This window comes from Equus caballus, chromosome 5, assembly GCF_041296265.1.
Source record: "Equus caballus isolate H_3958 breed thoroughbred chromosome 5, TB-T2T, whole genome shotgun sequence".
In the NCBI taxonomy this organism is placed as follows: domain Eukaryota; kingdom Metazoa; phylum Chordata; class Mammalia; order Perissodactyla; family Equidae; genus Equus; species Equus caballus.
This window is the reverse complement of record NC_091688.1, coordinates 518,093-589,790: the sequence shown is the minus strand read 5'-3', so window position 1 is coordinate 589,790 and position 71,698 is coordinate 518,093. Positions and strand designations below refer to the sequence as shown.

At 40.5% G+C, this 71,698-nt stretch overlaps 4 protein-coding genes and 1 long non-coding RNA gene across 12 annotated transcripts; 1 reads left to right on the top strand and 4 right to left on the bottom strand.

The window, feature by feature from the left end:
- Positions 1 to 18,838: 18,838 nt before the first annotated feature.
- SNRPE (small nuclear ribonucleoprotein polypeptide E) lies at positions 18,839 to 24,082 on the bottom strand. Its single transcript, NM_001433576.1, has 5 exons — positions 23,966 to 24,082; positions 23,629 to 23,655; positions 22,511 to 22,573; positions 21,371 to 21,449; positions 18,839 to 19,054 (listed from the first exon to the last, which is right to left on the bottom strand). The coding sequence occupies exons 1-5, from the start codon at positions 24,017 to 24,019 to the stop codon at positions 18,999 to 19,001; spliced, it is 279 nt and encodes a 92-aa protein (NP_001420505.1). The 5' UTR covers positions 24,020 to 24,082; the 3' UTR covers positions 18,839 to 18,998.
- A 7,182-nt stretch (positions 24,083 to 31,264) lies between these two features.
- On the bottom strand, positions 31,265 to 71,289 carry ZC3H11A (zinc finger CCCH-type containing 11A). 7 transcript variants are annotated; one of them, XM_070266200.1, is made up of 19 exons: positions 71,084 to 71,211; positions 64,339 to 64,398; positions 59,502 to 59,578; positions 56,566 to 56,764; positions 55,552 to 55,671; positions 47,989 to 48,112; positions 47,013 to 47,216; positions 46,774 to 46,890; positions 46,433 to 46,516; positions 45,444 to 45,554; positions 44,554 to 44,616; positions 42,638 to 42,736; positions 40,375 to 40,443; positions 37,050 to 37,553; positions 36,632 to 36,699; positions 34,756 to 35,086; positions 34,099 to 34,265; positions 33,656 to 33,723; positions 31,265 to 33,253 (listed from the first exon to the last, which is right to left on the bottom strand). In XM_070266200.1, exons 4-19 carry the CDS (start codon positions 56,617 to 56,619, stop codon positions 32,995 to 32,997), a joined length of 2,442 nt encoding a protein of 813 aa, XP_070122301.1. In that variant the 5' UTR covers positions 56,620 to 56,764; positions 59,502 to 59,578; positions 64,339 to 64,398; positions 71,084 to 71,211; the 3' UTR covers positions 31,265 to 32,994.
- Positions 45,501 to 48,418, top strand: LOC138923997 (uncharacterized). Its single transcript, XR_011438407.1, has 2 exons — positions 45,501 to 45,638; positions 48,189 to 48,418. It is a non-coding gene; the product is annotated as an uncharacterized lncRNA (long non-coding RNA).
- Positions 64,607 to 70,578, bottom strand: ZBED6 (zinc finger BED-type containing 6). Of its 2 annotated transcripts, XM_070266435.1 has the most exons (3): positions 67,210 to 70,578; positions 65,742 to 65,795; positions 64,607 to 64,789 (listed from the first exon to the last, which is right to left on the bottom strand). In XM_070266435.1, exons 1-2 carry the CDS (start codon positions 69,889 to 69,891, stop codon positions 65,754 to 65,756), a joined length of 2,724 nt encoding a protein of 907 aa, XP_070122536.1. In that variant the 5' UTR covers positions 69,892 to 70,578; the 3' UTR covers positions 64,607 to 64,789; positions 65,742 to 65,753. The 2 variants fall into 2 exon arrangements, with proteins under 2 accessions (XP_070122536.1, XP_070122537.1); XM_070266436.1 differs by lacking the exon at positions 64,607 to 64,789 and having other exon boundaries at positions 65,456 to 65,795.
- LOC138923996 (uncharacterized) lies at positions 65,181 to 65,279 on the bottom strand. Its single transcript, XM_070266437.1, has one exon. The coding sequence runs from the start codon at positions 65,277 to 65,279 to the stop codon at positions 65,181 to 65,183; it is 99 nt and encodes a 32-aa protein (XP_070122538.1).
- Positions 71,290 to 71,698: the final 409 nt, after the last annotated feature.

The window sequence follows — 71,698 nt, the reverse complement described above, 5'->3', positions numbered from 1 at the left end:
AGCAATGGATCATTGAAGAAATTAAAGAAGAAATAAAAAAATACCGGGAAACAAATGAAAATGATAGCATGCCATACCAACTCATATGGGATACAGCAAAAGCTGTATTAAGAGGGAAATTCATCGCAATACAGGCACATCTTAACAAACAAGAAACATCCCAAATAAGCAATCTTAAACTACACCTAACTGAACTAGAGAAAAAAGAACAAATAAAGCCCAAAGTCAGCAGAAGGAGAGAAATAATAAAAATCAGAGCAGAAATAAATACTATTGAAATGAAAAAGGCAGTAGAAAGGATCAATGAAACAAAGAGCTGGTTTTTTGAGAAGATAAATAAAATTGACAAACCCCTAGCCAGACTTACAAAGAAAAAAAGGGAGAAAGCTCAAATAAACAAAATCAGAAATGAGCAAGGAGAAATAAGAAGACTCTGCAGAAATACAATGGATTATAAGAGAATACTACGAAAAACTATATGCCAACAGAATGGATAACCTAGAGGAAATGGATAAATTCCTGGACTCCTACAATCTCCCAAAGCTCACTCAAGAAGAGGCAGACAATTTGAACAGACCAATTACAAGGAAAGAGATTGAAACAGCAATCAAAAGCATCCCAAGAATAAAACCCCAGGACCAGATGGCTTTCCTGGGGAATTCTACCAAACTTTCAGAGAGGATTTAATACCTATTCTTTTCAAGCTATTCCAAAAAATTAGGGAAGATGGATCACTTCCTAACACATTCTATGAGGCCAACATCACGCTGATACCAAAACCTGACAAGGACACCACGAAAAAAGAGAACTACAGGCCAATATCACTGATGAACATAGATGCAAAAATTCTAAACAAAATTTTGGCAACCAGAATTCAGCAACTCATCAAAAAGATTGTACATCATGATCAGGTGGGATTCATACCAGGGACACAGGGATGGTTCAACATCGACAAATCAATCAACGTGATACACCACATCAACAAACTGAGGAATAAAAACCACATGATCATCTCAATAGATGCAGAGAAAGCATTTGACAAGATCCAACAGCCATTTATGATAAAAACTCTGAACAAAATGGGCATAGAAGGGAACTACCTTAACATAATAAAGGCCATATATGACAAACCCATAGCCAACATCATACTCAATGGGCAAAAACTGAACGCCATCCCCCTGAAAACAGGAACAAGACAAGGATGCCCTCTATCACCACTCTTATTTAATAGTACTGGAGGTCCTGGCCAGAGCCATCAGGCAAGAAATAGGAATAAAAGGAATCCAAATAGGGAGGGAAGAAGTGAAACTCTCGCTGTTTGCAGATGACATGATCTTATATATAGAAAACCCCAAAGAATCCATTGGAAAACTCTTAGAAGTAATCAACAACTACAGCAAAGTTGCAGGGTACAAAATCAATTTGCATAAATCAGTAGCATTTCTATACTCTAATAACGAACTAACAGAAAAAAAACTCAAGAACACAATACCATTCACAATCGCAACAAAAAGAATAAAATACCTTGGGGTAAATTTAACTAAGGAAGTGAAGGACCTATATAATGAAAATTACGAGGCCTTTCTGACAGAATTGGATGATGACATAAGGAGATGGAAAGACACTCCATGTACATGGATTGGAATAATAAACAGTTAAAATGTCTGTTCTACCTTAAGCAATCTACAGATTCAACGCCATCCCAATCAGAATCCCAATGACATTCTTTACAGAATTAGAACAAAGAATCCTAAAATTCATATGGGGCAACAAAAGACCCCGAATTGCTAAAGCAATCCTGAGAAAGAAGAACAAAACGGGAGGCATCACAATCCCTGACTTCAAAACATACTACAAAGCTACAGTAATCAAAACAGCATGGTACTGGTAGAAAAACAGATGCACAGATCAATGGAACAGAATTGAAAGCCCAGAAATAAAACCACACATCTATGGACAGCTAATCTTCAACAAAGGAGCTGAGGGCATACAATGGAGAAAAGAAAGTCTTTTCAACAAATGGTGCTGGGAAAACTGGACAGCCACATGTAAAAGAATGAAAATCAACCATTCTTTTTCACCATTCACCAAAATAAACTCAAAATGGATCAAAGACCTAAAGGTGAGACCTGAAACCATAAGGATTCTAGAAGAAAACGTAGGCAGTACACTCTTTGACATCAGTATTAAAAGGATCTTTTCGGAAACCATGCCTTCTCAGAGAAGGGAAACAATAGAAAGAATAAACAAATGGGACTTCATCAGAGTAAAGAGCTTCTTCAAGGCAAATGAAAACAGGATTGAAACAAAAAAACAACCCACTAACTGGGAAAAAATACTTGCAAGTCATATATCTGACAAAGGCTTAATATCCATAATACATAAAGAACTCTCACAACTCAACAACAAAAAAATCAAACAACCCAATCAAAAAATGGGCTGGAGACATGAACAGACATTTCTCCAAAGAAGATACACGGATAGCCAATAGGCACATGAAAAGATGCTCATCATCGCTGATCATCAGGGAAATGCAAATCAAAACTACACTAAGATATCACCTTACACCCATTAGAATGACAAAAATATCTAAAACTAATAGTAACAAATGTTGGAGAGGTTGTGGAGAAAAAGGAACCCTCATACACTGCTGGTGGGAATGCAAACTGGTGCAGCCACTATGGAAAACAGTATGGAGATTCCTCAAAAAATTAAAAATAGAACTACCATACAATCCAGCCACCCCACTGCTGGGTATTTATCCAAAGAGCTTGAAGTCAGCAATCCCAAAAGTCCTATGTACCCCAATGTTCATTGCAGCATTATTTACAATAGCCAAGACGTGGAAGCAACCTAAGTGCCCATCAACAGACAAATGGATAAAGAAGATGTGGTACATATATACAATGGAATACTACTCAGCTGCAAAACAGAACAAAATCATTCCATTTGCAATAACATGAATGGACCTTGAGGGAATTACGCTAAGTGAAATAAGCCAGCTAGAGAAGGATAATCTGTGTATGACTCCACTCATATGAGGAATTTAAAAATGTGGACTAAGAACAGTTTAGTGGCTACCAGGGGAAAGGTGGGGTTGGGGTTGGGCACAAAGGGTGAAGTGGTGCACCTACAACACGAATGACAAACATTAATGTACAACTGAAATTTCACAAGATTGTAACCTATCATTAACTCAATAAAAAAAAACATTCAAACATAAAAAAATGGTTAATATGGTAAATTTTAAGTTGTCTGTATTTTACCACAATAAAAAATATTTTTAAAAATGGACAATCAAGAGGTATTGAAACCTCAAATATTAATCTCTGGAGAAAGAAGAGTAGAGATCCATAACCAAATTTTTGAAAATGTCCTGCAATAGTTGGTCTCTAACAAGTCTATAATCAATTTGATTCACCTTCTTTTTTCCTACACAAAGTTATAAGATTCCCCCCAACTAGGGTATGTAAGTTTCAAATCTCTTCCTCTTTCTATCTTACTGTTATTTTTAATGATTTTATTGTCCCTTTTTCTCCCCAAAGCCCCCCGTTCATAGTTGTGTATTTTTTTTTTTTCACTTGTGGGTCCTTCCAGTTGTGGTGTGTGGGACGCCGCCCCAGCATGTCCTGATGAGCGGTGCCATGTCCGTGCCCAGGGTCCAAACCGGCGAAACCCCAAGCCACCGAAGCGGAGCATGCAAACTTAACCACTCGGCCACAGGTCCAGCCCCCTATCTTACTTTTATAATATATAATAAGAACTATCAAAATCCTGATAGCTTTTAAGTACAGAAACCCACTCATGGCAAATTTACTTCATGAGGCACAAAAGAGATGCAGAAAGATGTTCACTGTGGCATAATTTATAATAGTGAAAAGCTGAAACTACATAAGGAAATGTTGCATACATTATGATTTGTCAAATCAATGGAATGGTATGCACAAAGCCTAAAAGACAGCAGGAAACAGCTTATTAGAGGAAGCATGATTCCGGGTGTTATTTTAAAAATTCCTCAATGTCAAAATAAACCATTTTTAACAATGGAATCTGAAAAAAGGGAAAACACTGGGGTTGAAAGAAGGTAGAAAGACTGCAGCAGAAAGTACTTTTTCTTGAGCTGTCTGAAGGAATTGAACAAAAGAGGAAAAAAGGAAATGCCTTTAGTGACCTTCTCTCCAGCCTTTTCTGCTGCTAATTCCCTGACAGTGAACCCCAGCCAACAGTTTAAAAGGCAGCCTACACGGAAATGGAATCAAAGAGGAGGTGGGAAGGTAATGTATAGAAAGATCTCAAGTAGAAGCTAAGAAAAGATCCATTTGGTAAAAAACAAACAAAAAAAACCCAAAAAAACAAAACCCACACCTCTTCAAAGAGAATGATCTGAAAAATTATTTCCAATACTAAAGTTTACGTGATTTTTTAAAAAAATCATAAGTCAGAAAAGATGGGACTTCCTAACCAGATGTGCAGGTACACAAGGTAAATCTTGATAAGTGACTACCCAAAGCAAAGATTGTATTGTGGGACTTATAACACAGCTAAAAGTATGACCAAAAGAGCACAAGGGGTGGGAGGGATTGGAAGTAGAAGATTCTTACAGACTATATAAGCAGCAGTAAAATACTAGTGAAAGTAAGCTATAATAAAGATGTATCATTACAGTCCCTAGGGAATCATGTAAAAAATTTTTAAATGGGATAAGGCTAATAAGCTAACAGTAGAAATAAAATGAAACCATAACAAAAATAATCCAAAAGAAGACAGAATAATAGACAAAAAGAAGACAGACATGGAACAAACAACAAACAAATAAGATGGATTCAAGAATTGTGAAGTATCCAAAATTTTACCTTACTTGCAAGCTAACAAATTGGCCTGCCAGTTCCAGGGATGTTGGTAGAAGACACAAGACACGTGGGTCACAGAAGGGCGGTTTATTCCTCAGATCAACGGCAGTATCTAGACTATTAGCATTTGTGCACCAGTTCCCCAAACCCCAATCCCCAAAGAGCAAAACAACTAGGGCCACATGACACTGACACATGCAGTGGGTTGTGTTACAGCAAAAACCCCCCTAAGTTTTGGGCAGCAGATTTTTTATGTGGGCAGTAAGCATGCCTGCTCCTCGCTCTAGAGGCAGATCTTCCAAAGCTTTTTGCTAAATAAACATCCTTGAAAAGTTGGTCAGAAACAAAGGGCAGTCAGTACCTTACTGGGAAGACACACAGAAATGCAGGCGACTTATGAAGAACTGTCTCCCACCAGATGGCAGACGGAAACCAACCACATCAATAACTACATTAACGTAAATGATTTAAACACTCCAGTTAAAAAGCAGATTGGACAGAAACTATACGCTATCTACAATAAACCCACTTTGTCCAGTAATGGAGAGAATGAGAAGACAGAAGATTAACAAGGATACAGAAGACCTGAGCAACACTGTTAACCAGTGTACCTATCGACTTTCATAGAACATTTCCCCAACAACAGCAGACCACACGTTCTTTTTAAATGCATGTGAAAGTCACCAAGACAGATCACATTGTAGCCCATCCAACAAGCTAACGAATTCAAAATAATTGGAATCACATAAACTACATTATCTGAACACAACAGAATTAAACTAGAAAGCAGTAACTAAGAAAGCTGGACAATCCCCAAATATTTAGAAATTAAACAACATGCTTCTTAATAACTCATGTATCAAAGAGAAATTAAAAAGGGAACAAAATATTTTGAGCTTAATGAAAACGAAAATGCAATATATCAAAAATAGTGAAATGCTTATATTAAAAAATAAGAAATGTTTTGTAACAATAATCTAAACTTCTACCTTATAAAACTAGAAATACATCAAATTAAATCCAAAGCAAGCAGATGGAAGAAAATAATAGCAGAAATTGGTGAAATTCAAAATAGTAAAACAGAAAAATTAATGAAATGAAAAGCTGGTTCTTTGGTAAGTTCAATAAAAAATGCCAAATTTCTGACCAGATTAATGAGAGAAAAAATAGAGAAGACACAAATTGCCAGTATTAGGAATGAAACAGAAGGCATCACTACAGATCCTACAGGCATTAAAAGAAAAGAGACTATTATGAATAACTTTATGCCAATAAATTTGATAGCTTACATGAAATGTGCAAATTTCATTAAAAAAAAGAACTCCCAAAGCTCGCTCAATAAATGTAGAGAACCTGAACAGTCCTAGATCTACCAAAGCAACTGAATTAGTAGTAAAAACATTCCACCAAGAACAAGCTGTAGAGACAGGTGAACTTAGGGGACAGTGAGTTACCTGTTTTGAACACAGAGTATTCCGAAAGGGGAGTCCTGGGAAATAAGGTTAGTCTGTGGAAAGCACTGAAAGGCAGGCTAAAGACTTCCACTTCTGTCATTTGACAATGCCTTTTTCACAGTTTCTCCAGACCACCCTCTGCATTCTTTATGCCACTTATTCTTTAGTATTTATATATTGCCTTGTACTGTTTTCTCTGTTGGATATATGTGTAATACAGTGCTCTAAGCAAGTTTGTAAATTTCTCAGGATAGGTCACATGATAAAGATTTCCAGGGTCCAGCCCTGCGGCCAAGTGGTTAAGTTCGTGCTCTGCTTCGGTGGCTCAGGGTTTCACAGGTTTGGATCCTGGGCATGGACATGGCACTGCTCATCAGGCCACGCTGAGGCGGCGTCCCACATGCCACAACTAGAAGGAGCCACAACTAAAAGAAAACACACAATTGGGGGCCAGGCTGGTGGTGCAGCGATTAAGTTTGCGTGTTCCACTTTGGCAGCCCGGGGTTCACCAGTTTGGATCCTGGGTGTGGACGTGGCACTGCTTGGCAAGCCATGCTGTGGTAGGCGTCCCACATATAAATTAGAGGAAGACGGGCACGGATGTTAGCTCAGGGCCAGTCTTCCTCAGCAAAAAGAGGAGGATTGGCAGCAGTTAGCTCAGGACTAATCTTCCTCAAAAAAAAAAAGCAACTATGTACTGGGGGGATTTGGGGAGAAAAAGCAGAAAAAAAGCAAATAAAAAAAAAAACAACTGTTGCCAATCTTTAAAAAGAAAAAAGAACTTTAAAACAAACATTTCCAAATTGGAAAAAAGAACTATAGAGACCTTCCAGGTCAGATGGCTTCACAGGTGAAATATACCAAACATTTAAGGAAGTAATGATATCAATCCTATAAAACTCTTCCAGAAAATAAAAGACGAGGGAACACTTCTACAGGACTATTACCCTGAGACTAAGACCAGACGAAACATTACAAGAACAGAACACTACAGACTGACATCCCTCGTGAGCACAGACACAAAAATCCTTAAATAAGCAAAATGAATTCAACAATATATAAAATGGGTAATACACCACAACTAAGTGTGTTTATCTCAGAAATGCAAGGCCAGTTCATCACTGAAAATCAGTTAATGCAATTTAGCTTATCAGACCATAACAGAAAAACCAAATGACTGTCTCAATAGATAGAGAAAAAAGGATCACAAAATTCAATATTCATTCTGATAAAAACTCGAAGCAAATGAGACATGAAGGGAACTTAACCTGATAAATGGACATGTACAAACAATCTCCAAATATATCAAACTGAATGGTATGTTTTCTCCCAATGGTATGCTTTCTTCCTAAGATCAAGAACAAGACAAGGATGTCTGCTCCTATCACTCATACTAGAGTGGTCCCAGCCACTGAAACAAGGCAAGAAAAAGAAATAAAAGGCTTAGTCTGGAGAGGAAGAAATAAAACTATTTTTATTTCCTTATTTTTTATTTCTTGCATTTTCATTTGCAGACAAAATGATCATCTATGTAGAAAATCACAAGCAATCCACAAAAAAGCTACTAGAATAATTGAGTTTAGCAAGGCCATAGGACACAAGATCAACTTCTAAAACTCAGTTGTATTTCTATGTACTAGATATAAAAAACTGGAAATCAATAAAAAAAAAACAGTACCATTTACAACAGTATCAAAAAACACGAAATACTTAGGAAGGGATAAATCTAACAAAATGTGTGTAAGAATTATATGCTGAAAACTGCAAAACACTGATGAGAAAAATAAAAGAAAACCTAAATAAATGGAGATATATACCATATCATGTTCATCAATGGAACACAATATTAAGATATCAATTCTTCCCAAAATGAGCTATAGAGTCAAGTGATCTCAACCAAAATCCTAGCAGGCATTTTTTGTAGAAATTGACAAGCTGATTCTAAAATCTATATGGAAAAGCCAAGGCCCTGGAAGAGACAACCTACTCTGAAAGGAAAGAACAAAGCTAGAGGATTCCCACTACCTGATTTCAAAGCTTACTATAAAGCTATAGTAATGAAGACAACATGGTACTGCTGAAAAGACAGACCTACAGAGCAACAGAACAAAAGAGTCCAGAAAAAGGGACCCGCACATACGGTCAATTGATTTTCAACACAGGTTCTATCAAGGCAAATCAATGGAAAATAGTCTTGAATGAGTGGTCCTGGAATATTGGTCATTCATCTGCAAAAAGAAAAAAAATGGACCTCAATCTACATCTCACATCATACCATAAAATTAACTTGAAATGTATCATAGACCAAAAATATAAAGTGAGAATTCTAGAAGAAAGAATCAGAGAAAAAAATCTTTGTGACTTTTGGTTTGGCAAAGAATTCTTAGGACATAAAAAGATGAACCATAAAAGACAAGTTTTTGATAAATGAAAATCTGAAAATTGAAAAAATGAAAAATTTGTTTTCTTTAAAGACACTGTAGAGAAATGAAAAGAAAGCCAGAGACTGGGAAAATACTAAGGGCAGCCAGGCAGAAGAAAATAACTTACAAAGGAAACCCCATAAGGCTATCAGCAGATTTCTCAGGAGATACCCTACAGGCTAGAAGAGATTGGAATGAAATATTCAAAACTCTGAAGGACAAAAACCTGCAGCCAAGAATACTCTACCCAGTGAAAATATCCTTCAAATACGATGGAGAAATAAAAACTTTCACAGATAAACAAAAGTTAAAGGAGTTCATCGCCACAAAACCTCCTCTTCAAGAAATGCTCAGGAAGAACCTCATTCCTGAAAAATCAAAAAAAGGAAAGGGGTTGCAAAATCCAGAACAAAGGAGATAAGCAAAAGGACAATAACACAAAGTCACAGCTCCCCATCAGGACAAAATGCAAAAGAACCGGAAAACAAGTGATAAAATGGCAACAGTAGGCCCCCACGTTTCAATAATCACTCTAAATGTGAATGGATTGAACTCTCCAATCAAAAGGCACAGAGTGGCAGGACGGATCAAAGAACAAGATCCAACAATATGGTGCCGGCAGGAAACACACCTCAGCCCCAAAGACAAACACAGACTCAGAGCGAAGGGATGGAAGACAATAATCCAAGCTAACAATGAAGAAAAGAAAGCAGGTGTTGCCATACTTATATCAGACAAAGTAGACTTCAAAGCAAAACAGATAAAGATAGACAAAGACAGGCAGTATATAATGATAAAAGGGACACTCCACCAAGATGACATAACACTTACAAATATATACACACCTAACACAGCAGCATCAAATTCGTAAAGAAACTATTAACAAAACTAAAAGGAGACATCAACAGCAACACAATAATAGTAGGGGACCTCAACACCCCATTAACACCAACGGACAGATCATACAGATGGAAAATCAACAAGGAAATTATAGAATTAAATGAAAAATTAGATCAGATGGACCTAATAGATATATATAGGATACTTCATCCAAAAACAGCAGGTTACACATTCTTCTCAAGTGTGCATGGAACATTCGCAAGGATAGACCATATCTTGGGAAACAAAACAAGCATCAATAAGTTCAAGAGGGTTGAAATAACATCAAGCATCTTTTCTGATCATAATGCTATGAAACTAGAAATCAACTACAACAATAAAGCTGGAAAAGGGCCAAAAATGTGGAGATTAAACAACATGCTACTGAACAAACAATGGATTATTGAAGAAATTAAAGAAGAAATCAAATATTATCTGGAGACAAATGAAAATGAAAACACACCATACCAAATTATTTGGGACTCAGCAAAGGCAGTCCTAAGAGGGAAATTCATTGCAATACAGGCTCACCTCAATAGGCAAGAAAAATCTTACATAAACAACCTCAATCAACACCTAACAGAATAAGAAAAAGAAGAAGAAACAAAGCTCAAAGTCAGTAGGAGGGAAATAATAAAAATTAGAGCAGAAATAAATGATATTGAAACAAAAAAGACAGTAGAAAGGATCAATGAAACAAAGAGTTGGTTCTTCGAAAAAATTAACAAAATCGACAAACCCTTAGCCAGACTCACTAAAAAAAAAAAGAGAGAAGTCTCAAATAAATAAAATTAGAAATGAGAGAGGAGAAATCACAACAGATACAGAAGAAATACAAAGGATCATAAGAGGATACTATGAAAAACTATATGCCAACAAATTGAACAACCTAGAAGAAATGGATAAATTCTTAGTCTCTTACAACCTCCCCAAACTGAATCAGGAAGAAATAAAGAATCTAGATAGACCAATCACAAGTAAAGAAATAGAAACAGTAATCAAAAACCTCCCCAAAAATAAGAGTCCAGGACCAGACAGCTTCTCTGGAGAATTCTACCAAACATTCAAAGAAGATTTAATACCTATCCTTCTCAAACTACTCCAGAAAATAGAGGAAGATGGAGCACTCCCTAATACATTCTGTGAAGCCAACATCACTCTGATCCCTGAAACCTGACAAGGACAACACAAAGAAGGAGAACTACAGGCCAATATCACTGATGAAGATAGATGCAAAAATCCTCAACAAAATTCTAGCAAACCGAATACAGCAATACATCAAAAAGATTATACACCATGATCAAGCGGGATTTATACCAGGGACACAGGGATGGTTCAACATCCGCAAGTCAATCAACGTGATTCACTACATTAACAAAATGAGAAATAAAAACCACATGATCATCTCAATAGATGCAGAGAAAGCATTTGACAAGATCCAACATCCATTTATGATAAAAACCCTCAATAAAATGGGTAAAGAAGGAAAGTACCTCAACATAGTAAAGGCCATATATGACAAACCCACAGCCAACATCATACTCAATGGACAAAAACTGAAACCCATCCCTCTGAGAACAGGAACAAGACAAGGGTGCCCACTTTCACCACTCTTATTCAACGTAGTACTGGAGGTGTTGGCCAGAGGAATTTGGCAGGAAAAAGAAATAAAAGGAATCCAAATAGGCAACGAAGAAGTAAAACTCTGCTGCTTGCAGACGACGTGATCTTATATATAGAAAACCCCAAAGAATCCATAGAGAAACTATTAGAAACAATCAACAACTACAGCAAAGTTGCAGGGTATAAAATCAACATACATAAATCAGTAGCATTTCTATATGCTAACAATGAACTAACAGAAAAAGATCTCAAGAACTCAATCCCATTCACGATTGCAACAAAAAGAATAAAATACCTTGGGATAAATTTAACCAAGGAAGTGAAAGATCTATACAATGAAAACTACAAGACCTTCTTGAAAGAAATCAACGTCGACATAAAGAGATGGAAAGACATTCTATGCACATGGATTGGAAGAATAAACATAGTTAAAATGTCCATACTACCTAAAGCAATCTACAGATTCAACGCTATCCCAATCAGAATCCCAATGTCATTCTTTACAGAAATTGAACAAAGAATCTTAAAATTCATATGGGGCAACAAAAGACCCCGAATTGCTAAAGCAATCCTGAGAAAGAAGAACAAAGCTGGAGGCATCACAATCCCTGACTTCAAAACATACTACAAAGCTACAGTAATCAAAACAGCATGGTACTGGTACAAAAACAGGTGCACAGATCAATGGAATAGAATTGAAAGCCCAGAAATAAAACCACACATCTATGGACAGCTAATCATTGACAAAGGAGCTGAGGGCCTACAATGGAGGAAAGAAAGTCTCTTCAACAAATGGTGCTGGGAAAACTGGACAGCCACATGTAAAAGAATGAAAATCAACCATTCTTTTTCACCATTTCCTAAAATAAACTCAAAATGGATCAAAGACCTAAAGATTAGGCCTGAAACACTAAGTCTTCTAGAAGAGAATATAGGCAGTACACTCTTTGACATCAGCTTCAAAAGAATCTTTTCAGACACCATAACCCCTCACGTGAGGGAAACAATAGAAAGAATAAACAAATGGGACTTCATCAGACTAAAGAGCTTCTTCAAGGTAAATGAAAACAGGATTGAAACAAAAAAACAGCCCACTAATTGGGAAAAAATATTTACAAGTTATTTATCCGACAAAGGGTTAATCTCCATAATATATAAATAACTCACACAACTCAACAATAAAAAATCAAACAACCCAATTACAAAATGGGCAGGGGACCTGAACAGACATTCCTCCAAAGAAGATATACAGATGGTCAATAGACACATGAAAAGATGCTCATTATCACTAATCATCAGGGAAATGCAAATCAAAACTACACTAAGATATCACCTTACACCTGTTAGAATGGCAAAACCAAGAGTGACAAATGTTGGAGAGGCTGTGGAGAAAAAGGAACCCTCATACACTGTTGGTGGGAATGCAAACTGGTGCAGCCACTATGGAAAACAGTATGGAGATTTCTCAAAAAGTTAAAAATAGAAATACCTTATGACCCAGCCATCCCACTACTGGGTATCTATCCTAAGAACCTGAAATCAGCAATTCCAAAAATCCCATGCACCCCTATGTTCATCACAGCATTATTCACAATAGCCAAGTCATGGAACCAACCTAAGTGCCCAGCAACTGATGATTGGATAAAGAAGATATGGTATATATATACACTGGAATACTACTCAGCCATAAAAAAGGACAAAGTTGTCCCATTCACAACAACATGGATAGACCTTGAGGGTATTATGCTGAGGGAAACAAGCCAGACAGAGAAAGACGAACTCTGTATGACTCCACTCATAAGTAGTAGTTAACATATGGACAAAGAGAACTGATTGGTGGTTACCAGGGGAAAGGGGGGTGGGGGAAGGGCACTAGGGGTGAAGTGGTGCACCTATAACATGACTAATAATGATGTACAACTGTAATTTCACAAAGTTGTTAACTATGATAACCTTAAGAAAAAAAAATCAACAGCCTTTATACAAGTTAATAAATATTCTGGAGAGCAGTAAAAAAACCCCCAAAAAACCAAAAAACCAAAAACAAAAAACAGGGGCTGGCCTGGTAGTGTAGCAGTTACGTTTGCACACTCTGCTTCAGCAGCCCTGGGTTCACAGGTTCGGATCCTGGACGCAGACCTACACACCGCTCATCAAGCCTCACTGTGGTGGTGTCCCACATACAAAAAGAGGAAGACTGGCACAGATGTTAGCTCAAGGACAATCTTCCTCAGACAAAAAAAAAAAAAACACAAAAAAGCCCCCCAAAACGAAATGGATTTGCAAAATTGTAATGTCTTGCTCTATGTGGAATGAGTTTACCCTTCCCCACACATGTTCCTAGACAAATCTCTTAAACTACAAAGTATCCTCATTTGGAACTAGACAAATAATACTTCTTCAGCATTCCCAAGGCCTGAAAAGGTACTTTAATAACCATCTCATTAAATTATCCCAATAACCCTCTGAAACTGAGGTTGAGAGGTTTGGGTAGTTCTAAAGTTGGGATTTAAAACCAAGTATATGGATTCCCAAGGTCATCTTCCTCTCTCTACCTCACTGCTCCCCCAAATCTCCAAAGACAAGGACCACATTTTAAATTCTCCCCCATGTCTAGCATATATTAACATCCAATAGAAGCTGACATGAGTGAAAAATAAGAAACATCTTCCCAAACTGAGTCCCTTGTCAAGGACAGGATCTAAAGGCAGCTGCTTTTCTGGGGAAAATACTCCCTTCCCCACTCTACTCCCACCGTCCACCTTACTTCCAGTTTAGCAGCAAAGTCCATCAGGAAAACATTCATTTGGTTACTTTCCCTGGTCCCCTCTGTAATTTCTCAGCCCAGCAAAACATCTCTAACTCAGGATGGCCCTGGGGACAAGACTAATCTGTTAATACTCCAGAGGCAGCAATTTCTATGCACACGGAATGATGATTCAAGATCATCTTTCCCAGGAACTATTTTCTTAACTAGGGAAGGACATAGAGTTTACTGCTGTATTGAATAAAATCAGTCACATCATTTCATTTGTATTCCCTTACACAGCCCAGATCATCACTTCAACTGCCAACTTTCTCAACCAGGGCATTTAACAATTCTTCACTGACCAACTGATCCCCTTCCAAGCTTAAGAGGACTGAAGACAGGCGGCCCTATACTGACATTGTTCTCAGTTACAATGCTGTAGTTGTAACAGAAAACCCAAGCAGGAAATTTATTCTCTCATGTAACAAGTTTGGTGGTAGGAAGTTCCAGAATTGATTAATTCAGTGGCTCAAAAGTCATCAAAGACCTATATTTTTCCATTTTTCTATTCTGGCATCCTTAGGATAATGGCAGTTATTTCACAGTAGCCTCACAATAAGCCTGTGAGTTCCATTCAAACTGCTACCTGATGGTTGGCTGCTATGAGGAAAACAATTTTCTCATATGTACTTTGGAAGGGAATTTAGAAGTATCTACAGAATTTATTTTTAATGTGCATATCCATTGATCTAGCAATTCCACTTTTAAGAATTCATCCATTTAACATTTACAGAAACATTTAAGTGGACAAAAACAGGTATAAAGATGTTCATTACAAAAAACTTTTAACAGCCAAAAATTAAAAACAGCCTAAAATATCCACTAATAGGGAGTGATTAGTTAAATTGAGAGACTCATACAATGAAATACATCACAGTTAACATAAAATATATCCAAGTTTGGTTGATAAGAGTCAAGCTTCAGAATATATGTGCATAAATAAGTAAAAATACCTATGACACCAAAAGCAGAGGCAACAGAAGCAAAAATAGATAAACTGGATTACATCAAAATTAAAAATTTCCATGTATCAGGGCCAGCCCCGTGGCCAAGTGGTTAAGTTCGTGCGCTCTGCTTCAGCAGCCCAGGGTTTCGCCAGTTCGAATCCTGGGCGCAGACCTGGCCCCGCTCATCAAGCCACGGTGAGGCGGCATCCCACATGCCACAACTAGAAGGACCCACAACTAAAAATATACAACTACGTACCGGGGGAATTTGAGGAGGAGGAGGAAAAACAGAATCTTAAAAAAAAAAATTTTTTCCATGTATCAAAAGCACAATCAACAGAGTAAAAAGGCAACTCACAGAATGGGAGAAAATATTTGCATGTATGTGATAAGGGGTTAATATCTAGAATATGTAAAGAACTCCTTCAATTCAACAACAAAAAATAACCTGTTTAAAACTGGGCAAAAGACTTGAATAGACATTTCCCCAAAGATATACAAATGATCAATAAACATAAAAAGATGCCCAACACCACAAACCATTATGGAAATGCAAATCAAAACCACAATGATATCACTTCACAACCACGAGGACGGCTGCTATCAAAAATAGAAAATAAGTTTTGCCAAAGATGTGGAGAAATTGAAACCCTCGTGCACAGTTGGTAAGAATGTAAAATGGTGCAGCCACTGTGGAAAAACAGTATGATGGTTCTTCAAAAAACCTTCTGGGTCTATACTCAAAAGAGTTGAAAGCAGAGCCTCAGAGATATTTGCACACCAATGTTCAGAGCAGCATTACTCACAATAGCCAAAAGGTGGAAGCAACCCAAATGTCTACTGACAGGTGAATGTACAAACAAAATATGGTATATACATACATACAACAAAATATTACTCAGCCTTAAAAAGGAAGGAAATTCTGACACATTCTGCAACATGGATGAACCTTGAGGACATTGTGCCAAGTGAAATAAGCCAGTGACAAAAAGACAAATACTGCACGAGTCCACATGAAGTCCCTGGAGCAGTCACACTCAGAGAAACGGAGAGCAGAACAGCGGGTGCCAGGGGCTGGGGGGAAAGAGGGAAAGAGGGATGGGAAGTTCCTGCTTAATGGACAGTTTCAGTTTCGCAGTTCTAGATTGGTTACACAACAATCTGAATATGCATAATGCTACTGAGCTATACACTTCAAAACGATTAAGACAGGAAATGTTACGTGTATTTTTACCAAAACTAAAAATAAAAATGAAAAAAATTTTTTAAAGAACTAAAAGTATATTGGGGCTGGCCCAGTGGTGTAGTGCTAAGTTCATGTGCTCCACTTGAGCAGCCCAGGGTTCACTGGTTTGGATCCTGGCCACAGACCTACACCCTGCTCATCAAGCCACGTTGTGGTGATGTCCCATATAAAAGAGAGGAAAACTGGCACAGATGTTAGTTCAGCAACAATCTTCCTCACCAAAAAAAAAAGGTAAAAATCTCAAAATGAGAAACAAACCATACTACACGTATTTGTAAAGAGTTTTGAAGGGTAAGAACCTAACTCTTAACAGTGGTTATCATGGAGAATACTGATGGGCAAAGGATGGACTTTTCTACTTTGTATCTTTCTGTACTGCTTGTATTTTGATCATAAACATGTACTAAGTAACACCTTTTAATTTTAAAAACTTCCATTGGATAAAACTTTTAAGTTAAAATTAAACTCTCGGTACTAATAGACTTAAGTTCTCACGCCACCTTAAGTTTTACCAAGCATCTCCTCACAAAAGCACACCATGAGTGGGTTGCTATGATTAGTTCTAAAAGGAACAACTAATTAAAGAAAAGCTCCCGTGTCATCCAGTTAACATGAGATGCTGCATATCAGGCCCCGAGGAACTTCCCATGATACTGCCTGGCCAATAACACCTTGATCCAAATTAGAGATCCACTCTCCAATGCTGAAACTGTGACAAATGCGAAACAATGACAATAGCTGGTGCCCACGCCCACAAAATCCTAGGGTTTTCAAACTATTCCTATCTTCTTTCTCCCTACCTACTACTAACAGAACACCAGGGCTGTATCAGCATCTACTGTTTCAGAGCCTGATTCTCCTCCTTCTCCCCCTTGAAGTGTTAAGAGAGTTAGTGGGTGGTTAGCAAGACCCTCTCGGAAATCAGCAGCCATTCCAGAAAAATAACTGCTCACATAGCCAGGGCTGACAATAAGAGCAGCTTCCCAGCACCGTGCTTTAAAAACCTTAATGAAGCAGAGAGCAATGCCTCCAGTAACACAAATTCCAGGTGGAAGAATGTATCTAGAGATCGCGGAAAAGCACCATTTAAAAAGCAAACAGCACAGGATCCAGCAGAGCAGGAAAGCAGTGATTTCTAAATAGAGAGCTCAACTGTAAATGTTCCCTGTACCTTATTTCTCACTATCCTCGTTTGCTGTCAAAAATAGAACCTTCCGTGTCTTGATCCATTCAGAATAAGCCACAGCAGGCACAGCCTTGCTTAGAGGGCAGCCCGGTCAGAAGGCCACACGGGGAAATGGAAAAAGCAACCAGCAGGTTTTCTCAGGGATTATACCGCTCCAGCTTTTATCCTTCTTCCCAGCTATTTTGGTGCCAAGAAAGCTGTAGGGAGGTCTTTGCTCTGCTCTGAAAAACCTTTTCACCAGAAAGGCTGAAGCAGTCTCAGGGCTGCAACTCCCTCTGCTGCCCAATGCTTTCTTTGCATGCTGTCGCAGGTTCAATGACTTTCAAACTCAAATATGTTAAAAGAGCTAAAGCAGCCCCTTATTTGAAAATATGACCAAAAAGGCGCTAGTTCAAATAGGAGAGGAAGGCTACAATGCCAAGTTCTAAGCTGGACTGATTTTTACACTCACCTACTTCTCATAAAGGGTTTCTTTCACTCAGTTCAAAGAAAAGTTCTATAGCTCCCTGACAGGCACCTGGAAAAGCAGAAACTGGACTTCCTGGTCCTTCCTCACCCACCCTCACTAATACTGCCCATCACCAGAATTTCAGGTAGGGCTTATTTACCTTTCAAGATCCAATTTAAAGAGCACTTTGCACATGGTATTGAAGCCATTTGTTTGCCAGTCTGATTCACTGTATTTATTCAACTTTGTGCCTATCTAACAGATGTTTACTAACCATTTAACAAAATTCTAACCAGAACCACCCTGAGTTATTGGGGTAGGAGAGATTTGTCCACATTATTCAATGAGGAAAAAAGCAATTACTGGGGGGGAGAAACCAAAATCCTTAGAGATAAGATTAACAGACAGGTATTTCTCCAATTAACACACTTTTCAGCCTAACAACTTACCAGTACTGTTTGTGGTCTTTTCAGGTTACCAATCTCAGTCTCCCTCTTGTTAACTCTTAACAGAGCTCATTTTTAATTTTAATGTACTTTTAAGGCACTTCATCCTTTGCCTATACCCAAATACTTCTCCCATTCTGACCTTAGTGATAAAAGAATTCACAAAGACCTCATACAGAGCCTTCTATGAGAGTGCTAAGCAAATAGTGAAGCTATTATGTTCCCAACCTTCTGTGGTTGGAAACGCTGGTGCTCCAGGTCAAGAACTGGAACTGACAGTGAAGACACATCAGCGCCACAACCTCTGCTTATTTCGTGAACCCTCCCCTTCTCCATCGTCCAGTAGCAGAAGCTGGCTTGTCAGGCACACAAGCCCTTTGCCTTAAAAGTCTACCGATCCAGGCTCTGTGAAAAGCAAACGCCCAGGGTAATAGCCACCCTTCAGAAAATTTTAAAATAAATACCAACAGCTAACGGTGCCATTGTGTAAAAGGTCTCTATCACTGACAGAAAGAAAACAATGTAGATTTTTTAATAAAAACAATCCCAAAGCATTTATTGTCATCTGGTAATACATAAGGGTAATCAAAACAATATGCAAAACTGTTTTACAGCTACACTCCAACAGAGAACACTAAAAACAAACTGCATTGCCTTCTCAACAATGGCTCACTTCATCGAGCATTTCTAGTTGGAGACACTCTGGAGTAGAGTAATATTATCTCCTTTTAGCATGATCCGACCTGCAACACAAAATTTTTTTAAAAAGCTATTAATAGCCACTCAGACAAGTGTAAAACCACCTTTTAGCTTCAGAATTTCTCATCATTCTTGAGCAATTTTGAAAATGCTTTCTCCCTTACGAAAAGTACGTGAACATTTTCCAACATCTATACACTGAAAGGCTGTGCATACTAGAGCACATGTACTTTGCCAACAATAACCTAAAGAAGGTAGAAAAATGTTATTTTATAAAAAGTACGGTTTCTGTAGACTAAGTCAACTGAATAGGTCTACCTCAACATTTCTCAATGCTGAGTTTGCAGAAGCTGGGAAATGAGTTGTCTGTCAAGTTTAGGAAATGCTGTACACCATAACCCCATTCTTAGAGCTCTTAGTATATTAAAGACTTCATCCTAAAATAAACAAACCTGTTAAAGTTTTACTCAACATTTCCCAAACTTACCTGAGCAGAGAATACTTTTTTCCTGAGAAATATCTATAAACATCTGCAGGAACACTGGTGTTTATAGTACGACAGTTTGAGAAATGCTAATCAACCCCAATAGTGATGAAATTGTTTCACTTTCCTAGGCTTCTACAACAGGTAATATCTATCTATTCTACAGGATGGATATTACCCTGGGAATTCAACACTTTGCAAATAATTTATAAATAATATGATGTCAATAAGGCTAGCTTACCCTTCCAGCAAAACATGTTTAAACGTGGAAAATCTAGGCTTTCACAAAAATAGTCTAAGCAGGAAGAAGCATAGCAAAACATCATACCACCTCTCAGAATCTACTTTTGATATATTTAGTATAGGCTCAAAAGAATCCTCAAGAGTCTGGGAAAACAGAGATACCTGAAACTTACCACTGATCAAAGTACTAGTGAGCTGTGAACTGAGGCATTACACAAGTGAAGACAAAATGCTTAAACACATCAAATTAACGGGATTTTCAGAGAAATGATTTAGTTTGTCTTGATGAAGCCATGAATCCTAAAGACCTGTTGTCTTTAGGATTTTTCCTTAACTTTTCTTAACTAGGTTAAGAAACTGCGTTAATCATTCAACTATTTTTGAGTTTCTACTACATGGCAGGCACTGAGTTCTCAAGGCACTGAGCACATCAGGGAGCCAAAAAGACAGGACTCATGCACTTATGGAGCATCTGGTCCAGTGGGAGAGACATTAATAAAATAATCCCACTAATGAATGTTTTACTACAAACTCAGCACAGCACACCCTACCTCCCCCAGCCCCACCCCAAGCAAAACCAAACCAAACCCAGGGAGAGAGTGATATTTGATCTGAGTCCTAAAGACACAAGAACAGGATATACAAAGATCTATGAGATCTGTGGTGGGGCATGTGGTGGTGGCAGATTCAAAGAACTGAAAGAAGTGAGGATAAAGCTCAGATAATAAAGCAGAGTCACACAAAACAGAGCAGAGGGAGATAAGGCCAGATCAAGAAGGAGCCTGCAGAACACATTAAAGATCTTCTTATCCTACGAGCGCAGGAAGCCATGAAAGGATTTCAGGCAGAGGGATGACAAGGTGAGGCAGCTGTTTTTAAAAGATGATTGCAGGCCACAGAGCAAATTGGAGGGGGATGAGGAGGCTGCAGAGAAATCAATGAGTAAACTGAATGGAAGCTGGTGCCACTCACCACGGCAGGGACACTGAAATGGCTCTAGTATGAGGGGTGGGAACTGAGTCTGACTTCTGGTCTTCTCACATCGAGAAGCCTGTGGGACATTCCAGTAGAAATGCTGAATAGGCTGAGAGAGGTCTAGGGCTACAGACAAAAATTTGGGAGTCAAAATGCAGATAGCAATTGAAGGTGTAGTTTGAATGCCTTAGAAAATAACACTGAGTGACAGAAGGGCCTAGAACCAAGCCTTGAGCAACTCAAACAGTGAATGGCTGGGCCCCAAGACTGAACACACAAGGCTGAAAAGGAGGAACTAGAGGTGGAAAGTGAAAACCTGAGTGTAGTACCACAGTGCCAAGGGAACAAAGCGTTTCAAGGAGGGAGCAGCCAACAGTGCCAAATGCTGTTTAGAATGCAACAAAATAAGGACTCGTACTGACCACTGGGTTTAACAGCGCTAGTCTTTGGTGACTTGCTAAGACCTGAGTGGAGGGACAGGAACAGAAACAGGGTGCGGGAAGGAATAAGCAGCAGAGCAGGACTGCAAGTGTGTACTACTCCCCCAATAACAGCTTCTCAATGCAAACCAAACGTAAACACGAACTGAGCTGCAGGTCATTCAATTCCACAGCTGAACACACATTTCTACAATTCCAGAAGGCGTCTATATTCTTACCCAGTTGTTTTCTTGACTTTGTTTTAGAATGAATCTCTTCCGCATCGTCTAATACGAGGTTCATATACTCATCAAAACCCTAGAAAAATAAGCCAGTTGCCTGTCACCTTCAAGTAAGATCACGTCCAAACCATTCTAAACGAATACACCTATCTAGGTATAGAAGTACCCACCAACTTCAGAAATTCACCCTTCCACTGATCTTTTGCACCCCTTTCCACTATATTCAGCTGAGCACCACCTCCCACCCTAAGCCTTTTCTTCTGATGAGAAAGACTGGCCCTGAGCTAACATCTGTTGCCAATCTTCCTCTATTTTGTACGTGGGATGATGCCACAGCACGGCTTTGACAAGTGGTGTGTAACTCCACACCCCAGATCTGAACCTGTGAACCCCAGGCTGCCAAAGCACAGCACATGAACCTAACCTGTATACCACCGGGCTGGCCCCATAAGCCTCTTTTTAAATAACAAAGAAAGGGAGAATTTACTCCAAGTTACTTCTGGATCCTTCTGGACTAAGATTTCATTAGCTCTGCCAAAGAGCCATTCTCTCTACCTTTTACTACCTGCTCAATGTCAAACAGGTGTGTACATATGTGAATTAACATCTGCCACTGCTCTTCCCATGTTCCCCACAAAACACCACCACCACTAACCACCAGGCTTGTTTTCCAACTAGTAATCAGGGAAGGGGAGATTACTGATGGAATCCACAAGTCTGAGGGGAATACCAAAGTGTCTGAACATAGTATTTTCAGCCACATTTTATCTCCTTTTAAAACATTGAGGATATTCTGCTATCCTGGAAGTCTTAACTAACCCCACCCACTCTACTCAGCTATCACATAACCCAGAACTAACACTCTTAATTCTTACCCTCAGCCCCTAATTGTATTTCTTTTGCCTCCTCCTTCAAATACTAATGCTGTTACTTAACTAACTTTTTAAAATAATTTTCCCTCTCCTTTTTGAGTTACCCAATCCCTATCAAGTAGAACAACGAGAGAAGACAGCGGGCCCTCAACAACCTTCCTTGGGTTGGGTCTCTGACTTTTCATACATTGCTCTGGCTGGCCTTTTTCGTGAAATGTTTTTCTGTGAACACACTGCTCTGAGATACGACACCCGGGGTACTCACAATGATGCAGCCCTCTATCCGCATATTCACTTGCTCATAAAGCCACACCTGAATCCGAGATCTCTGAAATAACCACAGAAATACAAATGTTAAAAGTCAACAAAATCTAACCACTTTGGTCAAACACGAGAGAAATACGGCTGCTAAACAAACTTTAGAAAACAAATAGCAAGAGCGTGAACCTTTAACACTCATCTAAGACCTGGAAACTGAGACCCACTACTTGCCAGGAAACAGTCCCACTCGACACAGGCTGTGTCGGACCGAGCTGTTAACCCTGCCGTGACCCTGCAGCGTAACCGTTCTCCTCACCGCTTCCAGCCTCAGTCCCTGCACAGCGGAACCTGGGGGCAGTGCCGCCCAGCAGACTCCTAACGACCCGGGCTTCCTCCTCAGCCGCTGCAGTAAAACCCAGCTCCAGAGCAGCTTTCTCCGGTTCTCGGTTTTCCACACCTCACATCTAACAGTCAAGGGAGAGACCCTCAACTGGTGATTACAAATTACAGCGGCTTGCAATGAATCCGCTTTTCCATCGTGTCGTCACACTAAAATTCGTCAGAGCAACAGCAGCTACGATCCTTCCAAAGATAATTTAAAAACACTCTGCCCTGCCAACGGGACACGCGAGGGGCTAAAATCCGCGAAGGGGAGTGGGCTGCCCCTAAGTGGTCTGACTCTCTCCCTCGCCTCTCTTTTTCAGTGTCTTTTCCGTCTTTAAGTTTTGCCCCAGGTACTAAACACACCACCTTATGACGTGGTTTAAAGCTGACTGGACTTTTCTCGCGATGTTTCATCCTAGGGGAAAATAGAGGGGAAGCTTCCAACGTCCTGGCCATAATCACTACCAATACCCAATACCACTGTCACGTCTGCCAAGAATTACTTTTTGAAATCAGTAATCTCGGCCTTGCAAACGGCGACACAACCCTCGGCACGCCTGGAGGCGGCCGGCCACACGCCGTCTCACTACGTCAGAGCCGCCCCCTCACACCCCACTCCCTCGCCAGTTTCACCTGTTTTTAACTCTAGACCTCCGTGATCACACAGGATGACGCGAACGGCCAAAGAAATTAAGTCCTGACTTACAGAAGAATCACCAAACAAACAGACTTACTTACGTTTTGCAAGTATCTGAAGATGAGGTTCTGCACCACGGTTAAGGAGGAAACACGCACAGCTCCGCCTCCGCTGAAGCGCGCCCGGCCCGCCCACCGCGCCCGCGCCCGGCCCTCGCCCGCCCGCCCGCGCCCCGCGCCCCGCGCCCCGCGGGCCCGCCTCCCAGCACGCCCCGCGGCCCGTCGCCCCACGCCCCGGGCCCCGCGCCCGCCCCCGCGCCTTCTCCGCCTCGGCCGCCCGCCCCGGGCTCACGGGAGGGGCCGCGGCCCGCCCCTGCTGTCCGCTCTTCGCCCCGTCTGCCGGCCCGAGACGCCAGCCCTCACGCCCCGCGAAGGATACGATTGGCTGCACCATCACCTTCTGCACCTTCTGACCCTGGCCGCGGTACGCCATGGTGGAAGAGGACAAAGGCCGCACGACCCCGCACGCCGCCTCAGCGCTGCTTCCGGAATAAGAAGCCGGAAAGGGAAGTGTCTGGTCGCCGCGCGGAGACCTGGGAGGCTCCTGGGAGACGCCTCTCTAGCCGTGCGGCCGGTTCTCTCGGTGCTCCACAGCATCCGGGGGAGGCCAGACTGAGGGGATGGCGCTCTGGAACGTGGGCCGGTCCGACAGCGCCCCCTGGAGGCGGCGTCGGCGGCGGCAGGGTTTCCGAGTCGGCGGTGGGAGGCTGCGAGAGGCCGGCCCCGCGCGCCCCTCCGTCGGGGACGCGCGCCGGCTGCTGCTCCCAGGGGCCCGTCTCCCTAGAAGCGCAGGGGACGGCGGCGCTGTGGCGCTCACCCACACGCTCCGGGGCGGGAGCGGGGCCGGTGGGGCGGGGGCGGGGGCGGGGGCCGGGGGCGGGGCCGGGGGCGCGGGGCCGGAGGGGCCGTGGGCCGGGGGCCGGGGGCGGGGGGCGGGGGGCCGGGGGGGCGGGGCCGGGGGCCGGGGGGGCGGCGGCGGGCCGCCCGGCCGGAAGGCGTGTGTCCCGTGAGCGCGCGCTGGGGCGGGGGCGGTCCGACGGGCGGGGCCTCCGGGGCGGGAGCCGGCGTGGGCGAGGGCGCGGGCGCTCGGGGTCACACGGGCCTCCCCGGCGCCGGCCCAGGACCGGGGCCCGCTCGGCCGTGCGCTGCCGCCGGGCTCTGAAGTCGGGGTTCCGAAGCGTTGGCGGATTGATCCCCGAAACCGATCGCTTGGCTGATGGGTCAAATGTGCGTCTCAGGACAAGACAGGTGGTTTTTTCCCTTAATGATTTTGCTGTTTTACATTTAAATCTTTGATCCATCCAGAATTTATGCCAGCATATCCTAGAACTGATACAACTTTGTGATTTCTAGATGGCCGCCCAGTTTGCCATCACCGTTCCAAAAAAGAAACCCCATTCTTCCCCATTTCGTTTAAAATCCGCGTTTATCGTGGACCAAGTGTGCGGGTTTAGCTGATCTGTGTCCGTGGGCGGGTAGCGCTGTTGTGAGGACAGCGCTGTGTCTTTATAATGTTCTCTTATTTGGTAGAGCTAGAAGTAGGTAAAATTTTCCCAGCTGTTTTATTTTTCTTACGAACTTTAGAATTAGCTTATCTAATTAAAGAAAATCCTTTTGGCATTTTTACTGTGATTACGTTAAACTCTAGAACAACTTAGAATTAATTTTTGGTGAGGAAGATTGTCGCTGAGCTCACATCTGCCCTCCTCTTCCTCGTTCTATGCGGGACGCGGTGGCAGCGTGGCTTCCTGAGAGCTGTGTGGACCCCAGCCCTGAGTAGAGCCCGGCCCCAGGCTGTGCCCAAACTGAACCACCAGCTGCCGCTCGCCCTACTTAGAATTTTTAAAATCTAACTGCATGATGTCTTTTTATTTGTTCAAATTTTCCTTTGAGACATTGAGAAATTTTTTTATTTTCTTTAGTTTTTAGATTCTTCTTTCTAGTTAATTTAGTTAAATCATAGATATTTCATCTCTTTTTCTTAAAAATTGTCTTTTCCTCAATTGTGTGCCCTAGCTGATTTTTAAAAGAAAAAGTAATAAATTCAGTTACATGAAAATTACAAAGTTTTGCATGACTGAAAAGCCACCAAAATAAACAAAGTCTACAGATCTGGGAAAAGTATGTTTGCACCACATCAAACAAATGGCTAATTTTACTAATATATAAAGAACTCTTGGGGAAAAATACTGTTCTGGTTCTCTATTGCTGTGTAAGAAATATTCCAAAACTTAGTAGCTTAAAACAACCAGCATTTTGTTAGAATTCATGACCTTGTGGGTCAAGAATTTGGGCAGCGCTTGGTTGGGGGCTTTTTTGCTCCGAGACAAGGTCTCCTCTGGCCTCGGAGGGTGTGCGGAAGGCCGGCCTCAGCCAGGCCCCTCCCGGGTCTGTGTAGCACCCCGGCCTCACGGCGTGGTCTCTCTGGCACAGTCGTGTGCTTTCTTACGTGGGGGCCCTGGGCTCCAGGAAACCAAGGCTAAAGCTGCCAGCACCCTTAAAGGCCAGCCCCGGAACTGGTATAGTGTTCACACCCCAGGGCTGGAAAAACAGAGCCCACCTTTTGACAGGAAGTGTGTTACAGAATTTGTAGCCATTTCTAACCTGACGCAAAGACTGAAAATAAAAACTGGCAATGGATGGGAAAAATCAGTTTCGAGCAAAAATAAAATGGTCCTCAGACACATGAAAGATGCCCGACTGCACTTATTATAGGAGAAACGCAAACTAAACTACACTGGGAAACCATTTTCCCCATTAGATTAGCAAAGATCAAAAGGTGGTAGTAAATTATTAAACTCCACCTCTAGGTATTTAATCCTACAGATAAAATTACGTGTGTGGCATAATGTTATCATTGCAGCGTTGTTTAAAATACCAAGATGGGGGCCGTTCCGGTGGCGGAGCGGTTAAGTTCGAACGTTCTGCTTTGGTGGCCCTGGGTTTGCCGGTTTGGATCCCAGGTGCGGACATGGCACAGCTTGGCACGCCATGCTGTGGTAGGCGTCCCACATATAAAGTAGAGGAAGATGGGCATGGTTGTTAGCTCAGGGCCAGTCTTCCTCAGCAAAAAGAGGAGGATTGACAGCAGATGTTAGCTCACGGTTAATCTTCCTCAAAAAAAAAAAAAACCAAACAAACAAACAAACAAAAAATACCAAGGCAGGAAACCACCTAAATGCCTATCAGTAGGGACTAGCTCAGTTATTGCTTATTGATGTAATACTATGCAACTATAATCAAGATTGAAGAAGCTGTTTGTGTCCTGATAGGAAATATCCAATATACAGTAAGAAAAACAAGCTATGATACATCTGAGATTTCCTTCCAAACAGTCCAGCGGAGCCAGTGGGGCTGATCTCAGATGGGGCGAGCCTAAGGAGCAAAATTTGAGGCGGCACACACATGTGACAGTACAAGCCCGAGTAAGCACCCTCTTTAAATTGTGCTCAGGCACCTTGCTTGCCTCACCTTGGTCCCAGCCCTGGGGGCCAGAATAGGGGCTGGAGAGCTGGTGTGCGTATAAATGAAACAGGATTTGTTGTGAATTTGTAGTTAATAAATTAAAACTATTCATAATAAATATAAAAAACAAGGTGTAGACTATCGTGTTTTATACATGATATTGTCTGGAAGTATACTTCTGTATGCCTCAAGTATCTGTGGAAGCATCTCAGAAACTGCTGACGTTGGTTTTGGAGAACTGGGCAGCTGGGGCAGGAGGACGACGGAGGACTTTTACTGTAGACCCTTAGGTACATTTTGAATTTTGAAACAGGAATGAATATATCGCCAATTCAATAAATTTATTAAATAGATACTGGAAAGTACTATGAAACATGTTTCCTTTTGTTGCAACAAATCGTAATGTTCTTGTAAAATTTGAGATTTTCATGACGCTCCCAAGGTCTCTGCAAAATAGGCTGGAGAATCACTGGTCCAAGAAGATAGACCCTGAGATAAGAGTCACCTCCAGACCTCCTAAATATTGAAGAACATCCTTCCTCTCAGCTTGAAGTTCCTTCCGTCTCATCCGGGAGCCTCACAACTTGCTGAATGGCTGTGCTTGGTCAGAAGCATGCTCAAGAATGGGGCTGGGAAAACCAGAGGTGGTCTGGCAAAGATCAGCAGAAATGGGTCAAGAACTTTTTCATTACTCAGCAAATATTCATTGACTGCCTTCAGTTACGGGCTGAAGTGTGCCCCCCAAAACTCATATGTTGAAGCTATAACCCCCCAGTACCTTAGAATGTGACTGTATTTGGAGATAGGCCCTTAAAGAGGTGATTAAGGTTAAATGAGGTCATATGGCTGGGCCCTAATCTGAGGTGACTGGTGTCCTTATAGAAAGAGATTAAAACACAGACAGGTACATGCTGAGGAAAGACTATATGAGGACACAGTGAGAAGGTGGCCATCTGCAAGCCAAAGAGAGGCCTCAGAAGAAACCAAACTTGCCAACACCTTGATCTTGGACTTCTAGCCTCCAGAACTGTAGGAAAATAAGTTTCTGTTGTTTGAGCCGCCCAGTCTGGTATTTTGTTGCGGCAGCCCTACCAAACTAATACACCTTCCATGTGCCAGGCCTATACTAGGTGTGGACTGTAGAACTTAGTAAGAATCTCTGTCTCAAGGAGATTATACTCTGCTGAGGAAGATGGACAGATAAACAACTTTCAAACAATGGGAGTAAACAAAGAACACGTGCCTAGTTGACAGGCACCAAACCCATTTGGGGAAAGGGATTGCAGGGTATAGGGAGAGGCAGCCTAGCCTGGGAGTCACAGAACGTGTAGGAGTTAGCCAAAAGAAAAGAGAGGAAAGAGACTTTTAGGTAGAAGACAGCATTAACAAAGGCAAAGGACTAGAGAGAGATTAGTGTATGAGGGAAGTCAACAGCCAGTTGCTGGAGTGAGGAACACGAAGAGTCAGTGGCAGGATAGAAGGCTGGTAGGCAGGGTGGAAGCAAAGTGACTCAGATTTGCGTTTACAATCGACCCTTTTTTTTCTTTTTTTTTTTGCTAAAGAAGAGTCACTGTGAGCTAACATCTGCTTCCTGTCTTCCCCTATGTTGTATGTGAGCCACCATCACAGCGTGGCCACTGACAGACAAGTGGTGTAGGCCCACACCTGGGAACCAAACCCAGGCCACTGAAGCAGAGTGGGGCTGCAATTAACCACTAGGCCACCAGGGCTGACCCTCTTTTTCAAAATATGTTTATACCTTAGCCATGAATAGTTGAGAGCAAGAATGAGACAAGGCAGAGACTCTGAAGGAGTACCAATCGGATGGTCAGAGGTCACCAACAACAAACTTCACCTGCTCAACTTGGCCATGTTTGCAGCTCAGATCATCTCCTTTGCTAAGCCACACACAGCTCCAGCTCTGACACCTCCAGGAAGCCTTCCCTGACCAGTCTCAAACTTCTTGATTGCTCACTCACTCCCTCTGTAGCATCATCCACTTATTACTTGCACCGACTTCATTCTTGTTACTTTTCTCTTAAAAACATTTCCTAAGTATTTCAAGGGCAGGGTTTGCCTTACACCCATCTATCTTTAGTGGCCAGTAGTGTTTAATCATAGATAGAATTCATGATGTTCTAATCTGAGCCTCTTCGAGGGATGGGAGTCCAAAATACTTTGTGGCAGTTATGCCACTGTCTTTTCCTCACAGCTTTTCTAGATTTGACCACCCTCCTTGAGCTCCCAAAGCAAACCAGTGACCTCATTAACCATATACTCTTTCCATTTTGCTTCTCCTTCCCCTTGAAATTCCTCCTCCTCCTCCTCGTGTTCTTGATTCATCCAATTCCGTATTTCACTCATTCACTTATTCAACAAACAAGTGCTTTATTTGAGCATTCTCCCTTTTCTGCCTTCTTTGGAGTCTGAATCTTGGCTCTGTTTACCCTTACTCTTAACTCTACAAGGCTGTTGCTTTACTCCTGAGGGCAAATCAGTCTAAAGATCAAAAAACCCAGAGACAGGCAATACCAAGTTTTAGTCCACTACTTTTTGCTCACCACCACAGACTCAGACTCTCCAACATCTTTGCAGTTACATCCAAGAAAATTAAATACATTACTGACAGCTCCACTCAGTCTCATTTTTAAAATATAAATTCTGGATTGCTGTTCCTACTTAGGGTCATTGCTTACTCCTTGCCCATTTTATTGTACAAAGTTAAGAAAATGGTCAAGTATTTTCTTTGTGCTCAAGCCCTTAACTAACATCACTTTGCAAATTCAAAGAAATTGAAGCAGTTTGGAGATTAACATAGTCAGATGTGTGGGTTGTGGAAACTTTCATAATTTATTGAGCAGCTTCTGAAGATCAGATTTAAGGAAAAAGAGCTTTTGAAAGGTTCAATGAATCAAACCCAATTGCACTAAGAATACACTCACTGTTAAATCTGAACACATGGTGACACTCCATTGGAGATAAAAAGCAGTGCTCTCCAATGCAGTGTAGGACTTAGTGTGAAAATGGATATGTGAATTAAGAGGTACATAATAAGTACTCAGTGTTAGTTTAAAATAGTGTGCCTGTTAAACAGCAACTGGAGATCACACAGCTCCTGTTGCTGACAAATTGGAAGCAAATATTTTAAAGAACTGCAGAAATATTCTGCAAAATGAACCCACAATTTTAGAAAAGGATCATGGAACTGTGACCAACATAGGAGAAGCTTTAATACGGAAACTGTAATTATTAAACATCAGTCTTATCCCTATCATGGTGTCAAAGACTGGTTGAGATGAAAATAAATTATGTTCTGGACACATGAGACAGAAGACCCATTGGAATTTGAGATTAAGGTCAGAACTTTAGTGATCATTATCTCGAGACAAATATGAGTCGCAAACTATCTTGCAATTTCTGGCTATGGCCACACTGCAACATTTGGATCTTTTTCTTACTGCTAAAAACTAAAAGCCATCATCACTCAAAACTGAATACACAATTTGTTTTGCTTTTTGTGAAAAGTTGATTCACTTTGTTGGGACTACAGTCATGTGCCACCTAATGATGTTTCTGTGAACAACAGACGGCATATCTGACGGTGGGCCCCTCAGATTAGTACCATGCAGCCTAGGTGTGTAGTAGGCTACACCATCTAGGTTTGTCTAAGTGCACTCTATGATGTTTGCACCACGACAAAATCACCTGACGACACATTTCTCAGAACATACCCCTGTTGTCAAGCAACGCATGACTGTAATTTTAGACTATCATTTGGAAAAACCTATGTTCTTTGGTAGCTAACAAATTTGTAATGTATTCCCATAACAAAAAATTGCGCACTACTGGAAAAACTTGGACTTTCCTGAGTTAAATATTTTATATGCCTTCATGCTTGAAAATTCTAAATTACTGAATACATCTAAGATCACTTCTAAACCCTCTCTCCTTTTAAAAAATTATAGCTAGGTATCAGTGTCAGGAAAAAATCTTCATATAATAATATTCATTCTTACTGAAAGAATCTATGTCTAAAACTGAGCATCCGTGTGGGTAATTTTGGCAGTATGTCCCTGTAACAGGTTTCTAAAGCCAAATAGTATCTGTGAAATTGGAGCAGTAACCAACGCCCAACAACATTCTGATTGGGGCCTCTACTGAGGCAGATGCTAGGTTAACATGATGTATGACTACTCAACTCACGAGTCAAGACTTTCCTACACCAGTTTTATTTAAAACACAAATAAGTCTTTCTTTCTGTAATGGCAAACGGTTCAAATAATGCTGAACATGAATCATTGACTAATACAAGGGCTTTAAATATGAAACAAAATTATTTTTAAAAAAGCGAAAGAATAAAGGTTATATACAAAAGGGATCTGGAATCTATAAGCCGATTCCAAAAATGAAATAAGTAGAAAAATCTGTGGTGAAACCAGAACATTCCACCCCTGCTTTGGAGAAGGGCTATTATACAACATTCAGTCAGCTGAAGATGGATTGGTAGAGAGGTGTCTATACACAAATTTCAAGTCATTTTTGTTTGTGCAGAATCATCCAGATCTTCCCAAGACTGAATGGGCAGTCCTGTGGCTTTCTTCCTTTTCCATATTCCCGACAAGGCCACATGAAGTTCAACTCTTGAAGAGCCGCTCACAACAGCAGTTCCTTAGGAGCCAACATGACAGGTGGGTCCGATTTCCCTAGGAGAAACAAAACTGGCCACCTAAAGCAAAATACCAAAATGGAAAAGTCCTCCTTTCCTCTTCCTTCCGGCTATGTACAATACGTCTCCTTTCAAGACTATTACCTCCATCATACTTGTCCCTTCACAAGTCTAAACCTTGAGGTGATATGAAGGAGACTAACATCAAGAAAAGAAAATTCAATTCAGAAACGAAGAAAACTGGCAGGCATACAATACACCCCAGAGCGCCTCAACAACCCCGCTGCAGTGCGCCTCAGTGCACTGCCACAGCCCACAGTCAAACAGCGGCAGCTTGAGTAAGTTCATTTTCCCCTCAGGTGGTTAAAGGGCATCAAATAAATACTGGGCAAGAAGAGTTCGCAGGGAGAGTTAAAAATAAAAAATTAACCAATTCTTATCCCTGTGATAAAGGAGGCAAGTACTGAAGAAGAGACGGGACAACTTTCATGCTAAAAAAGAATTCCTCTAATCATTATGTCACCATCTCTTATTAAGAATCCAGGGAATCCCAGAAATAGACAATTAGTTTCAGAGGACCCCTGAGGCACTTTAAAGCCTTAAAAAATTACAGTAATAATAAATTAGCTATTGCTCTTCAGAGGCTTACAGGGCAGCAGAAGCTTGAAAGTCACGTCCAAAAAATTACGTCCAGATTACAGGCTTCCTGAGCTGCTCAGGCCTCTCTAAAGCTTAGTTGAATCTCCAAATACCTTTAAAAACACATACAATTTTACACAGACTGAGTGCATTTGTTGTTGTTTAGTGGTAGCGTGAAATTTGGTCCTTAATGGTAGCAGCTGTCTTCATCCTTTTCAAACTCAGGTAATATTAAGTACATTAAGACAATACATAAAAGGAATAATACAACAAAGGGGGGAAAAAAACCAAACTGACAAACACCTCAAGGCGTCACTGAGTTCTCTGGCACCCTTTCGCTTGGCTCTCCCTCTCACTCGTTCTGTGGAGAGAGGGGTAAGACATAACTTCTTTCTCAAAGATGCTAAACAATGGCATCAAATGGACAAAATGCTTATCAAGGGACTTTAAAAATCTGACCCCAAGAAATCCAGGACACATACAGATAATTCAGAGGTATACTTCTGATCTGGGGCAAATTCTAGACTAAAGAAATGATCATCTTGGGTAAATATTATAATAGATGAAACTGAGTCCAGCTTTTTGGCGAGTTTTTGTTTTTGTTTTCGTTTGTCTGCAATGTTCTACCGCCACCACTTTCAGCTATCAATCATTTCCGACAGCTCAAGCAGAAGGTCGTCTTCATCCTTCCCAGGATCCAGGTCGATCTCAGCTTCTAATTTGCCCCCTGAAATCTCCCATATTAGTTTCTCAAAATCATCTTCCACAGAGAGTGAGGGTTTTCCTGTTGAGGCAGAACTGAGTCGGCGCGTTTTCGTGGCCACTTGGGATGAGGAGGGGCCAGATCCGTCTGGTGGGGAGGGGTCTGAAGAGGACTGTGTCGGAGGCAGCACAAAACTGTAAGAAAAGCCCCAAAGACGGTTAGAAAACAGCGCTTTGCCAACGGCTGGTTGGACTACTAGTCTCAGGAACACAAAGAGTTAGCCAAGAGGTGTTTCTGAGGACACACAAAGCATTGTTTTATTGATTTACGACAAAGTATTTTCATCCTTTAAAGCAGAATTCAGATGGGTGTTTAAAACATTTTTTAAATAATAGAGGCAAAATATAAACAATGGCACCAATGAAGGATAGCAACTGTGAGTATCATGCTTTCTTGCAATTAATTTGATGTTTAGCAGATTTATTCAGATGTGGCTAAACTGTCAATGTCTAAAGTTATTTAGCAGTGTTATTCTATAGAGAGCATAAACAATAACAGTGGCCTAAAGTTTGGTTAAAAAGAACTGTAGGTGTTACCTGTCTCTAGGTTTTTCTGTCTCGGGCACAGTGACTGATTTGTCCTCGGAGAGCAGTGGGACAACAGCCTACAAAAGTAAAAGTGAGGTAATTCAGTGGGAGAGTCAGGCTTTTTCATTTAAGTGTATTCATTTTCTTTTGCTGCCTTCTTAGAATCATGGTTATCATTTTTTAAGCCTGGGAATCCAAGAATAAATAATTTAAAGGTTGAGGGGACAAATAAGCAAAATATCTTAGCACCCAAAACTTAGCTTTAAAAAAAATGCCATCCTGTGCCTCCGTAAATGTCTAACTGTAAACGTAAACACAATGACAACCTAAACAATAACAATGCTTAGGAAATGGGAGGAAGGATTCACAGGGAGAGAATGTGAGCTAACAGAGCGCGGGCCCCTTCCCTCCTCCACAGACGTCAGCACCCTCAAGCTGGATCCACTTCTTACCACAGCTGCTCTTCTGGCCGGGCTCTCCTGCAGGACACCGCTGGAGCTGAGGGGCTTCACAGCTGCAATGACAGCAGGGTGGACTTCTACTGCCTTGCGCTTTGGGGCCAGTTTGGGAGATGAGACAACTTTAACCACAGATGGCTTCACATTCACTTTGGGTTTAGCTACAAAGGACAGAAAATAACTGATTACTAGCTGGAATAAGCCCTCTTTTATGTGGAGAATAATTCGCAATGTCAAAATTCCTTCACAGTACTAGAAATACCGTGAATAATTAAAGAAAAAAAGAGACTGAAAATGATCCATACACAATGTGCACTACAAATGGCCATAATGTAGATACTTACTCAATTCTTTTCAGTGGCTCTTGAATTTGCCACCGCACTTCTATTCCCTGGTGTTTTTCTTCTTCAAAACCAGAGGAAAGATGCACCATGGAAAGTTTTAGACAAAGCTTTTGAAACAGCAATTTAAATTCTGAGAAAGGAACTCATCTAGTTTTGTCTTTTTAAACAGAATTACCAGAAATATTACTATCCATCTGTGTGACCAGAATACAAGGCAAATGAAATTCAATTCAACCATCACCAGGGAATTACTGAAACTTGGTAATTTTGAGATCCTAAAGCAAGACACACTAGAAAAAATGCTCACCTTTACCCCTTTTTTCCGAAGTCTGTGCTGCACATTTCACATTCAGTACTGAGTCTCCAATCCCTGAGGTTTCCACTTCCACCTTCTGGGATGGCTTTGTGGGAAGCCGCTTTGTCAGGTGCCGTGTGATGCCTGGCACAGAAGTGAGCGCTGATTTCTCTGCTGTCTGGGTATTGCAAGCATCTACATCTCCCCAGAGGGGGGTCAAAACTGATTTCTCCTTCTGTGAGGCTCCCCTCTCTGGCTGTCTCTGCATATGCTTGTCTCTCACGGTCTCACATCTCTTCACTTGAATTTTAGTGATGCCAACTCCTGTGGTCTCATCTGAAGCCTACGAACAAATTTAAATGACAGAATTAAAATCTACTACCTCTAAAATAACCTATACGATAATTACTCTTTATAAGTTACCAAGCTAACATCTAAGTCAAGTAGAGTTTCACATGATCGAGAATACAAGAGCTTTTGCTCTTTGATATTAAATAAAAAACATTAAGCTAAAGATGAAAGATTAAAGGTGTCTGGAACAATAGAAACTCACATTCTACAGGCTAGACAACCACAACTCTAAGTCTAATATAACTGATTCCTAAATAATCAGACACTTGCACAAAGGTTCATGTAATAAAGATGTTGATTATCTTAATTGTATAAAACAAATGTCCAGAAACAGACTATATTTGTATAAGAAAACACTATTTGGCCAGTAAAAACAAACGGTAATACGGTAAAGTTAAAAGCAGGCTGCAAACTGATACACTGGAGAGTTCTCAGTTATGTTCTAAATATGAGTTAAATTCACACACGTGCATATAAACAAAAGGCTTGAAGGAAATCCATGAAAAAGCTAATAGTGGTTATATCTAGGTTGTAAATAAAAATTCCCAACTTTTATACGATGAGTGGCATTATTCTCAAAGGCAAAAAAAACCTGATTTAAAAAATTAATGGTGGGCCAGCCCTATGGCATAGTGGTTAAGTTTGGCGCGCTCCACTTCACTGGCCTGAGTTTGCGGGTTCGGATCCTAGACGTGGACCCACACCGCTTGTCAGCCACACTGTGGTGGCATCCCACACACAAAGTAGAGAAAGACTGGCATAAGTGTTAGCTCAGGGCTAATCTTCCTCAAGCCAAAAAGAAAAAAAGAGAGGGGCCAGCCCAGTGGCATAGTGGTTAAGTTTACATGCTCAGCTTCGGCAGCCCGGGGTTCGTAGGTTTGGATTCTGGATACGGACGTACACACCACTCATCAAGCCATGCTGTGGCGACGTCCCACATACAAGGTGGAGGCAGATTGGCACAGACGTTAGCTCAGCAACAATCTTCCTCAGCAAAAAAATAAATAAATAAAAATTAATGACCAATTAAAAACAAATTTACAAAAGCAGAGAACACTGATATACATAGTATAGAAAACTCTCTTAGAAAATGGTAAGGGTTGGGGCCGGCCCCATGGCCAAGTGGTTAAGTGTGCGTGCTCCGCTTTGGTGGCCCAGGGTTTCGCCAGTTCGCATCCTGGGCGCGGACATGGCTCATTAGGCCACGCTGAGGCGGTGTCCCACATGCCACAAACTAGAAGGACCCACAACTAAAATATACAACTATGTACTTGGGGAATTGGGGGAGAAGCAGCAGGAAAAAAAGACTGGCAACAGTTGTTAGCTCAGGTGCCAATCTCTAAAGAAAAAAAAAAAGAAAATACTGTTTACAAAAAAAGAAAATGGTAAGGGTAAGTGAAAGACTGTTTACCCTAACAGACCAGTGAAGTGTTAAACAGAAATTTATCATAAGCTAAAACTAAAAAGCACACTTTACCATTCATCTAGCCTTTGCCTGCCATGATCGAAACTATAAAGTGATTTTAAGGAAACTCACCTCTCTAGTGACACTGCTCTGAGGAGCAACCTCACTGCCTTCCTGAAGTTTCTTCTCTTCTTTTACACCTACATTCACAGTAAACAAATCACTGGTTATTTCATTTAGGGGGCAACTTCATGACAGATGAAATTAAAACTTTTCTTAATGAAAGTAACGATAAGAAGCATAGGGTAAAGACAACTGAAGATGAAGTCCACTAGTCCTCATAGTTTCCAAATGTACATTAAAATATCAAAGTTCTATGTATTATATATGCTGCTGTAAAGAAACAGCTTACCTTTACTTAATCCAGTGGTTTTTGGTTATCTACATAAAGAAAGGTCCTCACAGAACTCCTGTGAATATCCTGTGGAACCACTGTCTCTTTGACCTGGGATGTGGGGAAGCGGCACTACAGACCAAGCTCTTTGGTTACCTGTTTTTTTGGTGATCCGGAGAAGCCGTCGGGCCCCCGGGGTGGCCTCAGGCTGAGGCTGGGAGCTGGCGCTGCTCTCAGAGCGCTGCTGCACCCTCAGCGCCTTCTCCAATTTAATCTCCTCCAGCGTCTTGATGTGCACCTCCTGTATAGACTTTGATCTGCCCGCAGGCTCCTCTGACTGTCCTTTGCCGGCAACGATGGGTGGCAAAACCACTGGTTTTTTCATGTCACTATCAGTCTTTAGCTTGATGCAGGTTACATCCTTTTTGTTGTTTTGTCTCTCTGCTTCCTGCTGCCGATGTTTCTTTTCAGCCAGGACCTCAGAGAAGGTTTTGATGCGGATAGTGGAGGAGCTTCTTGTTGCTGAAGTAGAGTCGTCAACTTTTGATGGTCCTTCTGTCTTGAGTTTAGTTTGCAATTCTCCACGTTTTTGACTGGCTCTTTCAAGAAGAATTTCTTCTAATGTCTTCACGTGGATCTCACCAACTTTAGTAACTCTCTCTGTGTTCATGGGAGGAAAACAAGTCACTGTACTTGGAGTTCATCTCTTAATGACTTATGATCTTTCTATTCTTGGATCAGGACAGAATCCAATAGAGTGGTATCATTTAGGCATGCAATTAAAATGATCAAAAGTACATTTGCTTCAATCTCAATCTTAGAATATTACATGTTTAAGGTAGTGGCCCTCAAAGAAAACTCTTAGGAGGCAAAAATTGCTGATTTGGATTTCTATTCAAAAGCTTATTCTTGAGAAACCTGAAAGCCATTTACTAGGTTGGAGAAACTTGTCATTATAAATCTTACCAATAAAAATTGCAATAAATTAATTCTTCCCTTCACTCTTGGATATAAACATGTGCTGGACACTGTGCCAGAAATATAATGATAAGCAAAATACAATCCCTGCCCACATGTAGTTTACAGTCTAACAGACCAATAATTAAGAAACAACAAAGTATGGTAATGATAACAGCTTTGATAAAGAAGTATAATGCTATAGAGGAGCATATAGCAAGAATACCAACCTCCGTCTAGGAGTTGGTTAAGGGAAGCTTTTCAAAGGAAGTAATACTTAAGTGACATTTAAAGGATGAAAAGGAGGTAAAACAGGTGACAAGACAGAAGAAAAATGGGAAAGGCCCAGAGATGGGTATAACACTGAAGAGCTATCTTTTTTTTTTTTAAAGATTTTATTTTTCCCTTTTTCTCCCCAAAGCCCCCAAGTATATAGTTGTACATTTTTTTGTATATTGTGGTTCTTCCAGCTGTGGCACGTGGGACACTGCCGCAGCATGGTCCAACGGTGCCACGTCCGTGCCCAGGATCCAAACCAGTGAAACCTTGGGCCGCCGAAGCAGAGCGCGCAAACCCAACCACTCGGCCACACGGCCGGCCCCTGAAGAGCTATTTTTAATGATACGTTAATCTTCCTACATCTGTTTAAACTAAAGAGTGAATTTCACACTTGACAGATATGCCTGAAGGGCTAAAGAAAGAAATAATGAAGTGATGTGGAAAAAACAAGAATTTGGAGATTACACACACACGTATTTAGTCACTAAATAACAGCTTGTAATGAAAGAGCAAAACCAAAAAATATCCCTTTACAATCTTTAACACAGTATATTGTCTCACCCTCTGAACCTTTGAATATGCTGTTCCTTCTACATGGAATATTCCCTAGCAAGCATTTCTCCTGCTGCCTAGTTTTAACTGACTTCAGCTCGGAACCTGACACCCTCCAATCTAGTTTGTTTCTCCAATCACATAGCACTGCTATTGCCTGTATTTCCAACCATACTAGCTAGCTACTTAGTGAGAACAGCAACTATACTTATCTGCAATATTTTAGTACAGTACCTGTTACACAGGAAGCACTCAAACACTTACTGAATTAATTCTTTAGGTTTTTTTTTAAGATTTTACTTTTCCTTTATCTCCCCAAAGCCCCCCAGTACATAGTTGTGTATTTTTAATTGTGGGTCCTTCTAGTTGTGGCATGTGGGACGCCGCCTCAACATGGCCTGATGAGCGGTGCCATGCCTGCACCCAGGATCCAAACCGGTGAAACCCTGGGCGGCTGAAGCGGAGCGTGCGAACTTAACCACTTGGCCACGGGGCTGGCTCCCTCTTTAGGTATTTAAAATAAGAATTCTTCCATTTCAAGATGGTAAACTGATCTCAAAATTACCACTCCAAAAAGGACAAGGTGAGTGGTGACAGGGAGACCCTTTTCCCCTACCCTACCCAAATGTCATCAAAATGAAGACATTAAAAAAGTAGAATAGGGGCTGGCCCAGTGGCACAGTGGTTAGGTGCGCATGTTCCACTTTGGTGGCCCAGGGTTTGCCGGTTCGGATCCCGGGTGTGGACATGGCACTGCTTGGCAAGCCATGCTCTGGTAGGCGTCCCACATATAAAAAGTAGAGGAGGATGGGCACGGATGTTAGCTCAGGGCCAGTCTTCCTCAGCAAAAAAAAAAAAAAAGAGGCTTGGTAGCAGATGTTAGCTCAGGGCTGATCTTCCTCAAAAAACAAAAACAAAACAAAACAAAACTAAACAAAACAAAAACGCATCAAACTGAATCCAGCAACATATAAGAAAGCTGGGTGTTGAGTACGTGGATGTTCATTTTATTAGTCTTTAAATTGTACACATACACTTACAGGGTTATATCTCGCAATTTAAAAAGTTTAAACATTAAAGTACAGGAAGAACATATAGAAGAAAATTAAAATTACTTAAAACCTCAATACTCAGATAAAACCAATGTTAATATTTTGCGTAGTCTTTTGCATTTTCTAGGCATATAATTTTATCTTTTACAAACTAGCATCATCTCATGCATATGGACATTTTTCCTGAGAATAAGAGTCTATAATAAAATTAACTTTATCCAAAAATGATTCCGATGTGTCCTAAGTCAAAAGGTCAAAAGCGATGTGTCACCTTTCTTCATTCAACACAATGCAAGAAGTTTTCCATATCATCACTGTTCAGAACATGACTTTTCATGACAGCAATTATTTTAGCACATAACTACCTTAATTTAATCTAATTCCTTTTTGTTGGATATTTAGGTTGTTTCTAATTTCCTACAAATTAATGCTATGATGAACAATCATTTTGCCATCTTTAAGTACGAAAAGAGAATTCATACTAGTGAGTAATCACTTAAAAAAAAAAAAAAACCCACCCATCCACCCACCCACACACGAAAGCACAAGCCCTAACCTAACTCAATAGGTAAATCAGAGAAAAGGTAAAGATTCTTGAGGTAAGAAAAAAATATTAGAAGCTGGTCTTGGGGTTTACCTACCTGCTGCCTCCTCATTGTTTGGACTAGCTGCCATGCCTAATCGCTCCTTCAGAGACTTGGAAACTTGAACTGTAAAAAGAAGATTTTAAAAAACCAAATGTTGAAGAGAGACCCTTTATAGGTCAAATGTCTTTTACAATAGGTCACAAATTAGGCTTATACTTGTCTTCTAATGCAAATGCTGGTTTTTGTTTGGTGAGGAAGATTCACCCTGAGCTAACATCCATTGCTAATCTTTCTCTTTTTTTTTTGCTTGAGGAAGATCAGTCCTGAGCTAACATCTGTGCCAGTCTCCCTCTATTTTTTGTATGTGGGGTGTCTCCACAGCATGGCTGATGAGTGGAGTAGGTCCGCACCTGGGATCCAAACCTGCAAACCTGGGCCGCCAATACGGAGCACACAGAACTTTAAGCACTTGGCCACGGGGCTGGCCCCACAAACGCTTTTAAAAAATCTCTTCATGTCTTAAATTCTTCTCCGCAGTACAGACATAGGCAAGTCATGGATTCCCTAGAGCACTCTGGAAAGCTTAAAAAACAATCTTTTACATCTGAAAAGCAAAAACTACCTAATTTAGGGAAATAATTTTGTTTTATACAACTTTCTAAAATACTGGCATCAAAAGGTTTGTTTACCCCTAAATCAATTTGAGATATGCTTAGTTATGAGAGTCTTCAATATGATTGATAGGCGAGGAGGAAGGGAATTTGGCTGCAAAGAAAAAGAGCAACTTTTTTTTTTTTTGAGGACAGTTAGCCCTGAGCTAACTGCTGCCAATCCTCCTCTTTTTGCTGAGGAAGACTGGCCCTGAGCTAACACCCATATGCCCATCTTCCTGTACTTTATATGTGGGACGCCTACCACAGCATGGCTTGCCAAGTGGTGCCATGTCCACACCAGGGATCTGAACCGGCAAACCCTGGGCCACCGAAGAGGAACGTGTGCACTTAACCGCTGGGCCACCAGGCCAGCCCCACAAAAAGAGTAACTTCTATTTGCTCTGAGGATGCAAGAAAGCCCCCAAACAAGAACATCTACTCATCAAAGCCTCTTGGGCTAGAGAAAAAGTGGAAAGAAGTTTCTTATCTTCAAGAGAAGTTAAATCGAAACACAATGATTAGGAAAAAAACACCTATTTTTTTAGAAATTAACACGAATGTCTCACTACAAGCCATACAAGGAAAAAAAATCCAACCCTTGACTTCTTTCTATAAATATAACTTCAACTATCAAATCATCCTATCTCCCAAATCTCTCTCAATTTAGTCCACATTTCTCCACATTAACCTCTAGAATACTCAATCTGTGCCACTAACTCCTCTTGTCTGGCTTATTTTCACAGCCTGCTCACTCAAATCCCAGACAGCACTCTTGCCCCCTTCTAACCCTTCGCCATGTTTTAGGCAGGATGATGGTTCTAAGACGCAAACCTGAGCCTCTGATGCGTGTTTACTAAGTTCTCCACGGTGTGCTACTACCTCAGGATAAACCCAAACTGTCTAATGTGGCTTAAAAGGCTTCCACACCACCCAGTCTCTCTTCTTCTCCAGTCAGCCTGCTCTTCACCCCACTTCTACGTTTCAGCCACATCAGTCCTTGAGCACATCATGTTTCTTGGCTTGCACCTTTGCGTTATTTCTCTCTGCCTAAACACAGCCTCCGGCCTTCAGCTTAACCTTCACCTAAATCCCATCTCAGGTCTAAGCTGCAACATCATTTCCTCTGGGAACCTGTCCCTGACTCATGGTAAGATGAGGTGCCCTTTGAAGGTCTTTAGGTGTCAATCAGTCTTTGGGTGTTGAACACGATGCAGTCTACACAGAAATCGAAATATGATGATGTACACCTGAACTTCATATAATGCTATAATCCAATGTTACCTCTAAAAAGAAAAGTGAAAAAAAGGTGAAAAAATAAAACAATTTAAAAAAAAAAGATTAGGTGCTCTTCCTATCTGTTTCCATGTTCCCACAATACTGTGTACTTTCTTTGTCACAGAATTTGTGAAAATATACCTAAGTATTCCTATTTGCCATTATACCATAAGCTCCTGAGAATTGTGATGGTGTTTATTTTATCCAAAGGCATCTACCTACAAACTAGCAGAGGCGGCACTCAAGTGTTTCTTGAACGAATAAAGCAGACACCAGATCTAATTTACCTGAACAAAAAGAATGACAAACCACACTTGTTAACGTTACAAGAGACAACGGCAGCATCTCTCTCTCCCACTCACACACACAGTATATTAGAACAAAGGTACCTTTCTTTGGTGTTTTGTCAGCGTTTGTTCCTGGAGCTTCAACTTTCTTCCCCAGCCTCTGTGCGAGGCTGTGCTTTAATGGAGGATCGCTGTCACCACCTACAAACAGAGGGAACTCAGTTTAAGAGTTCAAGTCGGGGGCCGGGCCAGGGGCGCAGTGGTTAAATTCCCGCACTCTGCTTCAGCGGCCTGAGGTTTGAGGGTTTGGATCCTGGGAGCAGGCCTACACACTGCTCATCAAGCCATGCTGTGGCGGCACGACACATACAAAAACTAGAGGAAGACTAGCACAGATAGCTCAGGGACAATCTTCCTCAGCCAAAATAAATAAACAAATAAATAAAGAGTTCAAGGCAATCTTCAGCAAGATTAAGAAACACAAGCAAAAACAGACAACACAGAATAATCTTTTAAGTCTTCTGCATTTACATGGTGTGTCTGTTCACTGGCTTCCTTAGAACTCAATGTTTTAGAAAAGATATAAAAATGTCCCAGAAAGGAGTGGTAAGGAAAGGGACAAAAAATTAGAATGCCCAAATTAACATTTATCAAATAACTGACCAGAACCACAAATGGAGAATTGTAAGCCCTAGCTAAGGCTGAAATTCAGAATTAGGAATATGTGGGAAAAAAAATCACATGAAAAAAATCATAACTGGCCAACTGTTTGAATTCTAGGTAAATTTGTAGTTAAACATATCTGGGATGATTAGGAAATGAGCAAAGGAATCATAAAATTTTAAATTTTCTTGTGGTACGAAGACTGCAAAGGCCAAACAGGCCCTCTCTTCAATTCCAGAGAAGAGATCTAAGGCAGCCAGAGACTCTACTTCACCCCAGTCACCAGTCAGTGACAGAGCCAGACCTGAACCAAGTTTCCTGACTCTTGGTTTATTACATTCATCTGCTAGTTACAAGTTGTTTAAACGTCACACGTTGTTAAAAATTGTTTTTCAGGGTGCTTGACTGAAGATATAATCTTTGCAGGATCCCATTAAAAACCTGAAAGACCCTACACAGAGTATAACTTCCTCTTTCCTCTCACTTATAATTTAAATATTAAATCAAAAATCACAAAGTTTACACGTATGCTGATATTAAAATAGCTTATTTCTAAATTTTTTACCTAAAATGTGTCAGGGAGTGAGAATGGTGTTAAAGAAAACACTACACAGATTTCATATTTGCAACCACATTTTAAAAGAGGGTTAAGAGGCCAGCCCCCTGGCCGAGTGGTTAAGTTCTCACGCTCCGTCCACTTCAGCGGCCCAGGGTTTCACCGGTTCGGATCCTGGGTGTGGACATGGCACTGCTCATCAAGCCATGCTGAGGCAGCGTCCCACATGCCACAACTAGAAGGACTCACAACTAAAAATACACAACTATGTACCAGGGGGCTTTGGGAAGAAAAAGGAAAAACAAAATCTTTAAAACAAAAAAGAGGGTGAGGTAACCTCTGAAGTCAAAGATTTCCGAAATAATTCTTTTGAGACAGACACTAGGGTAGGGACACAACAATTCAGAAAAATGGCAAAATACTTCCCTAAATATAAAATAGCACTAATAAATTCAGGGACTGAATTAAAATAACAGGACACTAATTTTCCCTCTAAAACTTCAAATTTCAACTTGTCAATAGAAACAGAAGTATTCTTTACAGTTTTTCAAACCTAGCACCTTCTAAAAAGTTGGCCATAAACTACTTAAATTGTAACATTATAAATTTCTATGACTTCAATAAAAGGTGTAATGCATAAGTGAAAAACAGGAAGAAATTTTCTAAGTTTCCAGCCAAGAATACAGGGGGACTGACAAATCAATATTGACAGGGCATTTGTCAGTATTCTGAGTTCTAGAGGATGTATCATGTTAACACACAAACATAAAACAAAACATATGCACAAAACTAATCTCACCTACTGAAAATTTTCGTTTTCCCAGTCTCTCAGACAGATTCAGTCTTACCAAGGGTTCTTCTCCTGAAATGGCAAAAACAGAATTCCTCTACCATTAGCCAATTTTTCTGTATCCAAGTAACTACTAATAGGTACAAAGTATGCTCTGATGTAACTGAGTCCACAGAAAGCTTCCTGAAAATCTGACCTCAGTCTTAAGGAATACTAACATATCAAAAGAAAAAAACTTAACCTATTAAATAATAATTTAAATAGCCAAGTGCACAGCCCACAGGGAGGCAATAGCACAGTCCTAATGATTGATAGTAGCCAAGCAGATGAAGACAGACTGTGTTCTAATCAACTGATAATGAAACCTAAGCTATCCTTTTCCTTGCACATTGCAGTATGATGGATGAAACCACACTCCAGTCCACCAACTCTCCCATATAACCTTCCTTGATCACTCCAGCCAGAAATGAGTTCTTTCCTGATTCTTTGTTGTTTGAATGGCACAAACATTTAAATGTATCTGCATACTACAATTACTGTGCCACATTCCTTACTAGATTTTAAACTATTAAGGGAAAAGACTTTCACATTTTCTGTAACCTAAAAGGTTTTCACAGTTCTTTACCCATAATGGACAGTCAATAAATTTCTTGAATAGATACAAATAAACAGTAAATGTAACAATTAAATATACACAAATCTGAGAGCTGCCAGAATAAGAATTTCAATCTTTTAAATAGTAGAGTCAAATGCACTAACTTTTCTTTTCATCCTTCTATGATCAATACATTGAAGTCTTCCAGCAAATCCATCAAAGGTAAAATTCACCCAAGGATTTTGCTCTCCCAGTTATTTAAGAGTAGGAGCCTGACAACTGTTAAGACCTAACTATGCCTCACCTTGCTTGTTGGACAGAGTTACCGTCCTCACCACAGTCCGGACATTCTCTTTTTCAGGACCTGGAATGGGCTGAGGTTGGAGTACAAGACTGGAAGCTCCCGAAGAACCTTCTGAATAAAGCAAGTCGAAGAGCAGCAAATAATTTATGCAAAATAAAGATATCACAGGTTGAGAAATCTTGTTTTGGGGACCAGGTAAGTCCAACACAGACCAGCGGATGACTACAAGCCACTCTGTCTCTCTATTCCTGTTTGCCTACAGTGAAATGTGGTGGTGGTAGCAGGGAGGGGAGTGGAGATAATCCCCATTTTTTATCTGCCTTGGACACAACGTGAAAATAAAATATAAAAATGTTTCGAGTGATGTAGGCACTCAATCTACTTTTATTTACCAATAAGGCTGACATTATTCTAAAATGTCAGAAGACTCAGAAACCCTAGCCATTATATGCGTCAATTCAACCTTTTCGTCCATACTCAGTCATCTGCAAAACACAACTCCAAGGTTCCTACAGAACAAGCTTTAGCAAGAGGGCACTTAGAACCAACCATGTGACTCTTCTCTCTAAGACTACTTTCACACCCTCTTAATTTTTAAGGTTGGAAAAATCTATCAATCAGGCTGAGGCAAGCTCCAGAAGAAAATCCTAGCACCCCATGAGGAAGAATTCACTTACTAAAAAATATAGCTTTTCCTCTTCTAATATGATTTATATGCTGTTCTTTAGAGTTATATTTTTAAAGATAAGTTTTCTCAGGTTTTTTATGGTATGTGCTTACTTCTGAATAGTTAAGAGACTGAAACACGGCTGCAATAAATTTAAAACGCAAGCATGATTTAAGTAAGTCTGTGTTTTACTTCAAACAAGCCACGGAAGTCAAAATCTATCTGCTCATTTTGGCTATTGCCAAGTGTCCTTATTATCATAAGTGTCCCTATTATTATTCTCTAGCAATATTCATCCTTGTCAAAACTCATAATGACTTACCACCAACTTGTTTCTTGGCTTTTTCCTTCATTTTCTTTGACTTAATTTCCTCAAGAGTTTTTATTCCAAAGTTCAAACATTCACCTGAGAAATGCAAATACAAATCACATGAGGAACTAGCACCTTTTCACCTTTGCATATTATTCATACACAGCAGGCATTCAAATGTTTTCTGAATAAAAGAAATTGTTTGTGTGAGTGTGCATATGTGTAAAGGGGGCAGGGAAGAGGGAGGTGGTGGTGATAGTGAACTAAGTTTCAAAAGTATTTAAAATAGGACACAATCGCTAGTGCTGTGAGATTTCTGAGCGGAAACCAGCATCAATCTTGCCTCTTCTTACCTTGTTTTAAATTGACCCCAGGTTTGCGGGCAGAAGCCACTCGTAATCCATTATGAACTTCAGGAGTTGGTTGCAGGGTAGGTGTTTTGGTTTCATCACCTTCCTCAGAAAACTGATCTATATTATCAACATTTAAGGCAAATTTACCATTAAAAGCAGGCCTAGAGCTTTAATCCTCATTCTAATTCACTAAGTGACCCACGTCATTTATTTGCCTTAAAGAGTGAGCTAAAACTTACCATCATCATCTTCATCATCATCTGCAGCATTGATTACAACTGGAGGATGTGTGGGGCTAGGAACATTTTCTGAACTTTCTGCTTTCATGACACTTCGCAGCTGAGGGGAGGGATTAGACTGGACAGACAATTTGTTCTGTTGAACTGTGAGCTGGCCAGCCTTCACTTCCTCTTCTGGTGACTCAGGCACAGTGGGCAGCAGAGCTGGACATACAAAATGAGTCATGAATTAAAAATAAAGATACAGTCTCAATTCATCAAAAATCTGCGATCACCTATGATAAGTTTGGTGCATTTTCCTTACAAGCATTTTATGTCTTTTTACCTAATTTCCTCAATTAGGTTCTGAATTCCCAGGGAGGTAAAATGTGGCTTTTGGCAATAACTTCCCTGTACGTACACACACTCAAAGTGGGCACTCAAAACATAGAATAAACAGAAGGCTTGAAGCATAGTAACTGTTCGCAAATTCTAGACATTTAATTTTAATACTGAAATTCTAGGCTTTTTGCTCAGCAGTAAGTGGCTTTTAAGAGGTAGTAGGTAATACTTTTGAACCAAACCAGAATGGAGTGAGCCTAGTTTTTCCCCTTAAAAAGAGGTGAAAATATGTAGCCATCAAATTTCATCAAATAGCAGACGTGGCTTTTAAATAGCTGATCATTTCACTAGGATATTACTTTAAAGGGACTTTGGAAATAAATACTAGCTTTTGGTAGAGTGTAAGTTTTATTTTAAATGACAGCCTAGAGCAGGTAACAAACTTTTTCTGCAAAGAGCTAGACAGTAAATATTTCAGTTCCCTCATGCGTAAAGTGGAAACACCACCATCCTCTCAGGAGACTACAAAAGGCAACATATATAAAGTACTCTGTACAGTGCAAATAGTAGGTGTTCATTGTGTGTGTGTGTATATCCATATAGATGGCAGATACAGAAACATAACTATCCTTCTAAAATTAAAAATCAATCTCACTTTTGCTTGGAGGTAGGAAGAGGCCATCAACATAACGTCCTCTGTTGTGATGGAAAGCGCAGTTTAGTTTTTGACATCCCATTGGCTGATTTTCCCAATAACACGGAATTTCACTTCGTTTTTTCTGTAAGAGGGAAAAACACATTTTTCAAATAAAAAATGAAGTGTGACCTGCATTAATTTGGCCATTTGTTTTCTAGACAAAGTTCATACAAGGTTCAAAAATCGGAGGCATGCGTGACGCTTCTGAGCAGGGAGAAGAGGAGCTGCTGAAAGTGACGCGCCCGAAGCATGATGGGGAGAAAGGGAGCAGGGAGTAGTTTATCTGCTCTTCTCTCCTCCTTGCCCTTATGCTGTAACCCCTAAATGTCTACACTTAATTTAAAGCAGTAGGATAATACAGTAATTAAAATTATGGAATCAAAGATAACCAGGTTTGAATCTCTATCATGCTACTTATTGGCCATGTGATGTTGGACAAACATTACCTGAGTCTCACTTTCCTCACCTGTAAAATGGGAATAACTGTAGCAATCTAATTGGTTTCTTATGAGGATTAAATGAAATAATGTACATAAAGCACTTATTAGCACAGAGAAAGGACTCAATAAACTGTAATTATTTGAAGCTGAGAATTCAAGACATTGAGAAGAACCTTCCCATTCGTGACTTCTCAAAGCAAGGCACACACGACACACTAAGGATGGTATTTCTCCTTCCCAAGCTACTTCTTAAGAAAGAGAATGAGAAAAAAAAGAATACTTGCACTTCTAGAATGAACTGCTGGATCACAGGACAGACATCCAACAGAAATATGTACATTAGTTCTAATATATACATGAGATGTGTATAAAGAATGTTCAAAGCAATACTATTTCTAACAGCTCCAAAATGGAAACCCAAATCTCCATCAACACCAGAATGGATAAATACATTGCAGTGTATTCATACAGTAGAATGCTGTGTAGTAGAGAAAGAATAAACTGTTGCCACACTTAACACCACAGATGTTGACTGAAAGAAGCCAGACACAAAAGAGTGTATACTGTATGATTTCATTTATGTAAAGATCAAAACAGGCAAAACTTCTCTATGATAGGGTAGTGAGGATGGTGATTAGCTTTGAGGGTTAGGTTAGTGACAATGAAGAGACGAAGGGGGAAGACAGAGTTGCTGGAAATGTTCTATTTTCTGATCTGAGTGCCTGTGAAGTAAGTACACTCACTTTTGTGAAAATTCTTCAAGTTGTTAAGATTATGATTTGTGCATATTTCTATATATATTTTAACAAATACTTCCATAAAGAGAGAAAAAGAGCTGATAAGCACTTCATAAGAATAACTAATCGGGGCTAGCCCCACGGCTGAGGGGTTGGGTTCGCGGGCTCTGCTTCAGCAGCCCAGGGTTTCACCACTTTGGATCCTGGGTGGGGACCTATGACTAGAATATACAACTATGTACTGGGGGGCTTTGGGGAGAAAGGAAAAAAAAAACTGGCAACAGATGTTAGCTCAAGTGTCAATCTTAAGAAGAAGAGAAAAAGAGTAACCTCTGATTAATAATCTGCATTATGTTGGATCTCTCATCATAAGAAGCAGCCTAAGTTTAAAATTCAAGGAAAGAAGAGCAGCATTACTTCAGAAATTTAAAAATATGGAGGAGAAAAACAATGACCATTACAAAAAGATCCTTAAATGTATCAAAAAGAGCAAAGATAAAAATCTACTATATTCAGAGACTGATAATTTGATAATACACTGTGCTGGTGGGGATGTAGAATGATGCAGTCCCATATACTGATAACGGAAAAGTAAATTAGCTTAACACCTCTGAAAGGCAATCTGGTAAAAACTATTTAAAAATTTTCTGTCCTGAGTTTATTGCCACATGTATGATTATTTACTTATTTATTTATTAAAGATTGGCACCTGAGCTAACAACTGTTGCCAATCTCTTCCCTTTTTTTCTGCTTTTTCTCCCCAAATGCCCCCCATATATCGTTGTATGTTTTTTCAGTTGTGGGTCCTTCTAGTTCTGGCACGTGGGATGCCACCTCAGCATGGCCTGATGAGCCAAGACTGCACCCAGGATCCGAACCAGCGAAACCCTAGGCCGCCAAAGCAGAGTGCGCAAACTTAACCACTCGGCTATGGGGCTAGCCCTTGATTATTTTTCAAAAGTACAGCAAATATATTTACCTTTCAAAGAATTTATTAATCACACCCAAAAGGGAGGTATAATGTTTTTTAGATAGGAATAACAATTCCTCAATTACTCTTTCCTCAAGGCACAAGCTAAGCCAATCTTCCTTGCTCCTGGGTCTGTCTTTGCTTAAGTTTTTACTTCTTTCCTGGAAGTAATTTTCAAATTTTTGGATGACTTTTATAAGTAGCCTCTATATAGGGGAGTCACACGACATTTATTTGATCTGTTTAACACTTGCTGGATTTTGTTTCTAAATGAAAAGTAATACACAAGCAATGAAGACAACTTGGAGAATGGAAATAAATGCCTGTTATGCTACTACTCAAAGAGAATCACTTATTTTGGTATAGAAGTCTTTTACTTTAACATTCTCCCACATGATTATTTCTTTAAACTTTTAATAGGTATTAGAGCACATGGTCTCAAGATACACAACTGATGCTCATTATTTGCAGTAGCTATGTTCTATGAAGTCACCATCAATACTGAATTAGTGAATGCTGAACCATACCGCTTTTAAGGGAAATAGAGTTAGGTTCCTGCAAGCTCTGGTCACAATATTTTCATCAACTGGTCAATATGTAACCTTATTTTATCTGTGTCTGTGTTTAAAGACTGCGTATTTATATTAAATATCACTGACTCTGACATTAGACTCAACGCCATGAGCACTGTAACTCACGCCTGAGTGAAGCTTCTCTAACGCGTGCGTTTTCTCCACAAGGCACTAAGAGAGTTCTTGCGCTCAGGAACACCACACAGCACGTCAGCACTGCACTGTGGGACCATTTCAAAAGGCAAAGTCACCAAGAAAAAGCACAACAATGGAAAAAAAGATGGCACCAACTAGACCTTGAAAAGGGCACTTGTTTACAGTATGAGTGCTGAAGCAAGAAGGCAGCATGGCACCTCGCTTGATCTCAGGCTCCGCTGGGAGCGTGCGCCTCGGGCAGCTCAAAGTTTCCCATGCTCACGTCGGCAAACGACTATGAAAGCACCACAAGTATTGATTTGGGGGTCCAAATAAATTTAGCAATAAAATTTAGCAAATATGGAGCCCACAAATAATGAAAATCAACTGCCTATAGAAGGAGAATGCAGTAAAAAGGCTCCTCCCCATTCCTGTCCCCACCCTACAGTCACTGTTAAGTTTCTCCTTTATACTCCCAGAGATTTTTATAATGCATATACAAGTAAAAAACAAATATAAATTCTTTTCCCTCTTTGTCCTTACACAACTGTTAATGTATTACACACCTTATTCTCCCCCTTGTTTTTTCACTGACAATATATCCTGATCTTTCCCTATCAATTAATAAGTAGTTGCCCTTTTAAAATTTTTTTGTTGCAGGCCAGCACTTCACTGTAGTAATGTAGTAAAATACACTTTAAACGAAAGTTAGGTTGTTTCACACATTTTACTATTACAAATTATGCTACAATGAGTAATTCTGCTTACATCTCATTTCGCACACAGGAGTATACATGAGACAAAGGTTTAAGAAGCATTTAGTAGTTTTTAAACATGCAGCCAAACAGGGCTCTGTGCAGAAAGGAGTTAACAGAGCAGCCCTATATCTGCTATCCTTAGACAGCGTCCTTGCTGGCATGGGGGAACTTGGCTCTTGGAATGTCCTTAGTCAATTAATTGATCACTGTGCAAACACAGCTTATGCTGAACAACCTGGCATCCTTCTGGGAGTCTGGAGCTCTGGTATGTGTCAGATACAGAGTGCCTATGTGACCAGCCCCAGTAAAAACCTTATATGCTGAGTCTCTAATGGGCTTCCCTGGGCAGAAGCATCCCACACATGTTGCTGCATTTTCATTGCTGGGGGAAGTGTACACTCTGTGTGACTCCTCATGGGAAGGAAAGACCATAAAGACACCCGCAGGGGATTCCTCCAGACTCTGCCTGTGTCTTTTTCTCTTATGATCAGACAGTGTATCCTCACTATATCACTGAAATAAATCTTAGCCATGAATACAACTATATGCTGAGTCCCATGAGTTCTTCTAGAGAACCTGTAAATGGAGATGTTCTCAGAGACCCTGACATACCTTTCCTTGGAGTTGTGCCAATTTACACTCTGCCAGCAATGCTACAACACGAATTTCCAAAAGCTGATTTAGGGAATTCTCTATGTGGAAGATAGGCAGCATAGAGTATAGTTAAGAAACTACCAATCTGCACCCAGACTGGAGTAGCTAACTGACCCCAAGCATGAAAATTGTATATTTAGTCTCTTTCTTCTTTCCCCACCCCCTCTCAAACAACTCAGTCTAAAGTCATTAGGTGAGGCTGAGGGAAGAGGGTATTCACAGTGGGAGAGGGAAGCGCACGTGGACCAGGGCATAGTATTGGAGCCTGACTGAGATGAAGAAAGTGTCCACGTGACAAAGTGGAACTGGCACAGGGTGTCAGACCTATGAGGGGTGAGTAGGGCATTTGCATAGGAGAGTGGCCTAGTGCAGTGCTGGAGCCTGAGGAGGGTGAGCAAGGCTTCTGTGCAGAAGGGATCCCAATGCAGGGTCTTCCTGAGCGGGGACCTGGTGCAGAATTGAAGAAAGAACAGGGTGAAAGTAAGAATCTCACATGGAAGGGCTGCCCAACACAGAGTATCGGAACCTAAGAACATGAGAAGGGCATCCATGGGACAGAAGAGGGGTTCAGAGTAGGATGTTGGGGTCCAAAGAGTAAGAAAGGAGTCCTCCCAGTGGGGCAAGGGGATAGGCCTGGCAGGGGGTGTTGGAATCGAAACAAAGTGTTAAAGATGTCCCTGTGGAAGAGTAGCATTATGTGTGATGTCAGAGCCTGAGAGGAAGGAAGAGGCTGTGATACCGTATTGGTTTACACAACTAGGAGACTGATCAAATAAGAAAGACTAAGGACAATGGAAACCAAGTTTCTCACTTTCGGAGAAGAGAGTCACACGTAGAGAAAAGGAGAAGCCTAGACTAAACCCTGCAGTGCTGGTGAACTGGAGGCATCTACGTGAACTCATGATTTCAGCACATAAAGTAATAAACAATGACACAAACGTGTGTATGAATACATATGTATATACTCCCTTGTTCTGCTCACTGTGGGCCTGGAATCAGTGACACTCTAGGGGCAGCCCAAATCTTATTTCTAGATACCATTCTTCACTAAAAGGAACCAGGGCTCCTTGGAGAAATGCCTGATTCCAAGGCTGGAGGAGGAGAAGTACAAGATTAGCCTGGAAAATCTACTGAGGCCAGAAAGCAAAGAGGTGCTCAAAAAATAACAGACGGGGCCAGCCTGGTGGCGCAGTGGTTAAATTCGCACGTACTGCTTCTCGGTGGCCCAGGCATCGCCAGTTCAGATCCCGGGTGCGGACATAGCACTGCTTGGCAAGCCATGCTGTGGCAGGCCTCCCACATATAAAGTAGAGGAAGATGGGCATGGATGCTAGCTCAGGGCCAGCCTTCCTCAGCAAAAAGAGGAGGACTGGCAGCAGATGTTAGCTCAGGGCTAATCTTCCTCAAAAAAAAAAAGACAAATATCGAAAGGACAGAAAAACTAGATTGGAGGGCTCTTGCTGGCCAAATCTGGGTCAATTTGAACGCAAAAAATAATGATAGTAATGGGGTACAACAGATTGAATAAAATAGGAAAACATGAGTTCACACAAATCCAAATAAATAACTGGAAAAAAATTGAAAGTATGATGAGAAATGAAATAATTTTACAGGGTCTCAAAGTAAGTCTCCACCAAATACTTTATTAATTACAAAAAGAATAACTTTCTAGTGAAGGAACCTGGTAGATATCACCTTAATGAAGTGATTAAAGTTAACATCTCCAGTAAACGAATAATTAAAATTGTATGCCACCTAATGGTACGTAATGAAGAAAATATCACCTCTGAGATAATCCTGCCAAAGACACACAACCTGAATTTACTAATGAGGAAGTATCAAATGCAAATTGAGGGATATTCCACAAAATACCTGACCTATAACTACCAAAAGTGTCAATGCCAGCAAAACTGTTTTAGACTGAAGGAGACTGGAGAGTCCCAACAACTACATCCAACACTCGATTCTGGACTTGCTCCTTCTGCAATAAAGGACATTACTGGTACAACGGCAAAATTTGAATGGGATCTGAGGATTAAATGAAGGTAATACACCAATGTTAATTTTCTAATTTTGATGGTTATTATGATTATGCAACAGAACGTCCTCCTTGTTTGCAGGAAATACTCATTACAGTATTTGAAGGTGATAGTGAATGTCAGTAATTTACTCCTAAATGGCTTAGAAAAATAAGTTTTATACTGTATTTGCAACTTTTCTCCAAGTTTGAGATTATTTTAAAATAAACAAAGAAATACAAATACTCTCCAAATATACATATATAATTTTTACACTTTAGATATATTACCAAACTGCCTTCCAGAAAAATGATACCAATTCATACTCCATAACATCTAGATATCAAGCATTACAAGAATGACAGAAATTTCACTAGATCATTAAAAAAAAATTTAACCCACGTGTTATATAAAACGTCATTTTCTCCCACACTGAGATATCACCTTGCACCCGTTAGGATGGCTATAATCCCAAGACAAAAACTAATAAATGTTGGAGAGAGTGTGGAGAAAAGGGAACTCTCATACAGGGCTGGTGGGAATGCAAACTGGTGCAGCCACTAGAACACAGTATGGAGATTCCTCAAAAAATTAAAAATAGGAATACCATGCGACCCGGCTATCCTGCTACTGGGTATGTATCCAAAGAACTTGAAATCAACAATTCAGAGACTTATGCACCCCTATGTTCACTGAAGCATTATTCACAATAGCCAAGATCATGAAAGCAACCCAAATGCCCATCGACTGATAATTGGATAAAGATGACGTGCTATATATATACAATGGAATACTACTCAGCCATAAAAAAGACAGAATTGTCCCATTCACAACAACATGGATGGACCTTGAGGGAACTTTATTAAGCGAAATAAGCCAGACAGAGAAAGACAAAGACTGTATAATTTCACTCATATGTGGAAGATAAACTAACACACGAAGAGGTTAGTGGTTACCGGAAGGGTTACATTAGTGGTTACCAGAGGGGAATGGGGTGGGTAAGTGGGCATAAGGGATAAAGGGGCACATTTATATAGTGACTGACAAATGATAATGTACAAATGAAATTTCACAACGTTATAATTTTATAACATTTATAATTTTATGTTTATTACGACCTTAATAAAATAATTTTTTAAAAAAAACCTGAAACTAAAAAACTTTTAAGAAGTCATTGTCCGTTTTTAATTTGCCCATGACACCAGACTACTTATCATAATACAAATTGAAAACTTACATCAATCTCCATGTGCCGAAACCTGCACACCTGTCGAAAACAGCGCCCTTCTTGCCATAATGTGCAAACAGTTTCATTTCCTAGTGCAGCTTCACAGTGCCGAAATGGACAGCTGTCACCCTGTGAACAAACAGAATAATACACAAAAGAACTGTGGTACCGAAGTAGATCCCAGGTAAAATGCTCTCTATCCAGAGTTTCCTGGCATCTAGACAAACACAAAAGGGTAAGGAGAGACAGGCAAGGTAGGAAATAACGAGATCGGATGACAAGAACAATCTGAGGTCAACACATTTATTATTTCCTACAACATATTCCTTGACAGTACCCTTCACCTGATATGACAACATGAGTGACACAAGCTGAGAGATGGGGTTGAAAAAAACAAATGGGAATATTAGGTGCTATTTAAAAATAAGTTTTACAAAAAAAAAATGTTTTACAGTTCACCTTCAAAACTGTTTCACACATTCCAACTTGAATAACTAACTTTTGACAGAAAATCAGAAAGTAAGTTAACAGATGAGGATTTAAGTATAATTCCATGTTGACTGTATACTTTATACAATGGTAACAATCTGAAACAAAATTCTGTTGTGCAAACTGCTATATAAGATCAGAGCTTTGCTCAAAACTGCTAATTTTAAACATAGTACCAAGATGACTTAAGAAAAGTTTTTCTAACAAAATAGACATTTATAGAATTAGTCATAAACTAACAACAGAAAACAGCAGACAGATCTAAATGGAGCTGCAGAAGAATCAAGAAGAAAAACAGGAAGTTTTGACAAAGAAAAAGCTACAAAAGTAGATGAGAAAGATGGCTTCAGCACTCAGCAGGAAATCTGAAGAAAGAAGTCACTTCCAACCCACGACAGTTTCTAGAAGTGCAATACAACCCAGTGACTCAGGAGCAAAACAAACCATAACAACAATTTAGTATTTTGGGAAAATTTTATCAAATTTTATTAGGGAAATCATAGAAAGAACTGATTTAGAGATGCCAATTCTTACTTTGGTACATGTAGAATAGAAAAAAAAATAGCAGTCTTCTCCTTGATTAGACATGCTGGGTAGATCCTTAGAACAGAAGTGGCTTCTTGAAAACAAGCCACTGCTTCCTCAAGGCGAGGACAAGCTCCAAGTCCTCTTGAAATGAGTTTAATCTTCCAAATGACAACTCAATCACAGAAATCGTCTTTCAAGTGTAATCCTAAAATGAGAAGACAATGAATTAAAGTATTTCACGTAAATTCTTCCAATTTTCTCCTCCAAATCACCTTGACTAATGAGATCACATTGTTAAAACCAAATGTTAATTATATTAATACATCCTTGCCTATACAGAGCCTTGTAAACATTGATTCATATTTCATTCTTATGTGAAGATTGTGCATATTCATCAACGTGAATTTTTTTTTTTTTTTAAGGAAGACTGGCCCTGAGCTAACATCCATGCCTATCTTCCTCCACTTCATATGTGGGACACCTACCACAGAATGGCTTGCCAAGCTGTGCCATGTCCACATCCAGGATCCAAACTAGTGAACCCCAGGGCGCCAAAGGGGAACGTGCAAACTTAACCGCTGCGCCACTGGGCCTGCCTGTACAATGCGAAATTTTTGTTAAGGATAGCCACTCCCTTCTTTCTTTTGTTATTCTCCATGATGCTTGTTATACTGCTTCAGCATACAATTACATAAGCATTGCTAAGTCAACAAATGATCTACATTTTAGATTAATAGGATTTAGATTATTTAAGACATTTTTCATCTGATAAAAGTTCCAATATTTTCACAAGCATTTCTGTTATTTTCAAAAGCACATAAGTAGGTGGGAAAAATTGTCTTACTAGAATAACAGGTGAAACAATTACCCCTGAAAACACCTGCAGAGCTAGCTTATATAATGATGACAGCCAAAGAGCTGCACACCAACGTACAAACAAGGAGGAAAAGAAGTCCTCGGGGCTCTTCCATAAAATAGTGCTTACACAAAAGAACCAACACTCCCTCCCTCTCCCCAGTCCCTGTCATAGCCGGGCCCCCATACTAAAGTGTTCAAGAAAGCTTCCATAAAATCGAAAACCTGGGGCCGGCCCGGTGGTACAGTGGTTAAGTTCACACGTTCTGCTTCTCAGTAGCCCGGGGTTCGCCGGTTCGGATCCCGGGTGCAGACACAGCACCGCTTGGCAAGCCATGCTGTGGTAGGTGTCCCACATATAAAGTAGAGGAAGATGGGCATGGAAGTTAGCTCAGGGCCAGTCTTCCTCAGCAAAAAAGAGGAGGATTGGCAGTAGTTAGCTCAGGGCTAATCTTCCTCAAAAAAAACAAAAACAAAAGTGAAAACCTATGACCAGAGCACACGTCAAAATCTGGAAGGGGTTTCTACAAACTTCTACACCAGAAGATCAGGTTTCAGAAACCCTGATCTACAACTTGAAATGAATTAAATCAAATTCAATCCTATCTCCCACTGAAATACCTAATCCAAGAATAGCAGGCCATGATAAAAACCAGTCTTGAAGTCAGCAACCTAGGTTAGGAATGAGAATCTGCCACTGGGGGCTGGCCCCATGGCCGAGTGGTTAAGTTCACACGCTCCACTTTGGCAGCCCAGGGTTTCGCTAGTTTGAATCCTGGGTGTGGACATGGCACCGCTCATCAGGCTATGCTGAGGCGGCATCCCACATGCCACAACTAGAAGGACCCACAACTAAAAATACACAACTATGTACCGGGGGGATTTGGGGAGAAAAAGGAAAAATAAAATCTTTAAAGTTAAAAAAAATTTTTAAAAAAAGAGTCTGCCACGAATCATATACTAAAACCCTTAAAGTCTACATACTCTTTGACTCATGATTCCATTTCTAGAATTTATCCTAAGGTGATCAACAAATATGCAAGGTAATAATAAGACAGAAATACATAAGAAATGTATAAGAAAGTTCATCACCATCTTGCCTCTAATAGTGAAACTTAAGGTTCAAAAACTGGAGTCTGTTTAAAAAAATTATGGTGCTTCCATGTAATGTGACAATATGCAGCCCATTACAGATTTTGGTACTGGAAAAGTGGGGTGCTGCTGTAAAAAATGCCTAAAAGGTGGACATACCTTTGAAATTGGGTTATGGGTAGAGGGTAGAAGAGTTTTGAGGCATTTGATAAAAAAAGGCTTAGAAGAAACTGCTGCTAGGATTATAAACACTAAAAAGTTCAGATGGTTTCAGATGGAGATGAGGAAGATGTTATTGCAGAGTGGAGGAAAGGTAATTCTTGTTATAAAGAGGCAGAGAACTTGGCTGAATTGTGTTCTGTTGAGTGGAACACAGAACTTGCAAGTGATGAACTTGGATATGGAGCTGAGCAGATTTCTAAGCAAAGTGTAGAAGATACAGCCTGGCTTCTTCTTGCTGCTTATAGCAAAACACAAGAGGAAAGAGATACACTGAAGAAGGAACTACTAAGCAGATAGGAACCAGAAGATTTGGAAAATTCTCAGCCTATCCATACTGCAAAAAATGAGCAAGTGTGCTCCGGAGAGAACACCACGTGTGTGGCTGGACAACAGTATGCTGATGACATCAGCTGTGTGACTTGTAGATCTAATCCACCACCACAGCAGAAATGCTGCCAGCTTGGACTGAAGGGGACACACATGCACAAGGGGCAGATGGTGCGGAGACACACAGGGAGAAGAGGGCCATGCGACTAGGGTGATGCAACTATAAACCAAGGAACGCCAACAACTGCCAGCAAACACCAGAAGCGGCAAGGAAAGATCATTCCCCTATGGGCTTCAGAGAGAGCATGACGCTGCCAACACCGTTTCAGACTTACAGTTCCCAAAACAGGGAGATGATAAACTTCGGTTGTTTCCAGCCACCCGGTTTGTGGGGCTTTGTACGGCAGCCCTAGGAAACTTACAGATTACAAACACAGTCAACTGACCTTCGACAAAAGGCAGAGGCAATTTCAGTGAGGACAGGATACTCCTCTCAATAAATGATGCTGGAACAACTAGACATCTGCATGCAAAAAAAATATATCTAGACCCAGACTTTACACCTTTTATAAAAATTAAAATGGATCATAGATTTAAATATAAAATCTAAAACTGTAAAACTCCTAGAAGATAACATAGGAGAAAATCCAGGTGACTCTGGGTCTGGCGATAACTTTTTAGATACAACAACAAACGCACAATCCATAAAAGAAAATAATGATAGGGGCCGGACTGGTGGCGCAGCGGTTAAGTGTGCACATTCCGCTTCGGCGGCCTGGTGTTTGCCGGTTTTGCAGGGCACCACTTGGCAAGCCATGCTTGGGTTGGCGTCCCACATAGAAAGTAGAGGAAGATGGGCACGGATGTTAGCTCAGGGCCAGTCTTCCTCAAAAAAAGAAAAGAGAAGAAAAGACTAATAAGTTGGACTTCATTAAAATGAAAGATTTCCACTATGTGAAAGCACTGTTAAGATAATAAAAAGACAAGTCACAGACTGAGAGAAAATCACTACAAAATACATAACTGATAAAGGACTGGTATGAAAAATACACAAACAAAACTTTAAACAGTAGGAAAACAAACCAATTAAAAAATGGGCAAAAGATCTAAACAGACACCTCACTAAAAAAGATATACAAATGAAAAATAAACATATGAAAAGATACTCAACATCATACATCATCAGGGAAGTGCAAATTCCTTTTACAATGGCTAAAATCCAAAACAATGACATCACCAAACACTGGTGCGGATGCGGAGCAACAGGAAGAAGTCTGGAAGAACACAGACTAAAAGGTTAGCAGAAGTTACCGCTGGGGTGGCAGGACTATGTAGGTAGCTATTTATTATTTTGTTTTATGCTCAGAATAACACTAAATTTTCTAATACGATGCAATACGCATAATAAAAATTTTAAGTCTGCCTTAAATTGTGACCATCACTGATCCACTACAGAATGGGACAAGGTTTGGACCTTCAATAACACAACACCAATCCACTGGCAGGATTCTCCTGACCCCAAACCCAGGGAGTACATTCTGCCTTGTAGGATACACCAAAAGGTAATTTTAAAAGCCAAATCAATGGAATCAAGTCTCTAAGGGATATTCAAATAATTATAACGGTATATATGCAAAAAGGACAAGTATTAATCAGATGCGAATGAAAAAGGTTTCCACAGAGAAAATTTTAGAAAGAAAAAAAGGTTTGGATGTCAATTTCATTCCAACATCCCAAAGACCATATATGAATCTGTTGCTGGTTTCGGGATGACCCCCAACATACTGATCAAACAACAAAATGGTACTTGTTAAATAGGAACAAAATAGCATGAACTGCATGTTTTCTCCCTCCAATTTTTTCAAATTAGGCTCTGCAAAACTCCCTCCGTGGCAGGCAGGGCATAGAGAGACAGAATCTTGAGTAGATGGGCACTCCCTTACTAATGTTTCAACAGAACAGCTTCTTCATATATCTATTTTACACAGTGTGCTTTTATTAACTTTCAATAGTGGGGAGAAAAAAGGTTTAATTGCTGCTCAAGAAAATGGCAAGAAAAAAGAAATTTAAAGATAAAAAATTGACAGTAATTACTACTACCCCAAGCAAAAACCCAATACCAAGATGCATAATGTTTTCTTAAGTTTTAAAAGGAAAAAAGAAAAAAAAAGTATCCAGGATGCCAAGAAAAATCTGATTACTGTTCAACAGAAAAGAACTGTTTGAAAGGAGGCGGCCAAGATGATAAGTGGCCTTCCACCATGCCACCCCTGAACTAATGTGGGGAAAAGGAGAAATTCTTTTAAAATCCTCATGCTTTCAGATTTTTTTTTTTTTTTTGCAGGGAAAGATTTGCCCTGAGCTAACATCTATTGCCAATCTTCCTCTTTTTTCCCCCCTTCCCAAAGCCCCAGTGCATGGCTGTACATCCTAGTTGTAAGTCCTTCTAGTTCTGCTATGTGAGCCGCCACAGCATGGCAACTGACAGACAGGGGGTGTGGCTCCTCACCCAAGAAACCAACCTGGGCCGCCAAAACACTGAGAGTGCCAAACTGTAACCACTAGGCATCCGGGCTGGCTCTCTCAGCAAGTTTTAAAGCATACGGCTTGATACGGATGAATACATGGCTAGAAAAAGTGTGGGAACAAGAAAAAGCTTAAAAAATATAAAAATTCCGATTTCTAGCCTCCTCCCCACAAAGGATATTTCAACAGAAGAATAGATAACAGAATAAACACTGACGAAAAATGCAATAACTGAATTATAGGATATCACTGTCAGAACATCTCCCAGAATGCAAAAAGATGTCAAAATGAAAGAAAAGGTATATAAGGTGGAAATAATTCCAGAAGATTCAACTTCTACACAATGAAAATTCTAAAAGGAAGGAAGAGAACAGGTAGAATAACAAAATAACAATACAAGAAAATGTCCCTAAAGTGGATGAACTTGAGTCTTTATATTAAAAGGGACTCATCAAACGCCAGGCAGAAGTTTTAAGACACCTCTACTCTACCATAAATATGGTAAAAATTTGAATTCCAAGGGTAAAGACAGAATCATACAGACTTCCAGGAAAACACAGACTGATGACAAAGGAAAGAAAATCAGACTTGACATTTGACTTCTCATCTGAATCTCTACATGCCAAAAGACAATGCATCCAAATTTAAAGGAGAGGTTATGACCTTAGAATTAGCCTTTCAAACTACATTTCAAGGATATCTCAGCACTTGGAAGAAGTTTTTAGACATGAAAAGTCTCAAAAAGTATACTATGTACTCCACGTATTCTTCAAAAAAATCACACAAGTATTCTAACTTGAAAAAAGAACTCAATAAAAGTAGAAGAACAAAACCATGTCATAGCACTATTCCACTGCTTTTTTAAAAAGTTTCAAACAACCGCTTTATACATGATTTATGATACAGCTGATAAAACCTAAATAAAACAAACTGAACCACAGCAGATTAAAAGAGTAACACACGATCAAAAAAAGGTTTATTCCAGGACTAAGCAGGATTTAACATAAGGAAATTCATCACATTAATAGAGTAAAGGGGGGTAAAAACAAAAACAAAAACTCTGTGGTATCTTAAGATTTCAAAAAGCAAAAAATGGTAAAAAGAAAAAAGGATTTAAAATGGTATTTTTTTAAAGTTAAAATGGCTTTAAAACAGAGGCGAAAATGCAACATCTTCCTGATAAAACTGTTAGTAAATTACAAGGAACCTCCTTAGCATAAATGCACTGACTCACTAGTGGTAAGCCCACCAAAGCAAACAAAGAATGAACAGCATCTGCTCTATTATCCAACACTGTTCCAGAGAGCCCAGCATACGCAACAAGGGGAAAAAAGGTTCAAGACTAGAAAGGATGAGGCAAAAAGTTTAGTATCTGCAGATCACATGCCTGCAAACCAGAAAACCTAACAATCAACTAAAAAATATTTAAAATAAGAAGATAGAAAAAAACAGTAAATGCCTTATATGCCAGCAGCAATCATTCAGATGACAGAGTCTCATTCACAATAAAACTAGAAGATATATAGACAGAAAATGAAGAAGTGTATAAGACTCACATTAAATTAAAAACAAAACCAAAAAACTATAAAACTACTAAGGCATAGAAGACCTGGATAATGGAGAAATAATGGAGTAGACGCTTAAAGGAGTTTACTTCTCCCCCCAAAACTGTAGACACTGAATGCAATTCAGGTCGAAATCTCAATGAGTATTATTACTGGAACTTGAGAGACTGTAAAATCATATAGAATAACTGAGGAAAATAAAGAAAAAAATTTTTTTTTAACATTTTATTTTTCCTTTTTCTCCCCAAAGCCCCCCGGTACATAGTTGTATATAATTTAGTTATGGGTCCTTCCAGCTGTGGCAGGTGGGATGCCGCCTCAGCATGGCCCGACGAACGGCGCTATGTCAGCACCCAGGATTCGAACTGGTGAAACCCTGGGCCACCGCAGCAGAGCACGCAAACTTAACCACTCGGCCACGGGGCTGGCCCCAGAAAATCTTTAAAAAGAATGAGAGGCCTGCTCTACCTGATATTACAGTAGACATGAAACATAATATTTAAATGTAATAATGGCAAATGAATGAGTAAAAGATGAACAGAAGTCAAGCAAGTCCATGAATAAATGCAATTTATGAAAAAAGTGGCACTTGAAATTAACAAAAAATTGGCCACCCAGTTGAAAAAAAATTCTATTTCATGCGAAAAGGTTCCAGGGGAATAGAAGCAAGGATAGCGAAGAGGCTTTAGCTAATTAAAGCACTATACTAAGAAAGATTCTGAATTTATAATCGCACTCAGCAAAAACACAAGCAGTACTTGACAATGTCTACAGTGCTTATGGGAGGAAGAAAGGCAATGCCATATAACCACAATCTCTAGATTACATTTTTAATATAAAAATATAACCACTCAAGTATTGGGAAAAAACTGTATGTTTTTTTATAAGTTCTGGGTGAAAAAAACCTTTGGACAGGAACTACGTCCTGATAAACTATTATAACAGTGCTTTTCTCTGAGATGAAATTACAGGGCCATTTCACCTTGGCTGTATCATTTCCACCTTTTTAACAATGTGCATGTGTTGTCAAAAATAGGGGTTTCCATCCAAAAACCAAAAGCTTGTACACAATTATAAGAAAAAATGTCTTGACAATGTCTTTCTAATTTCTTACTGATCCAGGAATATTATTATACCTTAAATTACAAAAAAGTTCACTCCTTTAATGAGAAAAGACCATTTCCACACTTACATGAGATGGTTGCTCTCAACAGGAACATCTGTGTCTTCACTGAGTTCCAATCTATTACGCCTGTAGGTCGAACCAACACTCAATCCATGAATTAATAATAATGAGGCCAAAAGAACTTTCCTCCTCACATTGCCAAGGAAACCTCTCAGCCACAATTCAAACACAGGACGTGTTTTTAAAACATCTCCCAACTACTGAGAGATTAAGTCCATTCGAATAACCTTTGCCAGACTGGAGACAGCTAGACTCAGTTATCTCCTCAAAAACAAAAACAAAAACAAAAACAAAAAGAGTTCATTTAAAGATGAACTTGAGATTCAAAGGATTATTTAAAAAAAAAATCCATCTTCCATAGCTGAACAATATAATTTCAAAAGAAAAAAGAAAAAAAAAATAAAAAGAACACCAAAATTCAGTAAGATCCAATTTCTGGTCTTCAAGATTTCTTCACCTATTAAGAAAAAAACAGAAACCTTCCCCCATCTTTATTATCTGTATAATAAAAGCATACTTGTATGTAAAAACATAAAGTGTTTTATGTATGTAATATACATATACATATATACTAACTGGCTTATACACACACAAACATATACACAAATGTGTAGAAATAAAACATTTGGGTAAGTTTTCCCTTTTAAAATGCACTACAAATGCCTTTAAATTTGGGTTCATTATAAAAATAGTGAACTTACTCTTATACCAAAGTATCATGAAGTACGTTAATATGTCACACTGAATTTTGCCCAGCCCGCAAAATTGAGATGAAGGGAAATCCTTACACATATATCAATGTGTATAATCTGGACGTATGCACATCATCATCCTCATCTTTATCATCTTCAGGGAGTGTTTAACCAGAAAAGATAGAAACGTATAGTTACAGAGTAACTACAGAGTGGTGCAGCAAGCTGTAGAAGGCAGAGCAGCATAATAGCCATCCTGAACTGGCACTGTCAAAGTACAGAAGGCTTCTATATAAGGGAAGACTTTTTCTTCTTTTATAGAAACACCAGTGTCACTGGCATGACATTCAATATTGACCCTGCAAAGGCTTGCTTATGCAGCCTGGCTTCAAATTCTTTACTAGTGATGGCTACAACTAAAGACTTTGTAATTATCTATTTACTCCAGTTAGTAAAAGGGTAAACTTTTGGAGTTGCAATTTCATTTCACAATGGTACATTTACCATTTAAGAAATTCAAAAAAAAACAAAAAACAAAAACAAAAAACGATTTTGATACATAGAAATGAGTTCTAAATTTTGAAACCAGCCCAGTAACAAAGCAATTTGATTCTCACGTAATAAATACTACATAATTTCTAGGCTAAATCTTGCCAAATACTATCCAAGACAAAACTAAAATCAAAACTTAAAAAAAAGTGGACACCTTTTACTCACACTTAATACTAGTCAATTTTCCAGGAAATTTTTGGGCAGGGAATATCCCCAAATCTAAAATGAAAAAAAGGAAAAATTGGGATCTTATATTAGTTATTCAATCTGAAACTTTTAATAGACTTTTACTAAAAGTCATCATTTTCTGGCCTCCCACTCAATCACAGAAACATACTTTCAGAGTGGAAAGGGACCTTAAAGATCACTGAGATCAATTCTTTCATTTTAACCAGTGAGGCAATGATTCCTAACACATGAAAATACTGACTGCTTATTTTTAATTAAGAATAGAGGCCAAGATAATCTCATAGTTAAGAATATGGTATTATGGATGATTCAGTATATATTTTTAAAGACATTTAAGATCACTTTAAATTACAGAAACATTCTTTGGGAAATGGATGCTGGGTTTGTCAAAGTACGCTCACAGCGCTTTCATTCCAATTCCTGTTCAATCTTTTTCAATTTTGTAAACTTCTTATGTATTTACCCATAAATTGTATAAAAGTACCTAGACAATCTTAATTTTACTGTTTTTACACTATTTTATAAAGGTTAAAAAAGGCAATTCAAAGACTAAAAGTAGTTTTTTCCTAATTGTTTTCTAATGTTTCCCTCCTACACAGATCCAATCCTAAATATAAAGGGTAACTCTATCACACTAAGTTGAAATTATAAAGCTGACCAGTATGAGGAGGCAATTAGAAATTTCCAAATATAAAACAATTTTGTGAGTTTTGTTTTTATCAAGCTGTAGGTACGAATCAGGATTTTTGAAGAAATAGAAAAACCGGTGGGGGGGGGGGGGGCGATACCAGCTTAGTATGCCTTTTCAGAGCAATCAAACTTCCCATGTTGGGAGAAATTTTTACTTAGAATCAATCATTAGTTCAATCTACCAGCCTAAGGCCTTTCAATGCTGCACTATATTTTTTATTTAAAAAATATGTTTGCTTTCTCAATTAGTATAAGCAAAACTTCAAGTGACAGACACACTGAGTTACTACTGTGAAATCTTTAAAGTTAATCTTCACTTTGTCAACATTATATTACCTCTGAGGAATTTCCAGCCCTTTTTGTGTTTTCAGGTTTCCCCAGATTTGTATATAAAGAATAATCAGTATAACTATATATAACAACTATAGCTATTAGGATACAGTAACATAGCAATAAGCTGCCCATTTTAAATGGAGAAAGGAAAAAGAAATTAGGATACTATTTCTTTTTCATTGCTTTGAACAACTTCATTCTCAGGATCCCACCTCAGAACCAATGCAGAATAATCATAGTTAACATTTTCCAAGTTCATTTTCAGAAACATCAGCTGTTCTATATTGTCAAAGTCCAGGCTCATGATCTGCTTTGGATGAAAGTGGCTATTTGCAGTAAAGATACATTCAGATTGCCAACTACACATGGGGCAGCTTAAATACTGAATGGCAACTTGGGTCAAAGCTGGCCACATGCTCACCTTCCTCTGCCAGTAAATCAAAGGGTCATCACCTCCTGAGATCTCTGGACACTTCTCTTTGAAGTATTCATCCACTACGGCTATCGCAGAAGGAAACATGAAGCTTTTGCCTCCAATGGCAACACTATGTGCAGCTGAGCTATCAAGAGACCCTGAACTGCAGGTGCCGTCTCTTACAGACGAGGTAAATGAATCAACTCCTACTACAGCCGAGGAACCAGAAGCTTCTGAAGTTGTAACATGGCAGACCTCGGGTGAAGATTCCATATAACTACAAACTTCTTCTGCAAGGATCTGCTTGTAAGTTTCTAAATCAGCACCTTGAGGGAAAAAGTCTTCCAAACTATTCTTAAAGCAAGGATCTAACAAAGCAGCCAAGATACAGGGCTTGGATTTGAGCATGGCACTTAGTAGGGTGTCAGTTTCAAGCTTCAGAGATAAACTGTCCACCAGATTGAGGGCCTGAGTAATACCCCTGACTTGAAAATCTTCTCTGAGTTTCTGCAGGGAAAGGAGTAGATGATGGATTAGGGGCAGCACCTGATTCAATCCTGTGGTCTTCACACTCACTTTCTGGGTGGCCTCTTCAAATGGTTTAAGAATATCACAAACATAAGTCATTAGAGTCCACTGAAGGGAGGTGAGCACAACTCCACTGGCTCTACCAAGACTATGGTGAACTGAATAGCAATGCTCCAAGAGCCATTTTAACATATAAAAGGTAGAAATCCAATGGCCCGTTTCATCTTGCTTCAAATTCTTCCATGGAAGTTGGTGATCATTTTGGAACTCTTGCAGTATCTGACGGGCCTTGACTGAATGACTAAAATGATGACAAGTCTTCCTAGCAGCCACTAACATATTTTCAATGCTTTTGTGCTCACAGAAAAAGTCCTGAATGACTATATTTAAACAATGCAGGAAGCACGGCACGTGGGTAAAACCGCCATCTTTGATTGCATGTACCACATTAGAGGAATTGTCAGAAACAATAAAGCTAGGGATGAGGAAATTAGGAGAAAGCCACAGACCAATCTGGTCATTTAATTCTTGTAAAATGTTGGTTATCAAACAGTCTTTGGCCAAACCTGTTACACAAAGCACTGCCCACTTTCTAAAATTAGGGATCCTACCATTATTGGAAGAAGGTACAGTTTCCAAAGAGACCCAGTGTACAGTCACAACGAAATAATCAGTGAATGGGTCATGGGTCCATATGTCCACAGTCAGGTGGATCTTTTGGCTTTGAACGTTCTCCAAAGTTAAGAAAATTTTTTCTCTGACCCAATCATATAATTGAGGTACAGCCTTAGTGAAAAAGTAAGTCTCAGATGGTAACCTATAGTCAGGGGCCACAATCTGCATGAACCTCTGAAAGGCTGGAGTTGAGAAGTAGTTGTAAGGATGCATATCCTCCACGATCATTTGAATAATTGCCTGACTTATTTGACTTGAGATTGAATTTTCACAATATGTTGTTTCTCTCTCCTGTGCAGGCATTACAGTGTCTTGCTCTGCAACAGGACTAGGGCTCTCACATCTTCTATTTTCAACCTCTAACACAGGAGGTTCATCTGAATTACAGTCACTGAGGTCCTCAGCTGTTAAATCTCGGCTGCCTGCAGACTTGTCTTCATGCAAAGCATCGCTCAAGAGATCACTTCTCTCGGTCTCAGGCTCATCTAACCCATTTCCAACCGCACCACTGTCTTTGTTGGCAACAGCCCAATGGATGGGATGAGTGGCCTGCAGGTGTCGTTGAAGTGTTGAAGTTCCTAAGTGAGAACCGGGCCTACCCCGGCTCACACTTCTTTTACATATATTACACACAGCTCTTGAGATGTGCTGAGGATCAGTATAAAAAAAATTCCAAACTGCAGATGTCTTGGCTCTTGTTCCAGGAATTAAGGCATGCTTGACAATGTTACTTTTGATGAGAAATCTCCCTCTTTCTGCCCTCAGGGCATCAGATACTGATTTATCTCCTTTCTTACCCATTCTATTATCATCTAATGGATCTGTTGGAATATATTCAAAGCTTCCGCTGCTTCCAGCAGAAGAGGGAGATAGAGGTACATCCAAAGGAAAATCCTCCTCCCCACCAGCGACTCCGAATTTGTTGGCCCTAGTCCAGTGAGGTGAATGTCTCGCCTGCAGATGTCGCTGAAGGGTAGACGTCCCAAGATGGCTGCCTGGTTTGCCCCTGCTAACACTTTTTTCACAGAGGTTACAAATAGCCCGCCAGGTGTACTGCGGGTCAACATGAAAGAAGTGCCACACAATGGAAGTCTTGGCTCTGGTACTAGGTAGGTAGATCTGTTTTTCTATATTGCTCTCAAAAAGACTGTCTTCATCCTGCTCAGGAGTAGTGGAAGCTAGCAAAGCAGGGGCATCTGCAACAGGCCTCCCAGATGCCAAATCCTTGCCAAACTTTTTCGCAAGAATCAGTTTTTTTCGTCGCCTTTTCCCCTTAAGTCGCAAACCCTTCTTCCTTTTCTTTTTAGCAGGCAATCTGGCCTCTTTATCCATTCCTTCTGCCACCATCTTTCCCTCTACCACAGCTTCTTCATCTGTATTAGAATTAATAGGAACACATCCCAGAATCCCGGCACTACTAAAAGCGCTGCATCTCCTGCTAGGAGAGAGCGAGGACACTGCCACACTTAAGGTACATATACTCATTCTCTTTAGGGCTCCAAAGTTCGTACCAAAATCTGTTAGCGGGTTTATTGCTCAAGCAGAAATACAGCTGTTCCTCTGGACTTGCATTACCTTTTCTCCGATTTCTATGGGGAGTCGGATTCCCTGTGGACCAAGGATTTCCAAGCCAGGTTATTTCTGGAGAAAAAGTGACAGCAATGAAGAACATTCCCAAACTCTTGTTTAGAGGGCTTTAAAATCCCTTCCAACTTTCCGAGTTCTGAATTCAAACAGTCCAATCGCCTCACATCATAGAAAAAAGCACCGAGGCCACTTTCCCAGAGTCACAGAGCTGGTCCGCGGGAGCTAGTGGCCAGGTCTTCCAGATCGCGGGCCATGTTCTTTCTGCTTCATCAAGAACCACGTCTGCTTGAAATGCCTTCAGCTTTTAAAATACGTATTTTTATGACGCCTCATGATAACAACATCGATTTCCCTTAACTCTGAAATTAATTATTTTCAGGAAATTTCATTTAAACAAAAACATAGTGCATCATTCGACATTCATCATTTAGGACTGTGATTTGCCAATACAACCCAAAAAGTCAACTCTGGAAAGCTGAATCAGACTCCACATACTGGTCATTAGCAGCAGGCGCTAGCTGAGCCCTTTCCGCTCTAACTAAAAGGACTGCGATTTTTACATGCGGGTGGCTAAAAAGACGCTTCGAGAGTGAAACTAAAAAACAAGGACACACGCTGCATCTCCGATCCACCGTTTGGATCAGGAGTTAAGCCCGCTTTCGTTCCCAGACGTTTTGAGGCCGAGGAGCTCCGCGGCCTCCGCGCGGGCCGCGCCGGGAGTGGAGGCCGCGCCGGGGGCGGAGGCCGCGCCGGGGCCGGAGGCTGCGCCGGGGGCGGAGGCCGCGCCGGGGCGGTGGCGAGGGCGGGCCGGGCCGCCGAGGAGCCGAGGACGAGCGGGGGCGGCGGGGCGGCTCCGGCGCTCGGCTCGGCGCGGGCCCCCAGCACCACGGCGCCGGCTCCCGGGAGCCGACGCGGAGAACCGCCCGCGCCCAGGCCGCGAAGGGAGGGGCGGCGCGGCGGGCCCCGGGGCCGCTCGACTCCCCGGGCTGGGCCGCACCCGGGCGAGGGGAGGCCGCGGACACTCCCCTCGCCCTCTCGCCCACCTCCCCGGCCCCGAGCCACCCGGGAATCAAAAAACGGGTCTAGTTACCAGAGAACAGAACTTTACCGGACCGACGACACTATCTCCGACTCCGGCTCGCTGTCACGTCCTTCTCCTTTCTTAGCCGCTGCCGCCCGCCGTCCTCACAGCAACACCACCAGCAGGAACCCCGACTGCCAGCGTCAAAGATGGCGCCCGGCTCCGGGCTCCGCGCTCAGACCCGGCCAGTGGAAGTGCCAGCACGACGCGCGCGCGAGGATTCTGGGAGATGTAGTCCCCTTTGTGAGGCGATGCCTAAGATGGCTGCCCGGTCACCGGGTCACGGGAGAGCGGCGCGCGAGGCCGCGGGTCCCTTCGTTGCCAGGGAACGCGTTTTAGGAAGTTAACGAGTTTCTTAAAACCATCTTCAATTAAAAAAATTTTTTTAAGCAAATGAGGTAATAAGCGAGGAAGCTGCGAGAACTGTGTCTGTCGGACAGTAGGCGCTGTTTATTCTTACCAAAGTGCTTGATGAATAAATCGTCCGAACCGCGTATACATTTAATTTAGAAATAAACTACTTTTCCCACGCAGTGTTGAAAGATTTTGACATTTACTTTTATTTGAAGAAGTGAAATTGGGCTTGGGGAGAGTTTTATTTCTTAAAACAAATTTTTGTATTGG

Coding starts and splice junctions, on each gene's coding strand:
- ZC3H11A (XM_070266199.1), bottom strand. CDS start 56,619: ATGTCTAATCAAGGAGAAGACTGCTATTTTTTTTTCTATTCTACATGT. Junction 46,891..47,012: donor TGATGATGAAGATGATGATG/GTAAGTTTTAGC, acceptor TTGATAATATAG/ATCAGTTTTCTGAGGAAGGT. Junction 44,617..45,443: donor AACTCTGTCCAACAAGCAAG/GTGAGGCATAGT, acceptor TTGCCATTTCAG/GAGAAGAACCCTTGGTAAGA.
- ZBED6 (XM_070266435.1), bottom strand. CDS start 69,891: ATGAGTATATGTACCTTAAGTGTGGCAGTGTCCTCGCTCTCTCCTAGC. Junction 65,796..67,209: donor TGATTTACTGGCAGAGGAAG/GTGAGCATGTGG, acceptor TTTTCATTTTAG/ATTTGGGGATATTCCCTGCC.
- SNRPE (NM_001433576.1), bottom strand. CDS start 24,019: ATGGCGTACCGCGGCCAGGGTCAGAAGGTGCAGAAGGTGATGGTGCAG. Junction 23,656..23,965: donor AGGTGATGGTGCAGCCAATC/GTATCCTTCGCG, acceptor ACCGTGGTGCAG/AACCTCATCTTCAGATACTT. Junction 21,450..22,510: donor GGATAGAGGGCTGCATCATT/GTGAGTACCCCG, acceptor TTATTTTTCTAG/GGTTTTGATGAGTATATGAA.
- LOC138923996 (XM_070266437.1), bottom strand. CDS start 65,279: ATGGCTATTATGCTGCTCTGCCTTCTACAGCTTGCTGCACCACTCTGT.